Raw genomic sequence first — 72,089 nt, 5'->3', positions numbered from 1 at the left:
GCTTGGTATTGGCACAAGGGCAGGGACACAGACCAGTGGAACAGAACAGAAAACCCAAATATAAAACCATCCTCATATAATCATCTAATCTTTGACAAAATAGACAAAAACATACTCTGGGGACAAGAGTCCCTATTCAATAAATGGTGCTGGGAAAACTGGATAGCCACATGTAGAAGACTGAAACAGGACCCACAGATTTCACCTCTCACAAAAATCAAATCACGGTGGATAACAGATTTAAACCTTAAATGGGAAACGATTAGAATTCTAGAAGAAAATGTAGGAAAGACTCTCACAGACGTTGGTCTAGGCAAAGAATTTATGAAGAAAACCCCTAAGGCAATTGCAGCAACAACAAAAATAAACGAATGGGACCTGATTAAATTAAAAAGCTTCTGCACAGCCAAAGAAACAGTCACGAAAATAAACAGACAGCCTACAGAATGGGAAAAAATTTTCGCATACTACACATCAGATAAAAGACTGATAACAAGAATCTATTTAGAACTCAGGAAAATCAGCAAGAAAAAATCAAACAATCCTATCAAAAAATGGGCAAAGGACATGAATAGAAATTTTTCAAAAGAAGACATAAGAATGGCCAAAAAACGTATCAAAAAATGCTCAACATCCCTAATCATCAGGGAAATGCAAATCAAAACCACAATGAGATACCACTTAACTCCGGTGAGAATGGCCTTTATCAAAAAATCCCAAAACAACACGTGTTGGCGTGGATGCGGAGAGACAGGAACACTCATACACTGCTGGTGGGAATGCAAACTAGTGCAACCCCTATGGAAAGCAATATGGAGATACCTTAAACAGATTCAAGTAGACCTACCATTTGATCCAGCAATTCCATTATAGGGCATATACCCAGAAGAACAAAAGTCATTCTTTAACAAAGACACCTGTACCCGAATGTTTATAGCAGCACAATTCACAATCGCAAAGATGTGGACACAACTCAAGTGCCCATCAATCCACGAATGGATTAGTAAACTGTGGTATATGTATACCATGGAGTACTACTCAGCTATAAGAAATAACGATGATACGACATCTCTTTGGTTCTCCTGGAGAGAGCTGGAACCCATTATACTAAGTGAAGTATCCAAAGAATGGAAAAACAAGCATCACATGTACTCACCAGAAAACTGGTTTCCCTGATCATCACCTAAATGTACATCAGGGAAGGATACCAATTGGATATCAGACTGGGATGGGGGGGTGGGGGGAGGGGATGGGTGTATGCCTACATGACGAGTGCATTGCGCACCCTCTGGGGAATGGTCATGCTTGAGGGTGCAGACCCGGGGAGGTGGGGGGGGAGGGGATCGAGGTATGAATACATGGCGAGTGCCAGGCGCACTGTGTGGAGAGTGGGAGCGGACGCGCTTGGGACTCTGACTCGGGGGGATGGGCGGGACAGGGACAATGTATATGACCTGAACTTATGTACCCCCATGATGAGCTGAAATAAAAAAAATAAATAAATAAATAAATAAAAAATAAAACACATAGCCAAAACCAAACAAAAAATAAATAAATAAATAAATAAATAAATAAATAAATAAATAAATAAATAAAAAAAATACTGTTAAGTGACATAGTATCTCTTCCTTTAGAAAACTTTCTCTTGTCCCCTAAGACTGGATTATGTGTAATTCCTATGTGCTACTTCTTTTTAGCTCTATTTTGAAATCTATTACTTGTCCAGTTATTCAGACCTTCCAATGGACTGTAAACTCTACAGTTGCAAACACTAGTCTATGTTGTTAATGAAGGCTTGGATTTTGATCCTCACTCAATCCTTCAACTAGCTTCAGTTTCCTCCCTCCTGATCTGCCTTTTTCTTTCTTTCTTTTTTTTTTAATTTCAGCATATTATGGGGGTACAAACACTTAAGTTACATATATTGCCTTTGCCCCACCCGACTCAGAGCTTCAAGTGTGTCCATCCCCCAGACAGTGTGTACCGCACCCACTGGGTGTGAATATACTCATCCCTTCCTCCCCACTCCCATCTGCCCGACTCCCAATGAATGTTAGTACTATATGTGCACGTTTAAGTGTTGATCAGTTAATGTCCATCTGATGGTGAGTACATGTGGTGCTTGTTTTTCATTAGGACACCACAAGTCTCCGCGGGAGTCATGGAGAGATCTTCAGGTCAGACCTCAGAATTTCTTTCCTAATCAGGACAGTGATCACAGAAACCCACAGATTTAACATGATGGCCCTTAGGTTTTAGGGTACAGACAGAGTTGTTCCAAGGGTGGGGTCATTTTGCACCTTCTTGGAGGGAAACCATTTCACTCTTGGGCAGCTCAACTTGTGTCTTGGATCACATAATGTTATCTGATCTGAGTTCATCTTCTAATCAAGTCAGTGAAATATCAGCTCAGTCCAGCCTGGGGTCCTTGTTTCTAATAAAGCCTAAACTTCTTTCTCCGAAGGAAATTTTGCCACCTAACACCAATTGATTTTTATTAGGCTACAGGTTTGAATAAGCACAGGAAATTAGTGTTTTCGAGTCTCTGCAGCCTGGCAGATGCTGAGCTGTGCATTTTGCCTACTTCATATAATTTAGGATCCCTACGAGACAAACCATTCTTATTGTAAGAGGAGGTTTGCAGCACAAAGGTTAAATTGTTTGTTCATGAACACATTACTGTTTTTGGTCAGATCCACTATTTAAACTCAGAGCTGTTTAATTCTAAAGTGGGTGTTTTATTCATCAAGATACTATGATCTATGTACAGCTAAAATACAAGGATACGTCTAGGTGGACCTTGCTACTCAAAGCATGGTCCAAGGTCCAGCAGCATGGGCATCATCTGGAAGGTTGTTAGAGATGCGGACTCTCCAAACCCAAAGCAACTAAATCAGAATTAATGTTTTAAAAAGTATCTCTAACCAGGTGATTTTTATGCACATTAAAGTCATCCATCCATGATATATGCTAGATTTGTAGATTGGGTGACCCAGCAGATAATGACTGGGTGTAGAATGGGTGATGACCTACTGAGATAGGACAAGGAGGTGAAAGAGCAGGTTGAGGGAAGGGAAAGAGCAACCCCATTTTGGACATTTGGAATTCATGTGGAAGACATTCAAGTGGAAGTATTCCGAGGATAACTGGATATAATAGGTAGGATATCAAGAAGAGACCCAGGCTAGAGATTTGGATTGGCAGTCATCAATGTAGTGTGGGGTGTAGGGTCTTGAGTGTGAATACAGCTAAACAGCAAGAACAGACAGAAAGAGAAGAGAGCCAAGGACAAAAGTAGCCCAGATGCTATCATGTGAGAGTCTGTAATTCCTCTGAACTCTTTGTCTCCAAGGTTAAGAAACAGAGACTCTGTGTTGAAGTCATGGTTCGATGTGGGAAAGAGACCTCTAACAGGTGGAGTTCTTCTGTGAATAAATGGGCTTCCTGGAGAAATCAAGAGGAGCCCTCATTGCATCTCAGCACAATACACTTGTCAGGGGTGCTACAGAAAGAACTGGGACTATTCCAATTCTGATATTCCACCATTACCAAAGCTAAATGATTATGCGAGGGGTAGATGTGCCAGCATGTTCAAATTCTAGGATGCTTAACTGCAATTTCAATAAAAGACCACCAAGTTTTGAAGTTAAACATATATGGAGAATAAAAGCAGGTAACTATCTCAAGTTTTGGATAGCACAAGATTTGATTGTTTCAGCCTTTGAAAGTTGCTGTTGTGATTTTTCCTCCACTGTCACCATTCAGACTTGAGTTGTGTTAGGAAAACGTAAAGCCAAGGATGGCATATTGGAACTCTTCACTGACTCTATGATTCCTTTTCTCCATCATCCCCAATATACAACCTTTCCTCCCTGTTGCTAGAACTGTTGTTCTAAAACAAGATCTGATCATGCCAGGTCTGGGGTGAGATGGAGGAAAGAGGATTTCTTTTGAGGAAACCATGTTGCCTCAGCCTAGAACTCAACTCCCTGGACTAGAAATGGCATTTCACAGTCAGAGCTAGACCCTTCTCTGGGCATCTATCCCTATTTTTTTTCTCTAAAATGGTCTTCACTTCATTCTTCACTTGGAAAACTCCTTCTCATCTCTCAAGATCCAATTTAAATGTTTTCTTCTTACTAGTGCCTTTTCAAAGTTTCTGAATTAGATTTAACCATTCCCCAGCAATCTGCACATATTTTCAATACAGCTGTTGAGACACTTTTCTGTAGCAACTAGGGGATGGGGAAGGTCAGAATCTTCCTCATAGCACTGAGTTCAGGAACAGATTCTGTCCTTTTCATCTTGTGTCCACAGCACATTGACTGCCCCCAGTTGTGCCTAAGGCCTGACATGCTTACCAAAAGCTGTGCCGCTCTGACAAGTGTGTGAGCATGTTTGCCAAACTGCACAAGCATTTGTGCACATGTGCATACGAGCATGCACGTACACACACACACACACACACACACACACACCCCAAATCTGCCTCTTTAAAAAAAAAAAATTGTTTTTTTCAGTGTGCAAAATTGGAGCACCAGTCTGGTCTTTGCCTCAGTAAGTGAGTTTTTATAAAAAAGATATAAACAAAACAAAAATCTGTTTTGCAACCTTAAAGAGATTACAGTAAATTGCTCTAGAAAATAAATAAAAGGGACTCCTTGTTTGTCTCAAGCCCCTGCTCGTTGAATGATAGATGTTTTCTCTATCATCTTCATTTCCCTCATCACCTGGTTTACATATTGACCAATGATGCAGAGGCACAAAACAGTAGCCAAAACCTATGATGGGAGACTAACCAATATCTGAATTTGCCCCTTTCATTATCTGTGTATAACTCTAAGTGGGGCTTGGGCGGGGTGTCAATTTTATAATATGCATGACATGACCAATATCTAACTTAGAAGTGTCTTTTCCCTAAGTCTCTGTCTCTTTGTCTATAAGTAGATTTAAACTACTCTACAGGATTATTTTAGAAATTAAAAAATTCTAACATAAAGAAAAATTCTGAGTATGTAGAAATAGTAATTACCTAATTCCCAAACACTTGCTGCAGAGGTCTTTCAACAAACAAATCTTCCTCTGCACTCTTCACTTGCTTTCTCTTACTTCAAGATTCTCAATTTCTGCATCAAATATGCATGCTCTATATAGACATTAAACTGAGGAACCCCCAAGGATAATAGCTTATCTTGTTTGACCAATTCATATCACCATAATTCTTGCAGGTTGAGTTCCCTGGGAAACAGATTCAGATAGAAATTACAGTAGGACGTTCACTAGAATGTGCTCTTGGGATTAATACCTAGGGAAGGGAAGGAAGCCAATGGGAAGGAGAAAGAAGTTGGGCTGCAGAGAAGTCTCCATCAAGGATTCAGCTTACTCCACTCATGGTTCTGAAACCGGCCAGGTGCTTCGAAATTGTCCTGAGCTGGGACAAAAGGCTCAGACCGTTATATCTTCATGTGAACCAGTTATTCCATGCAGGGTACCATGAGAGGAAGGAACAACCTTGGGTAGTTAACTCTACTCAGTCAAGTCAATTCCTGAAAAGTGAAGGCACTGAGCACTGTCTGTGAGCAGCTGCCTTCCCTGCAGTGAGGAAAATAAGTCCTTCAGTCTTGAAGAAGGATATGGGTGAAATATCACAGCATCCTCTACCATGGCATCATTTACAGAGCTCAGGACTATTGAAAGTGCTTAGGGGAAGGAGTGGGAGAGGAGTGATTTCTCAAAGTTAAGAAATTTCTTTTTTTTATTTCAGAATATTATGGGGGTACAAACATTTTAGTTACATGTTATGACTTTGCCACATTCAAACCATGATTTGAGGTGTGTCCTTTCCCCCCTACAATACTCACCATGTCCATTAGCTATGAGTTTACCCACCCCCAAGCCCCCAACCCCCAAAGAATATTACTACCGTGTGAGCACCTTAGTGTTGATCAGTCAGTGCCAGTTGCAAGAATAGTTACAAATTTGATTTTTACTTTTTGAAAAAGAAGGGAATGGTGGATGGAATAGGAAAGAGAAGGCAGAGGGCTATTTGTGGGCTAACAATTAACACTGGGGGAAGCAAAATACAATTCCTAGCCAAGGATTTGAGTCTTGACTCTTGCTTAACAGTGATGTGGTTCTGGGAAGGCGAACAACCCCTTGGATTTCCAGTCTCTTCATGTGCAAGTTACAATAGCAGCTACATCACACAGTAATTATGAAGATTATGAGACGGCATATGTATAACCCACCATGGTGTGAAGAAAGGACGGCATGGCAAAAAATGATCTTGGTATTATTTTAGAATTGCCTCTTATATGGGTAATTCTGGGAGTCACATTGTGTTAGGGCTTTCCAGAGGAAAGGAACCAATAAAGATATCTGTATTTCTATATCTACATATCTATATCTATGTATCTGTCTATATATGAAGAGATTTTATTATGAATACAGTGGCTAACAAGTCCCAAGATCTACAGTTGGCAAGATGAAGACCCAGAAGAAAGACAATGATTTAGTTTCAGTTTGAGATCAAAGGCCAGAGAACCCAGGGAGCCAATGATATGAGTCCCAGTCTGAAAGCTGCCAGGCTAAAGATCCAAGAAAAGCCAATGTTTTAATCTGAGTCTGAATGCAAGAAAAGACCAAGGTCTGAGCTCAAGCAGTCAAGGATAAGGAGCCCCCCTGTTGCAGGGTGGGGCTTTTTGTTTCATTCAGACCCTCAACTGACTAGATGAGCCCCACCCCCCAGAGCAGGGAGGGCAATCTGCTTTACTCAATCCGTTAATTAAGATGTTATCCTCATTCAGAAATACCCTCACAAACACAGCCAGAATAATGCTTGATGGAATGTCTGGATACCCTATGGTCTAGTCACATTGACACATAAATTAATCGTCACAAACTTTGTACTCCAGATGCAAGCATCACATTCAGGAGTCTACAACATAGCAGAAATTCTAGAGTGTGTCTCTAACCAATTGATCTAGTCTCCAGCACTGAGCGTTGAATTCACCTGCCAACTACCTACCTCTGGTCATATCAGCATATTCTTGGGACATTCTCATTAGGATTGCCTCTGGATCTGTTATTGTCTTTTTGGTCTACTTTCCCAGCATCCTGCTAAATGCGGCATGATTGTCATTTATTTCCAGTCTCATCAGAATTTGGAGAGAAACACTTCTTCAACCTAACAGCAAATGAGAGAAGAAACAGAGGTCCTTGAGACAGAACATTAAAAATTAACTAGACTTTTGATCATTTAAGATACTAATTGCCTGCTAGCCTTCCTCCTATATCTCTATGAATTAGATGAAAAAGTGTCTTTCTTCTCCATAAGTAATAAAATGACAAGCCTGCCATTAGCCTAGCATCTCTCGGGATCAGGCATGCAGAGGAGCTAGAAGCAGACAGGGACAGGGCCCGGCAGGCAGGAGGGGCTCCATGGTTGCTGGGTACCTGCCCAGTTTGATTGTTTGAGAGTAATCACTCACCTCTTAAAGACCTTGAGCTTTTGGCTTCATAGACTCTAAATTGTATTACACAATTTATTTGAAGAGGGTCTTGCCCAATAATGCTGATCTACTTGTTTTCCACTCAGCAAATGGATTATTTGATTTTCTTCTCTTCCCAATTAGCATCAGCGGTGGATTTCCTAACGGTATGATCTGAGCTTGAAGGTTAAACGTGGCACACGCTTGTCTGTTGTTCAAATCAATGCTGCTCTGACATTGCTATTCCTCACCTTAACTTCCACCAATGATTTGATTTAAACCAGCTGTTTCTGCTAATTCAGTAATTAGTGACTTGGCAAAGCACAAATCGTGATGAGAGGTAGGAAAAAAATGACTTGGATTTACATATGTAATGAAATTTTAACATGAAAAGTTTATTGCAAGGAATGATAATATCTTATATGAAACTCAAGCTTACAAAAAACAAAAATAAAAAATTTACTAAGTGCTCTAGTACCTAAGATCCACACAGTTGCATTTTTTCATTCTGTAAATACCCAATGTGTGCCAGGCATTGTGCCAAATACTTAACATACATTGCTGTATTCCCCCACAGTGATCCTAAAAGATAGTTACTATGACTTCCACTTTACAAATGAGAAACTAAGGCCCAGGGATACTTAATATTTTTCCATTGTCACATGGCCAAAAATTGAAAGAGCAGAGATTCACATTTAGATCTAAGCCCAAATTTCATATTTAAAAATTCTTTTCCACAACTCTTAGCTATTTTCTCTCACTCTTGATGGGTAAAATTCTATTAAAGTCACTCTCATCCCAGTTCAGGAAAGTTGAATGTTTTGTCTTTTGTCCTGTTCATGTGAATGGCTGAGATGTTGTGTCCAGTGGTCCTACAGAGGCAGCTGGGGATACAAAATTAGGTCTCCATTTAAAAGATCCAAAATTATCTGTGTGTTTGGCCATATGTTATAAATCATTTAACAATGTTGGAATTGGCTATGTGCACCAGCTTGTATTATAGGTCTAGAAATATCAATTCCACATGCATGGAATTGGCATGGATTTATATTTCTTTGTCCTCAGGTATAGTAGCAGCATTCTCTATATTTTTATCTCAAGAAAAATTTCTGAAAATTAGGAAAAGAAAGTGACTTTTTTTCTATTATCTTATGCCAGCTTCAGAAGTAAACATTTAAATAATGGTTAGAATGTCAATAATTTACAGTTGTTCTCCCTTAGCTGTAGTTTTGCTTGTCCTGATTTCAGTTACCTGTGGTCAACCAAGGTCTGGAAATAAGTGAGCACAGTACAGTAAAATATTTTGAGAAAGAGAGACTGTATTCACATAACTTTTGTTATCATATATTATTATAATTGTTCTATTTTATTATTAGTTATTATTAATCTCTTAGTGTGCCTAAATTATCAACTAAACTTTATCATAGATATGTATGTGTAAGAAAAACATACTGTACATAGGGTTTGGTGCTACATGAGGTTTCGGGCATCCACTAGGGGTCTTGGAACGTATCCCTGGTGAATAAGGAGGGACTACTCTATATATTATAGAAAAGCACTTAAAAATAAATATATCAATTCAACATAGAAAAAAGTATGCTTATTGAACAACAATCGAACAACAATCAGACAGTATGGTTTTATATGCATTGTCTTATTTAATCTTTCCAGCAATCTTATGAGGTAAGGTATCTTGAGAAAATCGAGGCTAGACAAGGTCAAGTGACTTGCCCAAGTTCACAGGGTTAGTGAAGGTCAATGCTTCTGATATCAGAGTCCCTGTACTTTGCACCTATGATAAATGTAGCCAATTAACCAACATATTTCTTTGTGCTAAGCCTGAAAGGTTTTCCGAATCCCCCATCCACATTGAGTGCCCTCCTCCCAAACATACAGCTCTCTCAGTAGTCACCAGTTGATCAAGAAGTGGCATACATTTTTAAATCTAATTCTAACTTTGCCACTAAGATATTGCTATGATTTGAATGTCCTCTCCAAAACTCATGCTGAAATTCAATCCCCCATGTAGTAGTATTGAGAAGTGAGGTGTTTAAGAGGTCACTGGATCATCAGCGCTTTGCCCTCATGATGGATTCTTCCATTTTTAGATTAACATATTAAAAGGTTAATAGATTAATGTGTTACATGGGAGTGGAACTGGTGGCTTTATAAGACAAGAGGGAGAGATACTAGAGCTAACATGCTCAGCCCCCTCACCATATGATACCCTGTGCTGCCTTGGGACTCTTCAGAGACTCCCTACAAGCAAGAAGCATCTCACCATCTCCTCAGTTTGTAACTTAGCCTCCACGACTGTAAAAACTAAATTTCTTTTCTTCATAAATTACCCAGTTTTAGGTACTCTGTTATAAGCAACCGAAAACAGACCAACAGAAAATCAGTATTAAGAGTGGGGTGTTGCTCATAAGGAATATTTTAAAATGTGAACTGAGTAATAAGCAGAGGCTGAAAGAATTTGGAAGAGCAAGATAGAAAAAGCATAGATTTTGGTGAGAGCTTAGAAGACAAGAAGATTGGGGAAAGTTAGGAACTTCTTAGAGATTGGTTAAGTGGTCGTGACCAGAATGCTGATAGAAATATGGGCAGTAAAGGCCATTCTGATGAGGTTACAGATAGAAATGAGGTAAGGTATTGGAAACTGGAGTAAAACCACTCTCCTTATAAGTTGGCAAAGAACTTGGCCAACCTGTGTCCATGCCTGAAGGCTTTGTGGACGGCCAAACTTGATAGTGATGAACTAGGGTATTTAGTAGAAGAAAGTTATAAGCAAAATATAGAAGAAACTGCATGGTTACTTTTGGATGATTACACTGAGATTCAGGAGCAAAGGGGTAATTTAAGAACAGAATTTGTAAGTAAAAAGAAAGCACAATAGAAAGATTTGGAAAACTCTCAGCCAGGCTACATAAAGAGTGAAAAAGGTCGTTCAGGAGAAGAAATCAAGGGTATGGCCCAGCAACCTTTGCTAAAAAGATTAGCATGAATAAAAGGGAGGCAGGTGCTAGATGGACTCTAAAAGCATTTCATACATCTCTGAAGCTGCCTCTTCTATCATAAAGCCCAGAAGCCTGGGAGGGCAGAGTTGATTCAGGGTATAGGTGCAGGGGCTCTCCACAGACTCTCTGCCCAGGACCTCCTCAGGATTCTGCCCCTGACACCACAGCACCAAGCTCCTCAGCCACTCTAGCCATGGCTCAAGTGGTCCCAGTGGCTTGTATCAGTGGCAGATCCACTGTAGGGAGCTCCCCCTTGGGCAATGCCAAAGACCCCAGAACAGTAGAGCTACCAGCACACATTGCTAACTTGGGAGAGCTGGGTGGGCTGAATCCAGCCGAGTTATGAAGGATTGGGGGGCCGTCCTAGGCATTGGGGGCCCAACACTGCACTAGTGTGTAGAGGATGCCAGACATAGAGTCAAAGGAGATTATTCTGGAGTCTTAAGACCCAACTGTCCATTCTCTTGGGTTTCAGACTTACTTGAGGACTGTTATCTGTTTCTTCTTGCCTATTTCTCTCTTTTGGAATGGGAACATGCACCCTATGCTTGTTCCACCGTTGTATCTTGAAAGTAGATAATGTGTTTTGATTTCACATTCTCCAGACAAGACTTTGGGCTTTTGAGTTGTTGCTGAAATGAGTTAAGACTTTGAGGCTACGGGGATGGAATGGCTGTATTTGTAGGTGAGAAGAACGTGAGTTTTGGGAGACCAGGGTGAAATGCTGTGGTTTGTATGTCCCCTCCAAAAATCGTGTTGAAATTTAATCTCCTGTGTGGTACCATTGAGAGGTAGAGCCTTTAAGAGGTGATTGGATGGATTCATCCACTCATGGATTAATGGATTTAAGAGTTATCATGGGAGTGGCACTGGTGGCTTTATAAGAAAAGGAAGAAAGCCCTGGGCCAACAGGCTTAGCCCCGTCACCGTGTGAGAGATACCCTGTGCTGCCTCCGGACTCTTCAGAGTCCCCGTCAGCACGAAGACTCTCATCAGACGCAGCCCCTCAACCTGGGACTTCTCAGTCTTCATAACTGTAAGAAATAAATTCCTTTTTAAAAATGAAGTACCCAGTTTCAGGTATTCTGTTATAAGCAACGGAAAACAGACTAACACAGATATTAATAGGCTGGCAGAGCGTTTTAGACATTTTAGGGAAGGAGGCAGGCAGCCACATCACCCAGCTGCCTCCCTTTGGCGAGTTAATACATCACATATGGTGGGTCTGCATGCCAGCTTCTCTAATAGGTCACCTGGGCCCACAGGATACAGGTGGTTACACAGGCCTCCTGCCTTCCCCAGAGACAAACACCAACCAGCCCCAGGCCTTATCACGCTGGGGGGCTGAGCCACTGTTTATAGAACTCAAGTTTCATTTAACTAAGAAAACACATTTTAAAATAGATTTTCCTCTCAAAATGCACTTGGGTTTTGTAAATGAAAACAGAAAGTAGTTTTCTAAAGTTAAATAACAATTCCCTGGAGAGAGTTTGCAGAGCAGCCTCAAAGTTAAACATACATATATAAACCAAACTCCATTTCTTTCCATACCAGTCAACCAGGTCTCTTTATCATTTAAATGAGGTGACATGAAGAATACAAAGAGCCTATACCACACTGAGACAACTTAGACACTCAAAACTTCCCCTTTCATCTGCTCTCTTTTTGTCTAAGGATCCCCTCCCTCAGATGCCTTGGCAAATAATTGACAAAGATTTTGAGCCAGTTAAGTTCAATTTTCAAATTAAATTACAAGTAAAGTAGTCAAAAATATTTTAACAGAAAGTTCAAAAATTGCAAAAACCACGATTTTAATTATTTTTACCTAATCTCTGAGCTTCATTTTTTTATAAAACCCTTTGAATTTATTCTCAAATAGATTTAAAAAATTTGAAAGGGAAAAATATATTTCCTTTCAAAGAGAGAAATGTTCAAAGAGACTACAGAAAGTGATAGAGAATGTAGAGTCATAGAAGGTTATTCTGTGTAATTATATTTGTAATAAATTAGAAGGCTAAGGGCTAGATTAAAAAAAAGAGTGACTTAGACTAAATTGTTCTGCTACCGAAATAAATGATATTTGCTACATGAGTTCTATTCAAAATATTTTTTCTAAATAAAAATTTGTAAAATATTGAAAAAAACATTCAGAAATAAATATGCCCCAATCTCACAACACTTAGGTAACTACTGTTAATATTTTTACTATTTGCATCCAGTAATTTTTCTAAATATATTAGCATACTTAAATATATTTCTTTCACAAATTCAGGATTTTATTTGCGGATCCTTTTTTTTTGTATCAGTGTATATATGTGTATATAGATGTGGATGTGAATGTGCATATATGTACACACAGGTGTATATCTGTGGATGTGTGTGATGTGTACATATGTGTATATATGTATGTTTTGTGTGTATATGTGTATAGTCATTTGTATATGCATATGTGCCATATGTTGATATATGAGGACACACGTGTGTTTCTGTGTGACCCATCATGGTTTTGATCCATCTCCTCAAAGACTTAGGCTAATCGTCACGGTATTTCAGATGACCACAGTTATAAAGCTGGGCGCACACAATTACCAACTATCATGATATGCTTTTATACATTTTGCTTTTTGGCCTATTTCTTCATGAATGTGGTTCATCTGTTCAAAGCTGTTATATCTATGCAATTATCATTAATGTAACTGAGTGTTTATGCTTGCAAAGTTATGTATGTTGTTATTGTATTGTAATGTAGAGTGGCCTACAAAGTGTTCTGCTGTGTTTTTGTGTTTCTCAAATAAATGCCCTTTTAAAAAAAAGTAAATAAATATCTTCTAAAGAACTTTATTATAATTTTTAAAGAATTATATTTTGGGGATTTTCATCTTTCAGGATTGTGATTTTCAAGATTTTAGACTTTAGAGATTTTGATCTTTCAAAATGTCAACATTCAGGATTATGGCATTCAGGATTGTGTCTTTCAGGATTATGACTGAAAACCTTAGAAATCAAAAAATGCAAGTTCTCTGACTTGGTTTATCTTTCTCAAAACTCTTTGGCTATTCTAGGGCCTTTGCATATACACATACATTTTAGTACCTGCTTGTTAATTTCTGCAGAAAAAGCCAGGTGTGGTGGCTCATGCCTTTAATCCAAGCACTCTGGGAGGCAGAGGTAGGAAAATTGCTTGAGACCAGGAGTTCCAGACTAGCCTAGGCATCATAGCAAGACCCTATCTCTGCAAAAAAATGAAGAATTAGCTGGGCTTGGCGGCATGCCTGTAGTCCTAGCTACTCAGGAGGATGAGGCAGGAAGATCACTTGAGCCCAGGAGTTCCAGGATGCAGGGAGCTGATTGCACTACTGCATTCCAGCCTCGGGCAACAGAGTGGGACCCTGTCTCAAAAAAAGCAAACAAAAAATTTCCTCAAAAAAAGCCTCAAAGATTTGTATAGGAAATCTAAGTTAACTTTTTAAAAATATTTTGTTCTTTTTGATGCTGTCATAATTGAAATTGTTCTCATACTTTTAACTTGACTATTCATTGCATGTAGAAATACTATTGAATTTTGTATTTTGACCCTGAAATCTCTGCTGAATTTGTTTCTTGGTTCTAGTAGGTGCATTGAGGATTCCTTAAGATTTTTTACTTACAGCATCATGTTGTCTGTTAATAAAGATGGTTCTACATTTTTCTTTCCAATCTAGGTTCCATTGTTTTTCTCTTTATTGCACAGGCTAGAACCTGTAATATAATGTTGAATAGAAATTGCAAGAAATGACATCCTTGTCTTTTTCCCAAACTTGGGGAAATGCATAGCCTTTAACCATTGTAAGTGCAGATTTGTCACAGATGAGATTCATAATAGTAAGGTCTTATTTTGTTCATTATTTGCTAAAAATTTTATCATTAGTTTGAGCTTATCCATTTTTTAAATCTATTGGAATAATTATATAACTTTGCTTTTAGTTCACTAATATTGTGAAGTATTTTAATTAATATTTTCACATTCAACCAACTTTTTATGCCTAGGATAAATCTCATTTGTTCATGGTATATAACCCTATTTATCTATGGCTGGATTTGGTTTGCTAATATTTTTTGAGGATTTTTATATTTATATTCATGAGGGATATTGATCTATACTTTTCTTTTCTTATGATGTCTTTGTCTGGTTCTGATGTATAAGACAAATGCTGACCCAACAGAATGAGTTGGGTGGGTTCTCTTTCCTTGTTCTTTATTTCAATTTCCAGTTTTTTGACATTGCTTTGCGAAGGGTCACTGATATTTCTTCTCTACCTGTATGATAGATTTCTCCAGGGAAAATTTCAGGCATGGACTTTTGTGTAATGATTTGTAATTACTAATTCAAATTCTTTGCATGTTATATGTCTATTCAGGTTTTGTCTTTCATCTTGAGTCATTTTGATAATTACTAACTTTGTAAGAATTTGTCCATTTCACTAAGTTGCCTAATTTGTTGGCATCATAAAGTTAATAATATCCACTTATAATTTTTCAAGCTTCTATAGTATTAGTAGTGATGTCCCCTATTCAATTATTGATTTTGGTAATGTATGTCTTATTGCTTTATTTCTTGGCCACCAGAGCTAAAAATTTGTCATTTATATTTTATATCTTTGGCCCTTATTTGCCATCTTCTCCATGTTAAATAGATATTTCATAATGTACCATTTTAATTCCTTTATTGTTTTACTATTATTGCATATTTTTGAGTTATTTTCTTAGCGTTGCTCTAGGAATTACAATATGCACCTTTTCTCATCACAGTTAATTTCAGACTAGTACTAACTTAACTTCATTAAAATATAGAAAATTGCTCCAATATAAGTCCATTTTCTATCCCCTCTTTTTGCTATACATACAGGCATACATGATTTATAGATACCATATAAAATCTTCATGTAATTTAATAATTTTACATGCAATTATATTTTAAATCAAAGAAAAAAACATGTATACGGATCTTTACATTTATCTATATAATTATGTTTTCTAGTGGTCTTTATTTCTTCTTGTGATTTGGACATACCATCTTCTTTCACTTCTTTTAGCCTAAAAGATATTATTATTTCTTGGAAGGCAGGTCTACTAGAAATAAATTCAGGTTATTTGTTTTTTTCAGGAAACACCCTTTTTTCCTCTTCACTTTTGAATGACAGTTTTAATGTTAGTATTTGTATATATACATATATAAACATACCTTTTTTCCTTTTTGACACTTTGAATATGTTACCCACTGTCTTTTGCCTTCTATTGTTGCTAATGAAAAGTCAGCTGTTAATCCCATTGTTGTTCTCTGTGTGTAATGAGTCCCTTTTTTCTATTGTTATGTTTAATATTTTATCTTTATTTTTCAAAAATTTAATTATAATATCTAAGTATAGGTCTCTGAGTTTATCCAACTTGCATTTCTTTGAACTTCTTGCATGCAAAAATTAACGTTTTCTACCTAATTTGGGAAGTTTGAAGCATTATTTCTTCAAATAATGTTTCTGCCTCTTTCTTTACTTTTCTTCTATGGGAACTCTCATGCATGTATGCTGATACATTTGATGGTGTTCCACATGTCTCTTAGGCTCAGTTCTTTTTTCTTCATGCTCTTTACTCTTCTTCAGATTGTATAATTTCTGTTGATCTGTCTTCAAGTTCACTATTTGTTTCTTCACTATCTTTTTCTCATCATGGCAGATAAGCCTCTCTAATAAATTTTTAAATTTAAGTTATGGTACGTTTTTACTCCACAATTCCCATTAGGTTACTTTTAAAAAAATAATAATAATTTCTGACTCTATTTGTAGTCTCTCAGTCATTATTATCAATACTTTAAACACTTCTTTAGTCATGACTGTCTTTACTTTTTAAAACATATTTATAGTAGCCATTTACATGTGCTAGGCACAATAGCTGATCTCCATCAGGGACAGTTTTTATTGATTGCATTTTTTCTATGTATGAGTTACATTTGTTACATTTTCTTGTTACTTGACAAGTCCCATAAATTATTTTGTGGGAAACCAGGCATGTTGGATAATATGTTATAGCAATTCTAGATTGTAATTTCCCCAGCAGGTTTTCATTACTATTGTTTCTTTTCTTTTCTTTTCATTTTTTCTTCTCTTTTCATTTTTTTCTTCTCTTTTGTTTTCTTTCTTTCTTTTTTTCTGTTAACTGCCTTGTCTAATTCTTTTGTCTGTTACCCCCACAGCATACAGTTACTGAGATCTCCGCTCATTCATATTTATTTATGTTTTCATTTTTAAGGATATCTTCCTAAAACTCACAGCTGGGTTAGTATATCTTAGTGGTGAACCAATGATTGGCTAGGTGTTGGCTGAAACCTTGAACCAATAAATCTTCTCTGATTTACTTTTGAATATTTGCCTGTTACATAACATATTCAAAGTTTTGGAAGTTCACAAATGTGTTTCCTTTTTCTTTTCTTCCTGGGCCTCTTATGTCTCCTCTGTATGTCTTCTCACATTCACGCAGGGACTGCAGACAGGCAGGGCCCCCTTAATTCTCTCCTGTGTATGCACACAGTCTTGCAAATGAACATTGCCTTTTGAACTTCCAGGGCTATGTAGGAACTTAAGAAAGCCCACTATGGTTGTCTCAGTTCTTGGATCTCCTTGTCAAATTTCTGGCTTGTTTGCCAGTCTGTTGCTTGACCCAACTAGTATTGCAACTTTAGGCTGCAATGTTGCCCTTGCCCATTCTTTTGCTACTGAGATCACCACTGTTTCAGACTCAGGGACATAGAGGATTTTTTTTTATTCTCCTCTAAATCAAGTCAATCTCCTCCAAAAACAGATCTGTTGTTTTTCACAGCTTTCCTGGCTCTGGTAGAACTAACACACCTATGTAACTGTGAGAACAGCAATATGAAACTATTATTCCATTTATTTTGCACATCCAGTGTTGTGTTATATGAAGTATAATGCCAGTGTGATTTTTGTTGCTTTGAGGCTTGTTTTTATTTTCTTTTTCCTCTTTTATTGTAAATTTTGCCTAGATAGTCCCTTTATGCTTCTTCAGAAATACTTCTAAAATTTCTCGATATGAGATTATATTTTTCTTCACCCTGCTCATCATTCAATGAGGCCTGTCAACTTAAAGATTTTTTGCATTTCTTTGGATCTGTGAGATATTTTAATGATTTTTAAAATATTTCTGTTTTCATCTTTAGTCTCTCTTTCTGGAACTTCTAATAAATGGGTATAGAAACACCATTTTCTCCATTTTTTAATTTAAAAATTTTAGATCTTTCTTTTTTCATTAAATCTTTACTTTTGAAGAATTCCTCAATCTATACTTATGTTTTAATGATTTGCTCTTCAGAGGTGCTTTTTATGTATTCCAGCTATTGATTTTGTAATGTTTATAATTATAGTTCTTCTTTGTAAGGTTACTATTTGGTTAATGATAACAGATATTTTATAATACAATATCATGTCTTAAATTTCTGTTTTTGAAAGTCTTCTCATTACTGTACTAAATCTGCTTTTCAACATTGATGCCTCTTTATAATCATGTAAGGTTATTCAGGTGTTTTATGGTCTTTCATGGGGGTTGTCATCTTTGTTTTTAGATCTGCTATAAGCATTTGTTGAATGCCACAATTTAGTATGCCACCCTCTTTACTAACCATGGAGAAGCAGTAGAAGGCAATAATGAGCAATGCATAGAAATATTAGTTTTCATTGGGGAGCAATGACCATACCATCTAGAATTTCCATACTTCCAGGGCACCACCTGTCTTTCAGGTCCCACAACTTCACTCTCTGTCATTGTGTGGTGCAGATGCTTCTGAAACCTGGACCTTTGCACAAAAGGCATCAGAGGCAAGGGATCAAGTTGCCTGGACAATCACATATGATATTGCAACTGCCTGGCCCAGAGTAGTTCCATGACTCCTTTCTAGCCTCTGGGATCCTTCCAATTTTTAGCTTAGAAACTTTACCTTCCTTTCCATTCCTTTTGAGCTAATTCTTTCCTGAATTTTTTATGGGATATTTTTTCATCAGTAAAATCTCATCTGGCTGCTGATTTTCAGGAAATTCTCACAATATCTGGTCTACTGAGGTGACACTTCCTTTTCCACTATACCCTACCAAAGGCTGTCATAGATTTAATTTTTAAAAAATTTTTTTTTGTTTAATTCTAAGTGTGCTGTCTGCTGAAACTACTTATTACTGTACAGTGATTTTTTTTTCTTGCAACCATTCATAGTCTTGCATTTCTTTGTCCATTGTGGCACCACCAAAACCTAGCACATTGGAAGTTAATAAATTTCTAATGCGTGAAATATTTCCTGTAATAAGTAATTATACTGACCATACAATTTTAATATACATGCTATATATATAATTTAATATTTTGTAATTTGAAATTTATTTAACATTGTTGGACATATCAGTTGTTTCTTATATTTCAGTATAATAATGTTCAGTCACCACTATCTCTGTGTTGCCCTCTAAATATTAATAATTTCTTTATAACTTTTTTCCAGTTCTATAGTTCTGTTTTCAGTTATACTTGATACACCATTTTTTCTTTTGAGTTTTTAAATGTTCATTTTTGGGAGTTGTGCTTGTTACTTTCAAAATCTAATTTTTCACAGTTTTTTTGCTTTTTTACTTATAGACTTTACTCCCTCTTTCAATTATTTAAACATAATGAGAAAATTTGTGTCTACACTTATTCTTGAAGTCTTTGAAAGCACAGTTACCAAAACAGCAAGGGAGTTCTGGCTTAGGTTCTATTGTTTGCTGCACAGAAAGCCAATTACTGAGATGACTAGGTTTGCCAAGGAAGAAAGGACTCTTTAATAGAAATGGGATCAGCTGGGAGAAAAAGGAGCAGCCGCAAATCCATCTCCCTAACAGAGAGTAGGGGTTTTTATAAGAGGTTTTGAAATGTGGCCACATGCATCTGGGCAGGTTATGTTGAAATTAATGTAGGCAGGTGGTTTGATTCAGAAGTTACAAGTTAGTGAGGGATTGTGAGTCTTGGAGTCAGGAAGTCTTCAGCAGTGGCCTTGGGAATCTCAACTCCTTTATCTTGCTGAAATTCTGCTATTTCTAGGAAAACACTCAAAAGGTCAAGTAGTTAGTTAAAAGTTACAGGATTCTGGTCATCAAGCCCTACTGGCCTGGGAATCAAAAGCGTAAGAAAGCTACAAGGAAAACATATATAGGAGTTCATCCTATGTTTATTTATGGGCCCAGTTACAGTATGATTCTACTCTTTTTTAAAAAATTGATTTTTAATCAGATGCTCATATTCCTTGAAACTTTACTTATCAGAATTCCTTGAGGTTTTGGATGAAGGTAGATTACTCCCGGGAGTACTTACATTTTCTTCTTCCGGGGTATTGAGGATAATAGCAACTTAGAACTGCTATAACATAAATTCTCAGCCTATGGTTTTCATTACAACCCTGGTAATGTAAATGTGGACTGTAAACTCCCGTTAGTGTTGGCTTATGGTCTACCTATTCTCATGAAAAAATATTTTCCACTTTACCCAGCACCAAAGACCTAGACATAAATTACCTTTTAATTACCATTTAAACTTAGTAAGAATACTTGTGTCTAAGTATACCTATTCCTGAAGTCTTCAACGGTGTAGGGGGAATGGATTTATTTTTGGTCTACCTTGACAATATTATGTGGACGCCCCTACCAGATTATAATTTGAGGCTCAGATAGGTATTTGTTTGGTTTTTGTTTGTTTTTATTTAAGCCTTGCATACTAGACCATAAAGTCACAAAAAACAAACACAAGGTCATTAGAATTCAGCAAATAATTTATGCGTAAAAGTTGTTTATTGCTTTAGGTTCCCACTTTGACATAATTTTTGGAATCTGAGGATATTTTATTCTTTTTTTTCTCCTTTTTCCTTTTAATTACTATGGGTATATAATAGTAATATATCTTTACAGGGTACATGTGATGCTTTGATAGAGGCATACAATGTGGACTAACCAAATCAGGATAATAGGGGTACCCAGAACTTCAGGCATCTATCATTTTTTTGTGTTAGGAATACTCTAATTCCACTCTTATTTAATAGTTATTTTAAAGTATACCATAACTTATTATTGATTATAGTCACTTGGTTGTTCTATCAAATATTGTTCATTCTTTTTTTTAATAAAACCATTTTTTAAATATTCTATCTATGTTTTAACTATATTTTTGTACACATTAACCATCCCCGCTTTATCCCCCATCCCCCCTACACTTCTCAGCCTCTGGGAACCATCATTCTACACTCTGTCTCCACTAGGTCAATTGTTTTTAATATTTAGCTCCCAATATGAGTGTGAACATGCAAGATTTGTCGTTCTGTGTTTGACTTATTTCACTTTATATGATGTTTCGTCTATGTTGTTGCAAGTGGCAGGATTTTGTTCTTTTGTGGCAATATACTATTCCATTATGTATACATACCACAAATTCCTTATCCATTCATCTGTTGATGGACATTTCAGTTGATCCCAAATCTTGGCTATTGTGAAGAGTGCTGTAGTGAACATGAGAGTGCAGATATCTTTTTGATATACTTATTTCTTCTCCTTTGGATATATACCCAGCAGTAGGATGGCTAGGTCATATGATAGTTCTATTTTCAGGTTTTTGAGGAACCTCCATACTGTTTTCCATAGTGGTTGCACTAATTTACATTCCCACCATCAATGTCCAAGTGTTCTCCTTCCTCCATATCCTTTTCAACATTCATTATTGCCTGTCTTTTTGATAAAAGCCATTTTAACTGGGGTGAGTTGATATCTCATCATTTTGATTTTGATTTCCCTGATGACTAATGATGTTGAGCATTTTTCATATACCTGTTGGCCATTTCTGTGTCTTCTTTTGAGAAATATCAATTCAAATCCTTTGCCCATTTTTAAAAATCAGATTCTTTGATTTTTTTCCTAGTGAGTTGTTAGAATTCCTTAAATATTTTAGTTGTCAGTATGTTGTCACATGGGTAGTTTGAAAATGTTTTGTCCCACGGGTTGTCTCTTCCATTTGTTGATTGTTTCCTTTGACGTGCAGAAGCTTTTTAGCTTGATGTGATAACATTTGTCTAGTTTTGCTTTGATTGCCTGTGCTTTCGGGAAATTAATCAAAAAATCCTTGCCCAGCCCGATGTCCTGAAGCTTGTTCCCAATGTTTTCTTTTAGTAGTTTCATAGTTTCAGTTTTTAGATTTAAGTCTTTAATCCATTCTGATTTGATTTTTGTATATAAAGAGAGATAAGGGTCCAGTTTCATTCTTTTGCATATGGATATCCAGTTTTCCCAGCACCATTTATTGAAGAGACTGTCCTTTGCCCACCGTATGTTCTTGGCACTTTTGTCAAAGATAAGTTCACTATAGGTGTGTGGATCTATTTGGGTTCTATATTCTGTTCCATTGGTCTAGGTGTCTGTTTTTATGCTAGCACCATGCTGTTTTGTTTACTATGACTCTGAGGTATAATTTGAAGTCAGATAATGTGATTCTTCCAGTTTTGTTCTTTTTGCTCAGGATGGCTTTGACTATTCAGAGTCTTTTATGGTTCCCTATAAATTTTAGGATTATTTGTTCTATTTTGGTGAAGAATGCCATTGGCATTTTGATGGGGATTGCATTGAATCTGTATATTGCTTTGAATAGTATGGACATTTTAACAATATTCATTCTTCTAATCCACAAGCATGGAATATCTTTCATTTTTTTTTTTTTTTTTTTGGATCCTCTTCAATTTCTTTCATCAAGGTTTAGTAGTTTTCCTTATAGTGATCTTTCACTTCTTTGGTTAAGTATATTCCTAGGAATTTCATTTTATTTATAACTATTTTAAATGGGATTGTTTCTTGGTTTCTTTTTCAGATTGTTTACTGTTGGCATCTAGAAATGCTACTGATTTTTGTATGTTGATTTCGTCTACTACAACTTTACTGAATTTGTTTATTAGTTGTAATAGTTTTTTGTGGAGTCTTTATGTTTCTCTAGATATAAGATCCAACCTTCTGCAAACAAAGATAGTTTGATGTCTTCCTTTCCAGCTTTGATGCCCTGGATTTCTTTCTCTTATCTGGTTGCTCTAGCCAAAACTTCTAGTACTCTGTTGAATAACAGTGGTGAAAGTGGGCATCCTTGGCTTGTTCCAGATCTTAGAGAAAAGGCTCTCAGTTTTTCCCGATTCGGTATGATACTCACTATGGGTCTGTTATATTAGGCTTTTATCATGTTGAGGTAAGTTCCTTCTATACTCAGTTTTTGAGAGTTTTTATCATGAAGGGATATCAAATTTTATCAAATGCTTTTTCAGCATCAATTGAAGTGATCATAAGGTTTTTGTCCTTCATTCTGTTGATAAGATGTATCACATTGATTGATTTGCATATGTTGAAGCATCCTTGTATCCCTGGGATGAATCCCACTTGAACTCAGTGAATAATCTTTTTTATGTGTTGTTGAATTAAGTCTGCTAGTATCAGAGATATTGGCCTATAGGGGTGTGTGTGTGTGTGTGTGTGTGTGTGTGTGTGTGTGTGTGTGTCCTTGTTTGGTTTTGGGGGTTAGGGAGATACAGACCTTGCTGAATGAGTTGTGAGTATTCTCCCCTCCTCAATTATTTTGGAATAGTTTAATTAGGATTGGTATTAATTTTTCTTTGAATGCTTGGTAGAATTCAGCAGTGAAGCCATCGAGTCCTGTGCTTTTCTTTGATGGGAGACTTTTTATTACTGCTTCTATCTCATTCCTTGTTATTAGTTTATTCAGGTTTTGTATTTCTTCCTGGTTCAATCTTGTTAGGTTGTATGTGTCTACGAATTTATCCATTTCTTCTAGGTTTTCCAATTTATTGGCATATGGTTCCTCATAGTAGTCTCTAATGATCCGTTGGATTTCTGCAGTATCATTTGTAATGTTATGTTTTTCATCTCCAGTTTTATTTATTTGGCTCTTCTCTCTTTTTTTCTTAGTCTGGCTAAAGATGTGTCAATTTTATTTATCATTTAAAAAAACTACTTTTCATTTCATTGATTTTTTGCAATTTTTTTTGGTGGCTTTGATTTTACTTATTTCTGCTCGAATCTTTATTATTTCTTTTCCTCTACTAATTTTGGGTTTGTTTTGCTCTTGTTTTTCTAGTTCTTTGAGATGTATCATAAGGAGGATTTTTTATTCTTGTCTGCTCAACAATACATTTTCTTTGGCCTGGCATTTTTAACTATTTTCATTAGAAGAGTCTGTCAAGGTATCTATTTTACCATAGTGCTAGAAACAGATGTTACTATTTTTCTAAGGTGAAAAAGATAAAAACATTAAAATCAATCAAATTATATGCTTCAAACATGGAGTGGATTTCCCTAAATACAGCATTATTGCACCAGTTTGTATGATGTTGTTAGTGTTTTTCCACTTACGTTAACTATACTTCCTACACCTTCTTCTTAGTCAAGTTTTAAACAGTTTTCAATGCTCAACTTCAGCCTTGAATTTAAAGTCTGTCTGAATATTCCAGGCAATGTTAATTTAAAATCTTTCTTGTTCACCTAGCAGATACATAAATAGCACATTATGGGGTGTCCAATAAGATACGAATTATTATCTCCATTTTATATATTGGGAAATTGAGCTTAAGACTATGTAAGTTAGGAAACACTGAAATTGATGTTTCAACTTTTCTGCTGATTCCTCACCTTGAGGCTGTAAATGAAACAGAACGCCAACTCTTACTTATTTATTTGCTACTCACAATTGTACCTGCAGGATGTAAACACTTACAATTCTTAAAGCTGGCTTGGGATGGAGGCTGTTTTAGCCACTGGATTGTACTTATTAATAGCTCCATCAAAAGCACTCCCAAAACAGGCAATCTAAGTAAAATGTAGGCCCGTTGCACATCCTGCTTCAGCTGTGGAATGGAAATAAGTGCTACACAAAGGGGCCATGATAGGCCCTTGGCATTTTATGGTTCTGAGTAGCCTGTCCTATACCAACTGAGGCTGATTTTCTTTACTCTTGGCTTACCTTGGGAAGCAGCAGCTACAGCTGTGGTGGTTGATTTCATGTGTCTACTTGGGCAATAAAGGGTGCCCAGATTAAACATTGTTTCTGCACATGTCTATGAAGGTGTTTCCCTATGAAATTAGCATCTGAATTGGTGGACCCACTAAAGCAGATTGCCCTCCCCAGTGTGGGTGGACCTCATCCAATTTGTTGAGGGCCTGAATAATAAAAGGAGGAAGGAGGCATTTGCCTCTTTTTTTTTTTTTTTTTGCCTTGCATTGCTGGAGCTGGGACATTTCATGTTCTCTTGGCCTCAGACTAGACTCACACTGTAGGCTCCCCAGGTTCTTAGGCCTTAGGACTCAGCCTGAATTATACCACTGGCTTTCCTGGTTTTCCAGCTTGCAGAGGGCAAATTGTGGGCCTTCTCATCCATAATCATGTGACCTGATTCCTGTAATGAATCTCCTCTGATATGCATATAACATATATTATAGAACATATATTATAAATTTGTATATTATATAATATATAGTAACAATTATATATGTTTTATTGGTTGTTTCTCTGGAAAACCCTAATACATGCTTCATGGACGCCAATTCAACACACACTCATTGTGAGCCTACCTTGTGCCCAATATTGTCATAGGTGCCATGGGGATAGAGGGCAGGGGGCAGACATGGTCTCTGTTCTCATACTGCAGACATGCATCAGGGTAATACAAAGAACAGGCTTGAAAGAGGCAAAATCGAGACTGAATTTAAACATGTGCGTATAGGCATGGATAAAAGGAAATGACATGGTGATAAAGTGTTAAGTCAGAGGAAATTTCTGAGATTATTAGTCCTAACCTTTTCAGAGTACAGAGCAGATATAAGAACCTAGGACAAGAAAGTGTCATATTCATGAGAAATTCTTAGTCTATGCAGAGTAATTCAGTAAAATGGCAGCAGCACCTTGCTTATCATAGGGAGATATTTAAAGTTATATAAAAATGCATTATGCTTTACACCATAGTGTGGTCTCTAACTTACAGTGTAAAAACTACAGCATACAATCTATAATGTAAAGAGTATAGTATATAGTCCTCAAAATATTGCTTGATTTTTAAAAAGTAGAGTCAGTGGTTCTAGTATTATCAGAGCAAGTATAAGAGTTGGCTCACACAATTACAGAAGCTGCCCCATGATCTGCAGATGGCAAACTGGAGACCCAGGAGAACAGATGATCCAGTTCCAGTCTAAGTCCGAAGGCCTGGGAACAGAGCACTTATGTTGTAAGTCCTAATGCAAGTGCAGAAGACAACTGATGCCCCACCTCAATCAGTTAGGCAGAGAAAGAGTGAATTCTCCCTTCTGCTTGTGCTCTATTCAGGAACTCAGTGGATTAGATGAAGCTCACCCACATTGGGAAGGGCCATCTGCTTTACTCAGTCACCAATTCAAATGCTAATCTCACTGGCAAACAGCTTCACAAATACACCAGAAATAATGTTTACCCAAATATCTGGGTGCCCTGTATCCAGTAAAATTGACACATAAAATAATTATCTCGGGGTGCTTACATCATGGATCTTTGTTCCTCGGAGCCCCTTCTCAACCCTACACCCCACACACCAGTGCTGCTGTAGGGAGATGGCTCTTCTCTCAAATATGTCCCTACACTCCCGGAGAGCTGACCTCACCTAGAGCCCCACACCCACTCCCACACATGACCCACAGCAACCAGCAAAACAACACAAACCAACAAGCATCCACCACCATGACCTCTTTTACATACACCCATTCTACCAATAGGGTTGTTTAAAGATAACAAGCATCTATAATTTACTCTAAGTTCACTTAATAATAACGCTGTGTGTAAATAATATTTATCTCCATTTTCCAGATGAGGAAAGTAGGGTTCAGGGAAGATACACAGATTCCTTAAGGCCACCCAGCTACTTAAGGACTGAGCCAGGTCTGGTATCCTGTGAGTTTCTACTATGAGAATATGACCCTCTAATGACAGGTCCATGTAGGCTCGTTAGTTGTCACACGTGTTCCCCTCTGGTGAGCGATGTCACTAATGGGGGAGGCTGTGTGTGTGTGGAGCAGGCAATATGTGGGAAACCTCTGTGCCTTCCATGAATTTTGCTTTGGACCTAAAACTGCTCTAAAAAATACAGTCTAGTTTTAAAAATCTCCTCTGGAACAGTGGGCAACTTTCAGTTCTTGCTCAGGGAAAGGATGGAGAACCAGTTCCCCACAGCTTCCCCCTGAGCAGCCCTAGCACCAGCTCTCTGATTTCTGTGGGTGATCCGGGTTGGGCAACTGAACTTGCAGGCTTCTGTGGGAAACCCGGAAATGCACGGGACTGTGCTGAACTCGGGTGTATCTGTGGCTCAGCAGACATGTTGCAAATGCTGTCTGTGATAGACAAGTCCCGGTTCTGCACTCTCAGATTTCACAGTGGGTGAGAGCTGAGTTCTTGTTGGGCACCAGGTAAATACTCAGGATTCATTTCAGACACAGCCAGACCTCCGAACTCCAGAATCCTCCCCTGGATGCTATTCCACACACACTCTCATTTCTTTGTCTTATTACATTGAGCCCTTGTCTCTCTACAACCATCTCACATTCTGACCTTCAGCAATTACTCAGAGTAATATTTGGAGTTAAAGGAGTGTCTCAAATGTGCTTGCTTGGAAATTTTAAAGAGGGCTGGAGGATTAAAATAATATAATAATTTTTAGATTTAAAATATTAATGACCTGCCTTATTTGAACAAACAAAAAAGAAAAAACAAAATATATTATGAAAACCAAAGATGCAATAGTTTTGTTGTTATTGTCGTTACTGGGAGAGGCAATTTAGTAGAATTAAGAACCGACTGAAAAATCATGAATGACAGCACAGCTTTATTTTCTGCATCTGTGTTATCACCTTCCCACACTCTAATTCTAAAACCTGTTTGCTTTAAGGATGTTTCTTACATGTTATTTCCCATATCCCCATTTCTAATAACCTTGACTTATGCCATGAATATTTTTGTGCATCTGCAAGATGGCTAGCGTTGCATCAGGAGCTCAGGATTCAATTACCTAATTTATTTGTCCCCACAATTCATGTGAAGCAGATATTTTTTTCCATTGAGAAATTAGGGGCTCAGAGAATCCAAATGATTTGCCCAGGGTCATGGAGCTAGTAAATAACAGAACAGGATATGAACTGTACAACCTGCTTCAAAGCACTGAACCAGGCTGTCTCTCCAATATATCACTCTGCCACAGTTGTCAAAAACCACCCACTCCAGTCTCACGCTAGAAGTCTGAAGAAAATTAATGGGCAAGAATCTGGTATATTTCCTGTTTGCCTTCATGATATTTACAGCTGATATATTTTTAGGGACCTCAGCTCTAAATATCAAGAGAATATTACGTCTTAATTTATCTGATTTCAAGTTAAATCCTACTTTTGAGATACATACAAAGTACTTTCAATGAGAATGTAAATTCAATCAACACAGAATATTCAAGATCACTTACCTACACTCTTGTCAGTTTAATTAAACCAAAAATATTAAGCTTTTACTCTGAAATGTGTCAAGCAGGGTGGTAAACACTTTTGCATGTTTTACCTCCTTCAAGCCTCCCAATAACATTATCATTGATTACACTTGACCCGTAAGAAAAGTGAACATTAGAACACTTAAGTCAAGGATAGATCGAGACACTAACTTGAATTCAACTCCAAGGCCTGTGTTTTTAACCATAATATTCATCTACCTATAAAAGGATTTGTAGAACATGCACATTTTATTACTGAGCTGGGATAAGAATGCAGGCCTCTGTGCCCAGTGTGAGGTGTGCTCTGCCTTCAGATATTTTAACTTTCTAAGTGTAACCTTATTATGGTTAAGCTGCAGATTGCTAGGACCCAGACTATAAAATAGGTGCCCTAAACTGTACATTTCAGATTCTTGGCATTACCACCTTCCTCTTGGACCGGTTATCATTTTAGAATAATCTCTTTACAATGCTAATTCCTGGGCTAAATAACAATAGTAATGGTAGTAATAATAAAAATGACCAGTGGTGATGATGATGATGATAATGTTGTTATCACTGTAAGTTCCATTCCAAGTGGCCTTGTTTTCCAGAGAGAATTGAGCAGAGAGCAAATCGGAAATCTGCAATGAAAAGGCTTAGCTGGCAAGTTGCCATATGTGAATCTGCTTTGATTTTTGCACTTTCTGTAAGATAATTTGAATTCTAACTGGCACTTCAACCCAGAGAGTGTGAAATCTCAAATCTCACTGTGTAAGTTGCACAACTGAGCTCCGATAAGTAACCTCTTAATGGTGCATTGAGACTTGATGCACCATTAAGAACATTTTCTGTTCCCACCTACCTGTGTGGCAAATTTTCATAGGCAGGTTTCCTTTTAGAAAGTCTGACACCCTCCTCCAGCCCTGAACAGCACACCTGGACTGTGAGATGTCAGTGTATATGCCATCCAGCCACAGCAGAACAGTGACCATTCTTAAAACAGTTTTAATTGAGCTCCACGTTTGAACTTATTTAACTGCCTTGTAAGGTGGTCAGATGGGATTTCAAGCTTTGCTGACACATCGTGGAGCAAAGGGATATGTACATGCCCCGTCTTGCTCTCTTCAATCTTTCTCAGGCACCATTTCCATAGCAGATAAGTATTTATTCTGTTGGACATTTTAGAAACAAAATATCCCTGCCTCAGAAAAAATAATTATTCCTCCAAAGAAAAAAATTATCTCCGAGAAAGAAGATTGAGGCTGAGCATCCCAAACCTAAAGAGACTCTGGGGTATGATCCTAGGCAGTGAATCAGACGTCAAAATATGAATTATTTTCACAGCTGAAAAAAAAAGACAAAGGAAAAATATCATAAATGGTTATAATCTCCAACTTCATCTCACTGTTTTTAAAAAGGCAGTATCCATGTGATATGAAATGGCTCATATGTCTGTAAATTTTCAGAGGAAAAACTTTTAGTTTCCATCATGATCCAAAGCTATGCTTTATAACAATAAGGTTTCATTAAGAAAATGAATATAAAATAAGTAGTGTAGACTCTGGTACCTAGAAGTGTTATTATGAGTGTCTTTCTCTTTGCATCCCAGTCAAGGCACTGTTGATTTTCTGAGCCAACACATGGGGTTCCTCTACCTTCTGTACATCAGAGCACAGCATGTGGCTGCTGGGAACAGGGATGGAAGTGATCCTCCAGGTCGAAACTCCAAGACAGGCTCCAAGTATACAGACAGCATCCCCTGTCATGATGAAAGTGACATACTTTCATCATGTCACTCTGGGACCCAGAGCTTACACCCACCGAAGCTCAGTGGATGGCTAACATAAAGCTGTAACCCATCTGCACCAAACACCCCAGACCCAGTCATGCCCCTTAAAATGACACAGAGCAAGTCCAATCCTTCTTTTACATTTGTGGAAGACCCTATAAAGTTACCTGGATGTTTGTCACCTGAGATAAGTTCTCGTACTGTAAGTTATCCCGATCTGAAAACTCACAGGTGGAAAGTCCTTTTCTGGGTCCTTTTTCCATTCCATTCATCCCTTCAGCAGCCAATAAATGAGATGAACTTTCAGTATTATGTCTGTGCTATTCCCTGTGAGCCTTTAAATAGGACTGTTTTCTAAATGAGCCTCTTTTAGTCATAACTAATATTGTAGGAAATTTTAAATTTGACGCCACTTAGCATAACCGTTATATGATTTAATCTTCAGAACCACCCTCTGAGTTATTACACTTCCTATTTTACATGTGAATAAATAATAGGTCTTAGTTTAGTAAATTCCTCAAGTTCATCTAATTATTAAGTAGAGAGATAAGATTCAAACATATTTTTGTCTATCTCCAAAATTTAGGTTGTTAGTACTATATTATACCACCTCTACTTTTTTTCACAAAAGAGAAGTTTACTAAGACTAAAGTAAAAAAAAATTAAGTGAAAAGTATAGTCCTTTCTCTTTCTGTCTCTGTTTCTGTCTCTATGTCTATCACATATGTGCATACACACACACACTCACACACACAGCTGGTCACAGTGGGACATTCTAGAAAAAGTTACCAATATGCTAAGGGAGATCAGGAGGCTTTCTTAATCCCAAAATATATCCCCAACAGTGTTGTTTTTATTGGTCCCTGAAAATTCCATTATTTTCTCATACTTTTGAGTCAGGAATGATCTCTAAAAGGCCCCTGTTCTTTTGCATATCTACCCACCAGTACATTAATGTGAGGCCCATTAGAAATGGGCCACCAAAGCAAGAATCAGTAAAACAAGGCCCTAGACAGGAGACGAGGAATAAAACAGATGACAGCAGTTGTCCTAAGGCATCTATGGGTGTCAGAGCACCTAGAGATCAAAGAACTCTTTGTAGAACACCATGAAATGAAACTTACAAGTTTAATCCTCCATACCAAGAATTATTTTAGGAGCTTAAAACTTGACTTTTGTTTTTGCAACACAAAATCATAGATACCAACATGGATTGATTTCTGTGTTAGTCTCATAACAAAATACCATAAATGGGGTGGTTTATAAAAAACAGAAATTTATTTCTTGCAGTTCTCAAGGCTGAGAAGTTCAAGATCAAGAGGCCAGAAGATTTGTTGTCTGAGGATGGCTCCCTTCCTGGCTCTACATGGTTTCTAGCTGTGTCTTCTCATGGCAGAAAGGGGCAGGGGCACTCTCTGGACTCTCCTTTATAAAAGGGCACAAATTCCATTCTTTAAGGCTCCACAGCCACGACCTGATCATCTCCCAAAAGCCCCACCTCTTAATACCATCACATTGGTGATTAAGTTTCAACATATACAATTTGGGGAGACACAAACATTCAGACCATAACAGCTTTTATTAATATTCACTTGATATTTACCATTTATTTATCTGCTCAAATATATTTTTGACTACCCTCTATGTATTAGGAATTGTAGAAGAAGCTGTGAGGATGGGGTGAAAAGGAAAGTCATGGCCCACACCCTCACAGAGCTGGTTTTCTTACTTAGCAGCTATGTTAAATGTGGCAGGTGGTAGGATGGGCTTCTATGGGGGAAATAACAAGGCATCTACGATAGTCTAGGAGGGTCAGAATGGTTGTTCTGGGTGAAAAAGTAAGCTCTTGAGGATGAGTAGGAATTATCCAAAGAAGGCAAGGGCGGGGGGACATTCAGAAACCATAACAGATAGTAATATGACTGGAGTTCAGGAACTGATAGGGAAAAGATGGCACACGAGGCTAGAGAGGGAAGCAAGGGACAGACCATGAAGTACTTCAGTGACATCCAGTCAAGACAACATAAACCACTCTGAATAAGCCACACTGGACAGAATGTAATACAAGGAACTGATATCATGGAGGTGAAGGGCTGGGAACCAGAGCACAGAAGGGAACCTTGAACTTGGCAACAGCAGGAAACCTCTGTGCCCTGCAGGCTGAAGGAGCAAATGGAAAAGGTGGTGTTCCAAGAGCCTTGGGGCTGGGATCAGGGATAAAATCAGGAACCACAGCAAAGGGCCTGCCTAGCAAGAGCTGGAACCACACAGCTGCTACCAGAATGGAACTCTATGGCAAGACCTGTCATAACATTCAACACCTGTGCCGTCAATAACATAGGCACTAGCCACGTGTGCCCATAGGGTACTTGAAATGTGGCTGGTGTGCCTGAAAATCTACTATTAAATTTTATTTTAAATTTAAATGGCTACATATGATCAATGGCCACTGCATTGGCCAACTCAGCTGGAGCATCTACTGACAAGGGGGTGGTAATTGTTTGGACAGTTTGAAAGTTAAAGAGAACTTCCCATTCTTACACTTCTTCATCCTAGCTACCAACCTTAAGTAAATTACAGCAGATTGGTGGATCTGAGTTTCCTGATTTTTTTAAACCAGCACGACAGTAGATCCTTCACAAGGATTCGAAGGGTAAAGTAGAAAAGTAAGTAAACTATCCAACGCAGTGCAGAGCTCTGGGAAGTTTCCAATGGATCTACATGTCTTCTTTTCCAGAACTCACACTCCCCTCCTTGCACATTGCTGGGAGTTTTATAAATGGCCATTATAAAATAACAAGATGGATTTTTATATCAAAACAATCAAAACTGCTGTGTGTAAATTACTTTGACTCTTTCAAAGTAGTTTCTTTGTTAAACAGCACTGTCATTGCTTAAATAGCTTTGGACAAATTCTTTCTCAAAATTGTTTCCAGGGAGAGTTTCTAAGCCATTCAGGAAAACCATTTCACTGGTGTTTGATTGCATTTCTTATTTTTAAATCATTTTTTGAAATTTTACTTCTCTCTTTTTAAAATTACACATTTTTATTTAAAAAACAGGAGAAGATATTAAGAAAATAAAAATTTCCTACAAACCAGCCAACAAGAATTTAGAAGTATTAACATCATTTATAATAATCATTATAGGTTTTTTGATGTTATTTTAAAAATGAAAACGTGATCATTTTATGTGCAATTTGATATTCTAAATTTTTTACAACACTTTCACATAAGCATGCTTCTGTTATTTAATATTTGTTAAAATGTGATTTTTAATGTTTTCAAAATATTCTATCATATGAATGTATCAAACTGTACATGCCTACTCTCTACTATGCCTACTATTTGTTTCTGAAATAAAAAAGAAAAATTTCCTAATTCATAAGTCTTGACTTTATAGGCTTCATGTTTTCTCCAAAATATAACTTACTCTCAAAGGTAGAGAAGGATGAAAGGAAACAACAATGATCAAGTATCTTCTACACACTGAGCTTATCATATACATTATCTCATTTAGTCCTAGAAATTCTGACATATGTAATATCATGCCCCCAATTTTTAGAATTCAAGTACAAAATTTCAAAAAGCTAAAGTACATTGTTCTAAGCCACATGTCTAGGAAGGGTCCCAGCCAGATTTTGAACCTAGGAGTATTGGATTCCTAGCCCATACTTGACAGTGTAGCAGTTGACAGCAACTGAATGATTTCAACAGAAGAATGACAATTCCAAAATGTGTGTGCCATCTCTCATCACTTATACAACTCTCAAGATATTTATATAGGCTGCTTTGGCAGAGGAGAGGCAAAGCATTCAAAGTAATTTGGCTCTTGCTAATTACAAAACATAAACAAAAATCTTTTTTTTTTTTTTTTTGTAACCATGACCCCTTTGGGAGATTGTCCTTGTCAAACACACCCGAGCACATCAGTCAATCAACTGCAACATTTCACTCTCCCCCTCAACCAGGACCTTTCTGGAACTGCCCATAGTGACAGTTTGAGCAGTTTTAATTAACAAGCATGATTAGACTGGAGGAAATTAGTTTCCTAAATGCCAGTCAGTCCCATTTTCTCTTTCATGGGTTCCCAAAGATTGCGAGTGATACATATTACTGCTGGGCGGTGTGTTATCGAGCCTGAGGGCCAGCAATGGCCAGCCAGGAACTCAGACTCACCCTGGCTGTGAACGAGGTAGGATCAGGAATGAACTTGGGCAAGTGCCCTTGTGAGTTTTCATTTCAGGGAGGGGAAATCTGTCAAGTTACTCTGCTCCTTTTAGCCAAGGAAACTAACTGGTCTTTCTAGGTTTCCGGCTCAAACCTGTAAGCACACCCCTTGAATGAAGGGGCTTGTTAACAGATTTTGGGGTGGATTGAAAAAGGGTGGGAATGCAAGTAAGACAAAAAGGCTCGTTTATAACTTTGGAGATATAAAGATGAATTTATTTATAAAAATGCAGTAGCAGATTAAGACATCATCCAGCAAGCACATATGATATTAAATGTTTAGGATGACAGTTCTGGGAGTTCTGGTTCTGGCACATACAGTGTTTCTTTCTGTTCCACGTGACTTAAACTAAAAAGGGGCTTACTTGTGCAGGGAATGGAAGGAAGGACTTTCAAGATGCAAGTCACAGAAAGGTTGGAACCGTGAGCCTTGTTATGCTGAAACCGTAGATATCACATTGGGGCACTATTTTTCCTTTACTGCTACATAGCACCTTTGGACTGTGGAATCAGTCTTCTTGGGCTGGAACTCTCACTCCACATCTACTTGCTGTGTACTTTGATCCAGTTACCTTTTCTCTTTGTGCCTCAGTATCTTCATCTACAAAGAAGAGTTAATAATAGCACCTATCACCTAGAGTTGTTATAAGGATTAATGAGACACTGTTTGAAAATTGCTTCAAATAGTGTCTGGAGCATCATTAGTCCTAGATAAGAATGTATCATATAACCAATATTTTTGAAATATATTTCATTTTCTGGTCCTTCTTTCTCACCCAGTCATTCACAACTGAACAACTTCAGGCAACACAGGCACAAAAACATTTCCTCTCCTTACATCTCCCAAGACTATTATCCTGCCCCAATTCCTGTCCTAGGAAAGAGGGTCCAATGGGTTGAACATCCCCAATTTCCTGCTCCTACACACTCACACTCATTTATACTGCCAACTACCCCTCCTTTCATCCTAAAGCCTCAGAAACAAGCTGTCTCTCCTTTTGTTCAAAAAGCTCATTTCTCTCCTGGCCCCCAGGTAAGAGGGGCCTTCTCTCCCTCAGCCTATGTAATTACAGGGAATTTTTTTAACAAATAAATGAATATAAGATAATTATTGTGAATCACCCATAAATATGAAAAAAAATATATCCTTGGCAATGCAAAGTGTATATTTCATGGAATGTGGCTAGAGTTCCTAGCCTGAACCGAAACCATACACTTTTGTGAAAGCCTGAAAGTAAACTCCAAATGGGGTCAAAGGATTCAGAGATAGAAACTCTCACAAAGCTTAGGTAAGGAGGGTGAGGCAGTGATGGGGGTGGAAGAATGAAGAAAGGATAAACCTATTACTTCTCTGTTTCAAGCCAAGCTCCTTCTCTACCTTGCCTCCTATTGGCCAGTATGGGTATTGGAGGGGAGAATGGAATAGTTATGTCTATGAGTAAGTATTATGTCAGAGAAGATTGAATGTTTGTTAGGTAGCCAAATGCCCAGGAATTGGGGCCTTTATTCCCTTTCCAAAAACATTTTAACAAGGGAAAAAAATGCTTTTCTGGTTAAATTCAATTTATCCTAAAATTTCATTAACCAAGCTATGTCATTTATTAAACCTTCTTCTTGAGTGGAAGTTTACCCTGATTCATAAAAACTACCCATGTCTGGTAATATCAAACAAACGGAGGAAAAGAAACCAGCATATCACTGTAGAGTATGTGAATTATTTTCCATGTCTCATCACAGTTTGAAGACATTTTCTTCAGACAATCATCAATTTTGTAGACTATTAAAGATTTATTCTTGAGTGTCCATTTTTCAATGGAAGAAGAGGTAGACATAATTGTCAGTTGGATGGACCAATGTCAATACACAGGTAGGATTACCAACAAGTCAAAATACCCTAATGTCCTTGCCAATTTGTTATCCTACAACAGAAGCCCCAAGGAAATCGGGGATTAAAGCATTACTTCTCCAATGTAATAAAAGTAATTCTTTAAATTGATGTCATAATAAACATAATGTTTCATGAATAGAATAAATAATGATTCTCAAAGCTCATCCCAGCTCTTACAGAAATCCAAAGTGAGATGGACCTATAACAGTACTCATGATTCTAGGCGGAATTAAAAATGCTTATAATTCTATGTGATTTTAAGATTTTTATTATACTTCCTTAAACCTTGTTTTTTATCATTTACTTGGGACAATTTGTTTATCTTCCGTGTTCTACTTCTGAATCACTGTCGTAGCTACCCTCAACTTTGCGTTTACTTCCATATAATCTACCTCCTTAGAGACCAACTTTGTTTGAGCACATATTATAAATTCAGATGAGCTTTATGCTGAACATGAACTGTAACATAATCTCTGGTCAAATAACAGTTATTATTAGAGCCATTCAGATTCCTCATCCAGAATTTTAACTGAGGGGTAAAAGAACAAATAGAGTGAGCTAGAAAGTTGACGTGTCAGGGAGACAGGGAGCAAGCAGCAGCAGGAAAAGGAAATCACAACAGGTGCTCAAAGAAAATCAAAGGGAGTCAGTGGGGCCCCTGAAAAGGAGGCAGAAATCAGCCATCTCCCCAATTGCTGGTTCTTATAAACCTGTTTCTGTCCTTGGAATTTGATGAAATGTTACTGGCATCCTTCTAGTAATGTCTGAGGTGCCATTTTATGAGTTAGCTGGGACGAACCCCTGTTCCTTTTAACCGACAGGGCCTTGCCCAGAATATCATCTTGACTGCCTGTCAAGATGAGCAGAGGTGGTGCTATCACAGGGAAGAGAGGAAGAGAAACATCAGCAGTGTGGTTGTCCAGTGCCCCGTGCATGCAATCCCTCAGAACTGCCTGGGGAACTTTCTAAAAATAAAGATTCCCATACTCAATCTGGCTGAGGATGGGCTCAGAAAACCAGTGTTTTCTAAAGATCCCCAGGTATTTCTCATGATCAGATAGTATGGGCGATCTAAACCAGGAGCCCTTTATCTTCTTTGGGTTACAGATATCTTTGAAAATCAGCTAAAGCTACCATCCCTCTTTCATTATATGGCATTTTGTAAGTTTAGGATCCCTAACCTAGATCTAGCCCAATATCCCCTCTGGCCATAGAGGAAAAGTGACCAGTCCAATAAGCAGCCAACAGGAAGTGGCCAAACCAAACCTAGTATCTGAGCTTTTAGAGAGATTTTGCAAATAACAAATAAGGAAAAGATGTGTTTGTCAGTGTCCAAAGAGAAACCACATTAGGTATTATATTTCAACAGAGGGTATGGAATATGAAAAAGTGATTACAGAGGTGTTGAGGGACTGAAAGAAAAAAGAGAGATATGGCAGAGAATAATTCCAGGAGTCAATTTATGACCCAGGACAGGGGGACAGAGAGAAGGGTTAGGATTATAAGAACCACCTCTGCCCCCAGTGGGTATGGGTCCTCTGGGAGCACAGTGCGGGAGCCGTGCAGATCCAGGACTCTGATCTCTGTGGAGGGGATTCTGACCATCTGTTGCTGGTGCTATTACAGAGGAAAATAAAGCTGAATCTGGAAGTAATAAAAGTGGCTGGAGGCTGGAACCAACTGTGGCTACTGGGACAATGCTGACAGGAATAGAAAGCAAAGAGCTGAACCCTTGTTTTCCCCCCGCCTTCCAACTGCCCTCTACTGCTCCTTATTGGCAGACTAGGAATAGAAAATGTAGTGGTTTAAAAATATCCCCACAAATCACTTCTAAAAGTGATGTTTGATTTCTCTCCCTTTCAGTGTGGACTGAACTTAGCAACTCACTTCTAACAAATAGAATAAAGTGAAAGTGATGATGTGCAACTTTGAAGACCTTTCATAGAAAAGAAAGCCTGACTCAGAGGGAAGTGCCAAAAGCATGGAGAAGTATTCCTGGGCAAGAGGAGGCTGAGTCCTAATCAAGAAACATTCACCATTAGCCGGGATAAATTTCAAGTTTGCTGTGGGCCAGTGACTCCTTTGTGCCTTGCATTCTCCCTCTTTCTGAACAGGAATGCATATAGCAGCTGTCCTATGCCTGTCTCCCTGTTGTGTGTTAAACAAGTGAAGTGGACAACTTGTCTCTTTATCTCAGAGGTCTTCAGGTTGGGAGAAACTGTACTCAAGGGGCTCTACTTAAGGAGCTACCACACTAAGAGTGTCATCCACACCTAGATCTGATTTAGACACTGAGATTCTGAATTGAGACTCCTGGGGAATTTGTGAGGGTTGTGTGTGTACTTTGCGTGTCAATGGAATGTAAATAATTATTAGCCAGGGTATACACTGTGGTAGTTTTAAACTTGGACCTCAAATTTTTTGATATACTTCACTCCAAGAAGTGTAGTCTAAGATCCCTCTCCATAAGGTGGGCTGGACTTAGTGACTCATGTCTGACGAATAGAATAAACTATAACGGCTGGTGTGCAACCTCAAAGACTAGGTCATAAAATTAACTGTAGTTTCTTCCTTGTTCTCCCTCTTGAAACACATGCTATGGAGACAGTTAGGTGCCATGTCAGTAGAAAATTCAAGCAACCTATAGAAAGGGCTACATTCGATATCCCATGACAAATTGTCAACAATCATGTAGATGAACTTGGAAGAGATCCTCCCCTAGTCAAGCACTGAGAGGAGACTGAAGCTTGGGCCGAAATATTGATTGCAACCTTGAGAAAGAAGCACCTAGCTAAGCTGCACCCATATTCATGACCCACAGAAATTGTCAGATAATAAATATTGGTCATTTTAAGCAACTAAATTTTGGGGTAATTTGTTACACAGCAGTAGATAACTAATACAAATGGCAGAGGAGAAGCATAGTTTTCAGAATCTCAGATTTAGCATCACAAAAGAAAATTATACAGGAAGATTTGGAACTGAGAGATTAATCACTGTTGTGGTCCAATCATTTTCTACTCAACATTGCTGTAGACATATGTAAACTTCCATACTAAAATAGTAACACCTCCATTCTTAAAAAGTTGCCAATATATTTCAACCAAATAAAAATACTCATCTTCTCTGCCAAAATGAAAAATACAAATCCCCAAGAATCATGGTATCCATGCCTAAATGAAAACAATCTCAGAATCCTTTTCTGGCCAACTGCTTGTTCAATGGACATTTTCTTTGTTTCAGTACTAAACTACTAAGTTATTAAGTATGAAATGTCCGATTTCCTTAAGTACTAAGTTTGACAGTTGATACCTCTGACATTTCACTTTGACACTTCTTGTTTTATTTTTATTGTGAAGGTACATCCTCATTCTTTCAAGCACATGGTTTGGCTTGTGATTATCCTTCAAATTTTTCTTTAGAGCAATTTTTGTGGAACCATGGATAAGTCAAAAATTTGTGTTATTTTCAAATATGAATTCTGTCATGGAGACAATGCAGCACAGATACCTTGAAATATCAATGAACTGTTTGGGAAGAATGTGGCTAATGAAAGCACAGTATGCCAATGGTTTCAGAAGTTCTGTTTTGGTGATACTGATCTTGAAAATGAGCCATGTGGATGACCTGAGACCAAGGTGGATAATGATGAGCTGAAAGCTGTGGTGGAAGTGAATCCACCTCAACCTCCGCATGAATTAGCAGCAAGGTTTGACGTTACTATTACAACAATATTGGACCCTTTGAAACAAACAGGCAAGGTAAAGAAGTTGGATAGATGGGTACTGCATGAATTAAATGAGCGTCAGGAGAGAAATCATCTTGAAGCTTCCCTTTCTTTGCTGTGACGACATAAAGGTGAACCATTTCTACATTGTATTGTCACTTGTGATGAAAAATGAATTTTTTTGACACTCACAAGCATTCAGTACAATGGCTGGATAAAAAGGAAGTGCGAAAGCACAGTCCAAAACTGAATATTCATCAAGAAAAGCTAATGTGTCTGTTTGGTGCTCCAGCACTAGTATTATCCACTACAGTTTCATCAAACCTGGTCAATCGATTACAGTGGATGTCTACAGCAACCAGTTGTATGAAATGATGAGGATGCTTGCAATTAAGCAACCAAGATTGGTCAATAGAGACAGGCCAATTCTCTTGCAAAAGAGCGCTTGACCACATGTCGGACAAACAATACTGCTCAAACTACAGAGGCTGGTCTTGGAAACTTCCTGTCATACACCATATTCACCAGATCTTGCACCAACTGACTACCACTTCTCCCAGACTTTGGACCACTTCTCACAAGGAAAAATATTCAATTCTCAACAAGCTGTGGAAAACGCCTTTTGCGATTTCAGCACCACTCGCTCTCCAGGCCTCTTCGCTGCTGGCATAAACAAGCTACCAATAACATGACAAAACTATGTAAATAGTTTAGGCTTATATTTTGATTAATTGTACTGCTTCTTGTTTGAGATATAACAAACTAAACTTTTGATTCAAAGTCGGACCTATATTATAACCTCAGAGACCAAAGTTGTGGTAATAGGAAACATCTGCAAAACTTATGATTAAAATATTAATCCTTCAAAGATGCTTTTAACACTATAAACTACCCTGGTACAGTTAGAATTAAAGAATTAGAAATCGAAAGACAAAGCATCAGTTTATTAGTTATAGAAAAAAGAACCTTAAATATTTTATGACTTTGGTAGGTTTTCTGAGAGGACCATAAACTCAACTGGAAACATAAAGTGCTGCCATTTCCCAGTCTGGCTCTGTGCTTTTTACCTCTTGACAAAGCTGTGCATTTGGAATCTAGAAGTATTATTGTATTATATTTCTTTAGGAATATTGAAGTAAGGAGTATATGGTAAATGGGCTTTTGTGAGTAAAGCTAGAAAATAAAATACCAAACAGGAGTTTACAAAATCAACAATCTTTTTCAGAGATAGTCCATCTCCATGGTCAAAATGAAGAATAAGACTTGGGATCCAACTAAAAAAATATACCAAAGATTTGCATCATTAATAAAATCAACATTTCTAAAGGAAGCATGAAATCAGAGGACCAGATAAAAGGATACGCAGAAAACAAAGATCTGTGAGTGTCTCCAGGAATGTCCAGGGAGGGGAACACCCTGATCAACCGACACAAATATTTCACTACCCTTTCCTTAGAACACGTTGCATGAGGTGAGCAAGGAGGCTTGCTTCATGCTATACTTAGCTAGTAATAATACTAAATTTAACAAGAACAACTATTATTATATAGTATATAGCTACTATTTTCATTATTTTTAGTATTATTATTAGCTAATTATTGTGGAGATTGCTACTATACTTTTGTGGCAGAGATTTTAAGGAAAATTTTTTTCTTGCTTTCTTTACGTGTTCCCCAAGCAGATGACAAACGAATTGGTTTTACATGTAGATTTTCTACCAGGAAAATATGCTAACAGGGGCATATGTTTTTCTTACGATTCTAATTTTTAATAAAGTCATGGGTCAGTAATCAATTCACACATGAGTCCTGCATAAGTTTGATTAGTGTGACTTAAGTCACTAACCATACTTATCTCTGAGGTGCTGATGAAAATGAATTTGGGGACAAAAATGTGAGGCTCTGACCATGAACCACAGTTTTCTCATCTTGATACTACTGCCCTGATGACGACTCCTCTGAGACCTCAGCCAGTGCCTTTCTACTACTGCTGCCTTGAATCTTGCTAAATTCAGCCTCACAGATCTCTTTTAAGTATTCCTTTTTTCATGCACAGGAACAAAGAAAAGCAGTGCCCCTTCTTATTTATTTAAATATTTATTTCAATAGCATTATTGTGTGTTTCCTAGATGCTGTAGGCTGCTGGAGCAATAAACCATACACGAACAAAGAATGGAAAAGGGTAATGACTTACACCAGAAGACTGCCGTAAAATCTATAGGGTGGAACTTGGAATTCACTTTGAATTACCTTCCCATCTGGCAGGATAAGCAGAACCTGTTTAACATCATGTGCATCAATTTCCTCCCAGTGCCTTTGAAGGAAAGTCTGGTGCTTGGCTCCTACAGATCCTGAAGGTAGCTCCATTGTGCAGGTCACGCTTGTTTCACATTCCCACTGTCACTATGTTTCAATACCCTGGAATGTGTCTATTTCAGTGGAGTGGGGGAGGGAGATGGTCCTATTTCCAAGTCAAAAGTCCTGGCTCATTTACACAAAAAAAGTTGCATGTTCTGTGTGAATCAAGTACTGCTGTTGAAATTAAAAATTCTCTCCCTGTATGGTCCACATTATACTTTTAAATTGTAGAGAGGGATTAACCGAGTTGGGTAGGAATTGGCTACCAGAAAAATGTCAAGTACAGTTCCGCTTTGGCTGGGCCAAATAGTCACAGTATTAGCCAAGAGACAGGGAAAGCAGGTGTGTACCTGAGGTGGTGGAGTAGACAAAAATGCACATCTGAAGGGCGTGCTGTGTCCTGTGAATTTCTGAGCTCAGGGCGAATCATCACTCAGTGGTTAGGCCATATCCCGGGACACAAAACAAAAACGTGAGGTTTAGATTCTCTTTGGTGAGTACCTTTTATCTATCTAATCTGTCTCTCTCTATCTCTCTCTCTCTTTCTCTCCTTCCCTGTCCCTCTTTATAGCCTTTCCCTGGCACTGGAGTTTGTGCCATGAATGATGTCGTGGTCCTGCTGCAGGATGCCAGGCAATATTTGATTTCTCTCTATAGTGACTTAGTGGCTTCTTTCATAATTCTTAAGTTCCCAAATTCACCTCCTCCTCCTCACTTTCTGATAAGAGCAAACCACCCATTTTATTGATATAACTGGAGTTTGGTAAAGACAGCCAGTGACTATCTAGATCAGGGATCCATTATGAGTCTCTGAGGCTCAGTTCTCACCAAAAGGCCCACTCAATTCTTTGTGTGTTTTGACAACTGATTTCACCCAAATGTAGAAATGAATGACAGGTGTTGTGTTGTGTTACTCAAGGTTAAGCTGCCCCTTTCCTCCCTCTCTCTTCTTAATTGTGCAACAAAGAATTCGGGAAGGAAATGTTTAAGGAGCGTTTTTCTATACCCTCTTCATTTTAAAATGCATAACATTTGCTAATGCAATTTATAGTTGGCTGGCCTTGTCTGAAATGCTGTCTCTACTATCTCCTACTTGTGGCATAACCTCTCTGGCCTGTCTTGTCTTTATAATAGGGATCGTAATAATTCCACTTTACGAGATATTGAGCACTCAGCCTATGTCAGGCATTCCTCTGAGCCCCTTACCTGGTTTAACACAACTGCTCCCCCAAAAGCCTTCAATATAGGTACAGTAGCCCCTATTATGCACAACGGATACATCCCAAGACCCCCAGTGCTTTCCTGAAACTGTGGATACCAGACCCCATATACACCATGTTTTTTCCTATACATACATACCCATGATAAAGTCTTAATTTATAAATTAGGCTCAGTAAGAGATTAACAATCATAACTAATAATAAAATAGAACAATTACAATATTCCAGCACAACCACTCTTGCACTTTGGGATCATTTTTAAGTAAAATAAGGGTTACTAGCAACATAAGCACTGCAATACCACAACAGTCAATCTGATAGCTGAGATGGCTATTAAGTAACTAACCAGTGGGTGGGATATACAGTATGGACAATGCTGGAGAAAGGGAGGATTCATATCCCAGGTGAAATCAAACCAAATGGTGTGATATTTCATCACACTACTCAGAATGGCTCACAATTTAAAACTTATGAATTGTTCATTTCTGAAATTTTTCATTTAGTATTTTTGGATAGTGGTTGACCATAGGTAACTGAAACTGTGGAATGTGAAACTGTGGATCAAGGGGGACTACTGTACTATTATTATTTCTATTTTGCAGATGGAGAAATAAGAGAAAAGTGCCATGTTATTTAAAGCTGGGGTAGTGACATTTTAAGTGAATCTGGGTTGGAGCACAGGGCTTCAGTTCTGAGTCTAAGCAGACACTCCTACCTCTCCAAATCCTGCATCAGTATCTTGGTATGGTACCAACCTCCAACAGATTGCAGGACTCAGATTTTCTGTGCAGTGGCAAATGTGCTGAAGCATGCACTAGGACATTTTAGTGAACATTGATTCCTTCCTGGCCCAAAAAGTATCTCAGAAGCTAAGCAATCATTTTACAAACAGTTACCCTCTTGCAAAGGTAATAAGGAGGGGATGGATGAGGGGCAATGCTGCAGATTCCTTTTTCCTTTTCAAGCAACTTCTGGATAATCTAAGAAGAAACTTTCACACAGCAGGTCTGCTAGCAGGTTTTATTATCTCACATTTACAGGAGAAATACCCAAGACTCTAAAGTCCAATAGAATGGTCCAAGGTCACCCATAAAATAAGTAGTGGCTACATTTCTAATTCTTTTAAACTCCAGAGAATAGACTTTTCCCCGCCATTCCTTACTTTTCTGTCATGGCCTTAAGGATGCTCACTGCCTACTTTTGGCTCCCCATCTTACAGCACGAGGTAGGTCTGCCTCTGTATTTGGGTGGGAATATTTTTCACTTACTTATTTTCTTACTTCTGTTTTTCTCCAGTTGTTATTATTATCTACATAATAATACTTCTGAACACAAAGGAATCGACACTGAGGACTAGCATACATGCTAATATGTATCACGTAATTTATCATAAATGATTTGCTCTGTACAACTCACATTGTGCTTAGTGCATGTGCAAATATGTAAGAGTTTATTGGAAACCAATTGGTAAAGGAAAAGGCAAAGTGGCATGTTAAAGCAAGAATATCACCAAACTCTAGTCAATCTCTAGAGTGAATAGTGTCACCAAGGAATTTTGAGATGTTCGGTAAATTACATTTCACTGAGTGGTGCATCAACTATAAAATGAAGGTATTAATTCAACTTTTTTGTGCCATAAATCAGTACATGAAATGGAGAATAGGGACATTATTACATGAGAGGCCAGTATTAACAAATTTCTCTGCTCACTGATTCATTCATCATTCAAAGATTTTGGACTGGCCCATGCTCCTGAGATTGTACCCAATTTTCCAAATAAGTAAACATGCTTTTCTGATTTATGCATTCTGGCAGAAGACAGGCTGAAGCTATCAGTAACAAAGAGCGTGTCAGTTACAGACGTTCCACACTAGCTTGCCCATTTAATGTATCCATCAATACTCGTGTTTATTTTTAGGGATCCAATTTATCTTTTCCAGACCCTCATTCTAAATAATCACCTAACCCAATCAGTACTGAATCACCATCAAGGTAGTCTTCAACTCAACAAAACAGAATTCCAGTACAAAGGATCAAAAGTTTCAGACTTCCAGCTGGACTCACAGTAAATTCAAGGGAGAGGAAAAAAATAGGTTCCCAAAATTATGAACCATGTTGATTATTATCTAATTACTTCTCCATTCATGGATTAGACAGCTTTCAAAGGCTAAGTCAGCATCTTACTCGTTTAGAAAGCTAACCACAACTGGAGAGAACTTGATTAATTTGTTATTGATCCAACTTCTATGTATCTCACAACTTAGGAAAATACTCCATGAGGATGGTAATTATGAACCTCTCATGTCTTCAGATCCTATAATAGTGCCTGGCTTTAAATAGGCTTCAAAAGACTTAGTTGTGAATAAAAATGTACAATATTTGAAGACACAGAAATACACTTTTTTTACTCATTGATTCACTCAATCAACAGCTATTGAGGACGTGTGTAGCAGGCACAGTGGGAAGCAATGATAAGCAAATTAGACATGGAACTTACCGACTGATAGGTAAAATGGACAGTCATTATTATTTATGCAATTAGATATTTAATTATAATTTTGAAAAGTGCAACAAGAAAGAAATACAGTTTTCCCAGAGAACACATATTACTTGATCTAAGCTGTGTGAGGTAGGTCGGGAAAGGATGCCCTGACAAAGTCACCCTTGAGGCAAGATATAAGGAATGATCAATAATTAATGACATGCCAGGAAGAACAAAACAAATTCCAGAGGAAAGAATATGTTTCAAGGTCCTACAAAATAAGGCTAAAGCTGCACCATGGAACCGGGAAAAGCCCAGTGTGGCCAAGGTAGAAAGAGTGGGCCGGGGTTTGTGTGATGAGTTCAAGGAGGCAGAGGGGCTGGCTCTTCCAAGAACTTACAGGTGATGTTGAGACTATTTTTTCATTATCCCAAGAGGAAGAGGAAGCTCTTGAAGTGTTTGAAACGAGAGATTTGTTTTTAAAGATTAATCTGTCTGCACTAATGATAATAGATTGGAGAAATGTAATGGGGGCTGTAGGAAGACTGTGAAGGTAAAAGTGGAGATAGGACAAAAAGTGAAGAGGATTTGGAATTTGAGGAGAAAATTACGTGATACATTGACAGATGATGGTGATTACGATATGGAGATGGGAAGAGAGATGTTAAAAATAAATCCCAAGTTTCTGGCTTGGCAAATTCAGACCTGTTCAGGCCGACTCAGGGCCAACTTACTCATTAGGCTCAGCAAGCGCAGTGTGTAGGGCCCATAATGTTTTTAAGGGTCCCAGAAAAGTGTTTTGATTTCTTTTATAAATCACAAGAGCAATATGAGCTTTATGTCAAATATATAAATATACATTATTAATATATTCACCTTTATACTAGTCAGTAGAAGGTAATTTTTAATATTTTTATGGAGGAAACAAAAATGCCCAGGGCCCATCGAAGTTCTAATGCATCCCTGGGCCAGTTGTCCTGATACAGGAAAACTGGGTGAAGCCCTGGTGGGCATGAGGCTGGAGGCCTCAACATAGTGCAAGTTGGTTCTGGCATTAGTTTGAGTTTGAGGTACCTGTGAAATGTCCAAGTACAAATTACAAAAAGTGCTTTGGATATACAACTTGAAAATTACTATGGCATTCTCAGTGTCAAAAAATAAATAAAATAAAGCAATGTTGGATTGGGAGTCATAAAATATGAATTTTACTTCCAACTCTGCCATTTTATTATTCTGACTGCCTTGAATAACACCAACTTTCTTCTAAGAAATGATTCAAAGCACATGATTGTGATGGTGATGACCTTTACTTCAGCTGTAGTGAAGGGTCACCACAGGGGCTACCAGAAATAAGACAATCAGAGTCCTGTGGGACTTAAAATCTGACGCTGGTTAGGAAGACGCCTGTGCCTTCATAGTAGAACAAGGAATGTGCCCTTGGAATTGCCAGGGAAAGGGCACCACATGGAGGAATTTATTTGAGAAAATGAGGCCAGCATGAAGAAAGGGACAGATTCAGTGTAAAGTCCCAATGACCCCAATGACATTGTCAAAGTATTTCTAATCCTCCCTGACACCACAACTATTCCCTTCACTTTCCAGATAATTGACCAGTAAATTATTTATTCTGTTACGTTTAAATCACAGTTTTGATTTCTATTAATATCTTCTTCAAAAGCAACAGTGATGGTCAGTCTAACTACAAAACACCAAGTAATCTTGGGCAAGTCATGTGATCCCCAAACCTCAGTTTTCTGGTCTGTAGGATGAATATACAAACACCTATCATAATGTTATGATGATGATGATGTGAGAAAATTATGTAAAATTGCTTCAAAGTTCAGTGTACAACATATTGATCACCATTTTTATAATGAAGAAAGGGGGGAAAGTAGGAGAGACTTCCAGGGTTGCAAACATGGGAGTTGTTCCGCCCTGGCTGGATCTGGATCAGTTGCTGTGGAGCCGTTACATGTGGTGTAAGAGAGTCCTCTCCCTGTGCACCATTAGCTCCAAGAAAAGTCGTATTATTTTCCAGTGGTGCTCTCTACTTCATGTTAGTCTTTACTAATTGTCCAATATTGGCCAAAACCAGTTGGTCACTCTGTATGACATTCATGTAGAGCTAGATTTAGTTCCCATTCACCTCATCTTAATGATCATAGTGAAAACTTCCTTCTCTGTGCCCTCCAAGAGCCCTGTCCTAACCCTACTATTGAGCTCTCCTTATTGCAGGATGAATTGTTTATGTCTATGTTGACCTCATGGTTAGATGGTGAAGTATACAAGGGCAGCCTCATAGGCTCATTTATGTGTATGTATCCCCAGCCTTGAGCACACAATAAGTACTCAATAAACACTAGTTCAATAAATGGATGCATTTAGATATATTATATCTCTAACTCACAAAACACACATCAGCATCTCTCAAGCCAATAATGCATATTCCACACTGTAGAATATGAAATAAAACCCAACCAGCGGGATCGAGATTTGGAAGTGTGTGCATAAACAGGTGGTGCTGGGCTTGAGGGTGGCCCTTCATGAGAAAGCAGCACTGTCAGGGTAGCTGTGGACTGTCTTCAGCTCAGCCTGTGGCAGGGTGAGGGTTTTCTTAGGAGTGCCTGAAAAAACACATTTCCATGTAAGACAACTGGCTGATCAAATCATTGCTACTGCACAGCTTTACTTTGTAGGGCTCTTACTTTGTAGGTCTGTCCTTAGGGCATCTAGATTTCATTTCTGTAAAATCTGATAACTAAGTCAGAGAGAGCCTTTTATTGCGCCAAACTATTTATAAATTATCTAGGCATAAAAGAGCATCATAAAGACTAGAACTCATATTTTGTACAGTCCAATAAGCATAGCATCAATTAAAAACTCAAAGCCAAGAAGTTTAGCCAAGTTTCCATCCAGATAGAATTTATAATAAGTGTTTTCAAGCCCTGAAAACCGGGGATTCCAGCCAAAGCAAGGACAAGCTATAAAAGGTACACCCCTCCCTAATGTGACAATAACACCACAAGCATGATTCCTAGTTTGCCAAAAATCTGCTTTTTTCCCCAATAAACATTTATCGAGTGCCTACTGTGTGCTAAGGAATTCTTGGAGTCTGGGGTGACTACTAGGCCCCCAAGAAAATGAGGAGAAACACAGATATACAAACAGAGACAGAGACATACACAAATACACATACCATATGCAGCTAGTAGTGAAAACCAGTCAATCAGTGTGTTTGATGGTTATCTCTTTAAGTCTATGTTATGTGTTGAATGCATCCCCACATATATTTAAGTTCTGACGCCCAGTATCTCCAAATGTGCCTTATTTGGAAATAGGGTTGTGGCAGATGTAATTAAAATGAGGTCACACTGGATTAGGATGGGCCCCAAACCAATATGACCAATGTCCTTATAAAAAGAGAAAGTTTGGGTACAGATACATACACAGTGAGAACACCGTGTGAAGACTGGAGTTGTGCCGCCACAAACCAAGAGGCTTCCAGAAGCTAGGGGAGAACCCTGAAACAGAGCCTTCCCTAGCACCTCCAGAGGAAGCATGGCCCTGCTGACTCCTTGATCTTAGACTCCTAACCTCCAGAACTACAAGACATATTTCTGTTGTTTAAGCCACCCAGTTTGTGGTTCTTTGTTACAGCATCTCCAGGAAACTAATAGATTTTAGTTTTATCATCTGCATAATGGGTACTGTAAAATCTGTATATTAGTGTTGCATTGATTAAATGAGATAGGATATATTAAAAAGCTATTTTGGCTCCGGGCATAGTGGCTCACGCCTGAAATGCCAACATTTTGGGAGGCCGAGGTAGGAGGCTCGCTTGAGCCCAGGAGTTTGAGAGCAGCCTGGACAACATAGAAAGACTCTCACTCTAAAAAAAAAAAATTAAAAAATTAGCCAGACATGGTGCTATACCTCTAGTACTGGCTACTCTGGAGGCTGAGGTGGAAGGATCGCTTGAGCCCAGAATTTCAAGGCTGCAGTAAGCTATGATCGTGCCACTGTACTTTAGCCTGGGCAACAGAGTGAGAAATCATCTCTCAAACAAACAAAACAAGCTCTTTGAACTTCAAAATTCAGAGGCACAAAATGTAGGTCACCCACGGAGGCCTTTTGCACAGCCCAAACTGTATCGGGTTCCCAGGCAAGTCTGAACCCCAGGTTTCAGACCTCAAGAGCAAAGCATGGAATCCGGAACTGTGCTGCCCAATGCATCACCCGGTTGCCACACAGAAGCACTTGAAATATTCCTAGTTCAAAGTGAGATATGCTGTGAGTGTAAAACACACACCAGATTTCAAAGACTTAGTATAAAAAGAAAGTAAAATTTCTCATAAATAATTTTTATATCTACTATATGTTGAAATGATAATCACTGGGCTATATTGAGTTAAACAAAATAAATCATTAAAAATAGTTATTTCACCTGCTTTTTTATTTTTACTTTTTAAATGTGGCTACTAGCAAATTTATAATTACATGTGTGGCACATATTCTATTTGTATTGGGCAGCGCAAATCTAAAGGTAAGATGTGCCCCTAAATTTTCCTGAAATAACATAGGCACTATTTTCCATCTGGTTATGTGTCGATTTTAACAGAAGGCCTTCCTTCAGATCACCGAATCAGAACACACCACAGTTTGGAGTGCGGGAGAGTTTGCCTGCTGTGGCTCCGTCAGCCCCACCCACGTCATCTGGGGAGGACTTAAAATTTCAGACCTTTGAGCTCTTTCCTCTGCTTGTCTCCCACTCCTCCCCTCAGGACTCCAGCTATCCTGCTGGTCGTGGGGTCTCAGATTTCAATTCACAGTCAGGTTAAAAAGCCAGTGGCCTTTGCTGTTGGGTAAAGAAGCGGCTTTGGAGAAATGACTGTTCTCAGGACAAACAACAGAGCCTAGACATTCTGTCTTTGAAGTCACACAGGTTACTATTAAAGTTCCAGCCTGTCCCTGGGACTTTTAACTCATGTTAATACTTACTGAGCTTTTTAATTTAATCAGGTCCCATTCGTTTATTTTTGTTGTTGCCGTGATTGCCTTAGAGATTTTCTTCATAAATTCTTTGCCTAGACCAATGTCTGTAAGAGTCTTTCCTACATCCAGAAGAACAAAAGTCATTCTATAACAAAGACACCTGTACCCGAATGTTTATAGCAGCACAATTCACAATCGCAAAGATGTGGAAACAACCCAAGTGCCCATCAATCCACGAATGGATTAGTAAACTGTGGTATATGTATACCATGGAGTATTACTCAGCTATAAGAAATAATGATGATAGGACATCTCTTTGGTTCTCCTGGAGAGAGTTGGAACCCATTATATTTAAGTGAAGTATCCAAAGAATGGAAAAACAAGCATCACATATACTCACCAGAAAATTGGTTTCCCTGATCATCACCTAAATGCACATTGGGGAAGGGTACCAATTGGATATCAGACAGAGACAGGGGGTGGGAGGAGGGGATGGGTGTATGCCTACATGATGAGTGCATTGCGCACTGTCTGGGGAATGGTCATGCTTGAAGGTGCTGACTTGGGGAGGTGGGGAGGGGAGAGGATGGAGGTATGACTATATGGTGAGTGCCAGGCGCACTGTCTGGGGAATGGACACGCCTGAGGCTCTGACTCAAGGGGATGGGCGGGACATGGACAATATATATAACCTGAGCTTTTGTACCCCCATGAAGAGCTGAAATAAAATAAATAAATAAATAAATAATAAACAAATAAATAAATAAATAAATAAGGAAAAGCAACTATAAAAAAAAAAAATACTTACTGAGGGTCAAACATTAGCCAGGTGGTAGGGATACAGATAATGAGATGGATTCGGCTATTAAGGGACTCAGACGCAATTTGGGAAACTAATATTTACCTCTAGGGTTGCAGTGATCATTGAATGGCATCCTGTATGGAAAGTGCTATTCTATACAGACATAATTCTTACTGGCAGGGCTGTCATCCCAAAAGACACCCCAAATAAAAAATTTCTGATACTATGTCTGACACAAAGGAGTTGTTTAGTAATACAGTCCTCTTTTTTCGTCATAATTAACTGCACAGTTTAATGTCCTGAAATGTGTCCCAAAATATTCCTTTTAGATGTGTGAAAATTAAAATTCAGAAAGATACATAACACACCCCCTAATCACACAATCACTCTGGAGCAGGAAAAAAAGATAGCGGACCACTTTGTGGAGCCAGCCCCAGTCTCAAGGAACTTACGCATCTTAGGAAAGATACAGTCAACTGAAGGTACAGGGACAAGTTCCAGCAGTTGGTGATAGGCTGTCATGAAGTAAACAAGATGACCCCCACCCCCAGGTGGGATTGACACAGGGCAAAAATGTAATCATCAAACTGAGGATGCATGGCAAATGCAGGACCGACCCTACCAAACACTGAAAAGCAAAGAATTGAGGAGATATTCTTAGTCATTTCTAGATATTTCCTATGGATATCTAGATATTCTAGGTATCTCCTTGCAAAAGGCTCCTAAGGCATATACCTTACCAGGATGAAAAACAGGATATAAGAAATATAGAACAGAAATCTAAGTTAACTGTAGCTTACTTCCTAGAAGAAACAAATATTAACAACACAAATATGTTTTCTTTAAGATTTTTTCTCTGTTTGCATTTTTTATATTGGTATCATACTTCATGTACGTAGTTTTCACTCTGAATTTTTGCATATATACTATGAATTAGCCCATGTCATAAAATGTTCCTTTAAGTATCACTTTTAATGGAACAAAAATATTGCATTAGATACATAGGCTGCATGACTTGTCTGACACTCTTCATAGTAATTATTTTTTGCTAATAAAAATGCATGATGTAGTATAACAAATCCCAGACATGAATATCTTTGGTCATAAATCTTTGTTTCACTTGCTGGAAGCTTCCTTAGATTGCATCGATGAGCATAAACGTTTTAAAGACATGTACTACATATTGTCAAACTGCTTTCAAGAAAGTCGTGACCACTGTAATCACGCTGAAAAAGCTGGCAACACACATTTTAGCTACACCTCCTGGGGTCAAAATTATTGGGTTTTAGCTGGGCATGGAGGCTCATGTCTGTAATCCCAAGCCTTTGGGAAACTGAGGTGGGAGGATCACTTGAGCCTAGAAATTCCAGTCGGCAGTGAGCTGTGATCACACCATTGTATTCCAGCCTAAGTGACAGAATGAGACCCTGTTTCTTTAAAAAAAAAAAAAAATTGGGTTTCATAATAACTCTGTTAATTAGATGTAAAAAAGGAGATTCAATTTTATTTACTATGCTTGCTTTTGCTTTGATAATAAGTAAGGAACTATTTTTAAAATTTTTATTAGTTATTTGACTTTTTTGAGAAATGAGTATTTATACTCTTTGCACATTTTATTACTATATTAGGACCTCTCTACTGCTACTTGTAATGTATGTATTAGTTCTGTACACATTAACAATACCAACACTTCTTCATACTTTTTTGTGAATAGTCTGCCTGGGTTTTCATTATTTATAATTGTTTTTGAGACTGTTTTACTATTTAATTTTTTAATGTGATCAAAGCCATCATTTATTGTCTTTGCAATTGCCTCCACTGTTTTTATGTATGCCTAGAAAGTCTTTTTCCTGCAAGGTCCACAAAAATATTTTTAAAAATCTTCTTCCTTTTTCAAAATGGTTTTATTTTTTTAAATTTTATTTATTTCAAATCATAACAGGGGTACCAATTTTTTTTTTTTTTTTTTGGTTACAAGGATTGCTTTTGTAATGCTTGAGTCAGGGTTATAAGTGTGCTATCACCTAGATAGTGTTCACTGTACCCGTTAAGTAGGGTTTTGCCCATCCCTTACCCCTCCCTCCCCCATGATCGATTATCATTGAGTTATACTTCCCTCTGTGAATATGTGTGCTCATCAGTTAGTTCCAATTTAATAGTGAGTACATGTGATGTTTGGTTTTCCATTCTTTAGATACTTCACTTAGGATAATGGTCTCCAATTCCATCCATATTGTTGCAAAAGGCGTTAAGTCATCCTTCTTCAACAGAACAGAAAATCCAGACATAAAACCATCCACACACAGCCAACTGATCTTTGACAAGGCAGACAATATACACTGAGGAAAAGAAGCCCTATTCAATAAATGGTGCCAGGACAACTGAGTAGTTTTCTTTTTTTATATTTATTTTAATTAATCCAGTTGGAAATCATTTTAATAACCAATTAACAACGTTAAGAAACCACTTCTGATATCAAAACATGTGTATATTATGTTGAGACAAAAGAATGTCATAAATGAGCACATATAAGAGATTTGATCAATTACGTAGTTCTCCCTTATGACGAAATTCTCTGTTGTCTTAAATATCTTGTTCCTGTAAAATATGTAAGTCAGAAAAAGGCTTATAACCTAGTCTTAATTGTAAAGAACAACCAAAACAATTTTTATAGTTTAATCCTTACTTTATAAATATAATTGCATTTAAAGTTCTAAATGTACAAGCAGCTATAAATATGAAAATGGCTATAGGTAGATTTCAAAATGTTAGAATTGGTTGTTTCTGAGTTGTAAGATTACTATTGATTTTTACGTTATATGCTTTAGCATTTTCCAAATTTCCTACAATAGGCATTATGACTTTTAAAATAAAACATAAAGTTGTAATGTAGGATAGTTTGAATTGAAAATAAGATATTGCTTTTTCCATTAATAATTTAATAATGATAACTTTTGTTTTCCATATGCAGTTCTTTTTTCAAAGTGCTTTATAGTTGTTTTCATTTCTATTTTTTTTAAGGGATAAAAGAAAATGAATGGAAAATAGTTCTCTTGAAGCCTGCTTCAAGGTCTGAGGTTATCTATACTCACTGGCTGCCACCTCCTCCCAAAGTAGCGTCATTTGTGTTGTGTTGTTTGATTTCCTATGTATGTTCTTCCCCTTTACACCCATTTCGTGGGTTGCCATATGATGCTTTCTTGTTTTACAATGCATTCCTCCCTCCTTCCCTGTCCCCACCAATTTCTGACTGTTGACACTATTCCAATTCCTTAAGATGTTTTTCTCGACCGTCCTACCCACTTCCCCTCTTCCTGTAATCTTCTGCTTGCTAGGAGGGTGCAATGTCATGGCCTATCTCCCTTTCCTAATTGTGGGATTCCTGTGGGTTGCACCATGTCTTTTGCATCCTTTGAATAACACGATTCTTACTTATTTATAACATCCAATATAATAAGTATATAAATTCTTGGCTGCATTACATGGACATTTCAATAAACTCTAAAAACAGAAACCAATGCATTTTCAGTATTAAAAAACATAATAACTTTACTTCCTCAAATCTTAAACATAGAGTTACCATATGCTATACCAATTCTACTCTTCAGTATATGCCTAAGAGAAATAAAAACGTATGTCTACACAAAAACTTGTATATAAATGTTCACAACAGCATTTTTCATTATTATTCATGTTCATAATTATTCATAATAAATAAAAAGTGAAAATCCAAATATCCACCAACTGCGTGATGGATGAACAAATACACATTCATACAGTGAAATATTATTTGGTAATAGAAAAGAATGAAATACTGATACATACAACAGCATAGATGAACCTCAAAAACATTCGGCTAAATGAAAGAAGCTAGTTGGAAAAGATTACATGCTGTATGATATTTCCAGAATGTGCAAATCTATAAAGACACAAAAAGAAATTAGTGACTGGAGAGGGACAGTTGTGTGTGGGGAGGTGGGAGTAAGGGGAGTGACTGCTAGTGGGTATGATATTTCTTTGGGGGCTGGTAAAAATGTTCTAAAATTATAGTGATAAAATTATGATGAAAGACTATGGTTTCATTGCACACTTTTGTGAATATATCCAAAACAACTAAATGGAACACTTTAAATGGGTGACCTTTTAAGTTATTTCTCAAAAAGCTGTTCATATATACATGTGTAATAACAACTTGAAACATAAAGTGGTCACCCTCAATGGAGTTGGCAGCCCATCCTCAAACTCCACACATATCCGCAACACTAATCTACCACTGAGAGAGGAATTTGATGATAACAGTCATGGATGGACTCAGGAAACATAACATTTAGGGACATATAGTATAACTAGTATTTGGTAATATTTTTAAAACATTTTTACATTTTGAGGCATCCACCTGGCCACATCAAATAGTCCCAAGGTCGAAACAACACCATCAACTCAGCTGTGTCAAAGTGGCTGTATAAAAATGTGCTACAGTCCCACCTCCTCCTAGCTCCCAGTGCTCAGTGATTTGTTCCTCTGGCCTCCCGGAGACCCCTGTTTATGACTCTTCTGTGTTGTGATGTTATTGGATTTTGTGTGCATTTCTCCTGAAAGGCTAGGCTAGCTAAACTATGAGCACATACACTTTAATGAATTTATCCTAGAACTCTATCTTCCAAATATCATCTAGAAAATTAACTAAAGTTTTACATTTACTGAATGGGATTTTTTTTGAAAAGGCAAAACGATCAGAGAGGACGTCACTGCTGACTTTAAAAGTGTGTGCCTTCTGCCTCCATCCCCAGGAAGACCTTAAGCCATTTATTTGATGTCCTTCAAAAATCATCTTAAAATGAAACAAGAGAAACTATAATTAAATATCAAATTGAACTTGCCACACAGCACAACAAAAATGCGTGGAATAAAGAATGAAGGAGAAATTTGAGTGAGTAATGGAAAACCAGATATCCTAGGCTATGTAATGTTACCTGAATAAAATCAGGAACTGGGCATGTTGATCTCAAAGATCTTTCTTCCTGGGTCTTGTAAATTTGAAATCTGTGAGCGAGCTTGGTGCTATGCCCCTGTGCAGACCCGGCGCTCTGCCTCCACATCCACTGCCAAAAAGCTAACAAATGACAATCAAAGAAATCGCCAGGAGACGATGACCCCTATGAGGCCCACATGCTTATTTGTTCTGAATTAAAATGCCCAAACTTCAGATTCGCTCTCTCATCCCCTGTATTTATGGTCGCTTCTGCCTAGAAACAAGCATAGCGAGTGCCACGATAAATCGTGGAAAGTCTGTCTCATTTCCAGGCAGACTCTGTAAATTTCTGAGCTGTTTTCTCAACTCTTCACTCTGATTTGTAGTGTTCAACCACACTGTCAATGACACACAGAGGGTCTGGAAGATCATTTTCCTTTGGCTGAGCGGTGGCCATGGGGTCCTGGCCGTTCATTGTGCCCAGAATGTCACAAAGCAGTACTAAACCATGGCATCCAGCCCTTCTCAAAGACGATGAGGTGCATGTCCTCCTGGCAGGACGGGCATCTAAGACGTGGCAGGTTCACAACCTCGTCAGAATGCGCTGATGTTGGAATGGATAGATAAATATTGAAACCCATAGTGCACTGGGGAAGGTGCAAGTCCTAAATACAGAGTTCTCCCTATGATTAGGACAAAACCTCAAAATATCAATCCTCTGGGAAAGTATTCTTTTCTTTAACAAATATTTATAACATGCCCATTCTGTGCCAGCACTCTTGTAGAAGCTGGAGAACTAGGGGGAAAAAAAAAAAAAACGGAGGGAGTCCTTGACCTCTTAGAACTTAGCTCCTGTTGTGTTGCTTTATTCTTTGAATGAATGAAGGGATGCCTGAGTGAATGAACATGATTCTCGCCCTCACAAAAGGTTGTTAATACCATTGCTATCTGAATTGTACCTGGCCCTCTAAACCAGGCTTACAGCACAACCCAGTCAGCTAGTGAAAGGAAACTCAATGATAAAACAGGTTTTTAAGGTTATGTCTCCATAACTTTTTACACATGAAATGCCTGGCCCCTAAATTTTGATTTTCTTTGTCAAGTTCAAGACTTTTTTCAGCCTGTAAGGTTCTATTAAGCCTCTAGACACCCTGCTTATTGGGCCTCACTGTTACCACATAATTTTCCAGCTTTATATTCTCCTTCCACATTTGTGTTCTATAATAATTGAGTATACATCAATAGTCTAGCTCAGGGTGGCACAGAAATTCATCTACTAGGAGTGTGGGTACCTACGAAATAAATGTTAGCCTCTGTAGAGTCTAGAAAAACAAAACATAGTGGGAAATTAAGAACTCACCTTTTCTCCATTCACCAGACGAGGGTGCATTTTGATTCTAGGTGTTTACTTACAAAGACTGGACAATAAAACTGAGACACTACTAGAGTTTGGGGTAAAGGAAGACAGAGAGGCTGGATTTGCATCTGAGGGGCCACTGCCTCAGCAGTGTTGACTGGTAACAGGGGAAGCCTAACACCCAGGGGTCCTGGGGAGCTGAGCCTTGCTCAATCCCCACAACAAAGAAGGGGCCAGAACTGTAAGAGAGAATCAGAAACAAACAAACAGACAAAAACAAATACCCCAAAAGCAAGTTTGGGATAAGAAACACAATCATAGGCATAGGTACATTAAGAAATGAAGGATCAGGTAATAGAAAAAAAAACAAAGAACAAGGGGAGAAGAGACAAAGGAGAGACAGTCACTGCTTCCTACTTCTTTACTAGGTGCTGAGCACTTTCACATATGATGCTTCATTACACACTCACAATAATTTTTGTGAAATTGATATTATTATGACCCACTTTGAGAAAGAACAACAAATCCCTTGGGATCTGAGAAGTGAGCCAGCATACATTAAATTGCACAGATGATAATCAGACAGCCAGTTTTAGAACACTTGTCTCTCTGATACCAAGACATCCATGATCAACCTCCATTATCTTTACCATCAGAGCAGAATAACAACATTGCTACTTAGCACAGTCAACTTTCCATCCTACTTAATTGCTTGACGGGACTGAATGCTGTTTTTTTCCTACTAAGTGATTTTTTCCACTAAGTGATTTATTGATTTTTTTCCACTAAGTGATTTATTGATTAGAATAATATAAGGAAAGAGGAACATAAATTGATATTTAATGTTTATAATTATACACCTGTAACAGAACCAGGTTAGTGAATCATTGTAAGCTAAATATTAAATAGTTTTCTATTTTATCTCCACTGTGTTGAAAAGCATGTTGAAGGTAACTCCTAGCTCTAGGGATTCAGAGTAACTTGGAAGGGGGAGGACAAGTGAGGAATATGTTTGCCAATCTTTAACTGGCCTGATATCCTAAGCCTAGAAAGAATTATTCATGCTAAAATATCACAAATATTTTTTCATTCACATTATCTACTTCAATCTTCCTAAACTCTCAATGGTTTTGATATCACTGTTATTGCCCTTTTGTAATAAAAGTGAGAAAGTGGAAGTTCAGAAAAGTTAAAATGTTGTCCAAATTCTCTTCTATTAGTGAACATGTTTGTGCTTGTTTATAACCAAGTGTGGCTTCAAAGACAAACTTTGTCCTAGGTATGATTCACTGCTCACTAGAGGCAGATTATGAGATTTTATTTGGGCTATGAGTATGGGTACTAATGTGTGCATTGTGTGTATGTATGCATATGTGTAAGTGTGTGTTTCTTCTTAGGTGACTCATTTATGGATACCATTTGCATAGCCACAAACTGGTTCTACCTACTCCTAGACATACCAACACTGTGTGGCAGACTCCCATTCAAACGAAAGCTCTGATGGTCCTTCAGCCATATCTTGAAGACACACAAAGCATTAATGCACACACCTAAGTACCTAAGATCTTCAGTGCCATTGCTTTAGAACTGGTACAATATGTTCTTTGAACCTATAATGTTGACACATTTGTATTTTTCTTTATTCTTGACCCTGACTTCTTTCTCCTTCTACTTTATGAGTTAATCCAGTCATTTATTTAGTGTGCTTGTGTGTATGTGTATGTGTGTACATAAATACATACATAAATGATGTGACCTGTTGGAATAGTAAAAGGAGAACAGGACATAAATTATATATATAATTTTTGTATATTTATATATATAATTTTGTATACACACATACACATATATGTGTGTATGTGTATGTATTACATAAAAATATACACACACAGAAGAGAAGAGGATATAAATTATATATATAATTTTTGTATGTACACATCCATATATATGTGCGTATATGTGTGTGTGTGTATTACATAAAAATATACATACATACAGAGGTGGCCCTTAAACATTGTGGGAGTTGGGGTACCAGTAGTTATACAGTCAAAAATCCATGTAAAACTTTTGCCACCTCCCAAATTTAATTATTATTAATAATAGCCTAATATTGACCAAAGCCTTACTAATCAAATAGTTAACACATAGTATGTATATGTATTACATACTGCATTATTACAATAAAGTAAGCTAGAGAAAAGGTAATTAAGAAATCATAAGAAAGGGAAATATATTTATTACTAATTAATTGCAAGTGAATTATCATAAAGTTATTCATTTGCAAAATATTTATGTTGAGTAGGCTGAAGAGGAGGAAGAGGAGGGGTTCATCTTACCATTTCAAGGGTGGCAGAGGTGTTAGAAAATTTGCATACAACCATAATAGCAGGGGACTTGAACACCCCACTGACAGAATGGGACAGATTTTCCAAGAAAAATTAAGCAAAGAAACAATGAACTTAAATGAAACCCTAGAACAAATGGGCCTAACAGACATTTACAGAACATTCTACACAAAAACTACTGAATATATGTTCTCATCAGCTCATGGGACATTTTCTAAGACTATTCACATCCTAGGCCATAAAACATGCCTCAAAAAATTTAAAAAAATAGAAATTATACCATGTTCCTTCTCAGACCACAGTGGAATAAAATGAGATATCAATTCCAACAGAAATACTCAACTCTGCAAAAAGTCAGGGAAATTAACCTACTCCTCAGTAGATATTAGGTAAAGGAAGAAATTAAGATGTAAATCAAAAGATTCTTCAAACTAAATGACAAAGGGGACACAAGTTACCAAAATCTGTGGGATTCAGCAAAAGCAGTCATAAGAGGAAACTTCATAACCATAAATGCCTACATCCAAAAGACAAGAAGATCACAAATCAACAATCTAATGAACTGTCTCATGGAATTGGAAAAGAAAGAGCAAACCAATCCTAAACCCAGCAAAAGAAAACAAATAACTAAGGTCAAAGCAGAACTAAATGAAATTGATAACTAATTTATTATACAGAAAATTAATGAAACAAAAAATGGGTTCTTTGAGAAGATGAACAAAACTGACAGGCCTCTCACTAGAGTAACCAGAAACAGAAAAGAAAGGACCCTAATAAGGTAAATCAGAAATGAAAAAGAAGATATTACAACTAATACCATGGAAATACAAAATATCATCTCTGAAATCTATAAAAATCTCTATGCACATAAACTCCAGAAGGCTGAGAGAATGGACAAATTCTCGGAAGTACACAGCCTCCCTAGGCTCAATCAGGAAGAAATAGAACTCCTGAACAGACCAATATCAAGTAACAAAATTGAAGCAGCAATAAAAAATATCCCAACAACAAAAACGTCCTGGGTCAGATAGTTTCACAGCCAAATTTTGCAGACATACAAAGAAGAACTGGTATCTGTACTGCAGAAATTATTATATAACATAGAGAAGGAAGAAATCCTCCTCAATTCATTCTATGAAACCAGTATCACCTAGATATCAAAGCCAGGAAAAGACACAACAAAAAAAAAAAAAAAAAAAAGAAAGAAAGAAAGAAAACTATGCCCAATATCCCTTATGGGTATAGATGCAAAAATTCTCAATAAAATCTTAGCAAACTGAATTCAGCTGCACCGCAAAAAAAAAAAATAATCCACCATGATCAAGTGGGCTTCATCCAAGAGATGCAAGGATGGTTCAACATATGCAAATCTATAAATGTGATTCATCACATAAATAGAAGCAAAAACAAAGACCATATGATCCTCTCAATAGACACAGAAAAAGCATTTGAAGATAATTCAGTACCCCTTTATGATAAGAACTCTTAAGAAAATAGGCACAGATGGAACACGTCTCAATATTATACAAGCCATATATGACAAAACCACAGCCAACATCATACTAAATGGTGAAAAACTGAAAGCATTCCCACTTAGAACTGGAACCCGACAAGGTTTCCCACTGTCACCACTTATATTCAGCATAGTACTGGAAGTCCTAGAGAAATAAGACAAGAGAAGGAAATCAAGCATATCCAAATGGGGAAAGAGGAGGTCAAACGATATAATCTTATATCTAGAAAACCCCAAAGATTCTACCAAGAGACTCATGGAACTGACAAATAAATTCAGCAAAGTAGCAGGCTACAAAATCAATGCATACAAATCAGTAGCATTCCTATACAACAACAACAGTGAAGCTAAGAATCAAATCAAAGATACAATATCTTTCACAAGAGTAACAAAGAAAATAAAATACCTAGGAATATATTTAACCAAAGAGGTGAAAGATCTCTACAGGGAGAACTGCAAAACACTGAAGAAGGAAGTAGCAGAGGACATAAATAGATAGAAAACCATACCATGCTCATGGGTCAGCAGAATCAACATTATTAAAATGTCTATACTACTCAAAGTGATTTACAGATTCAATGTAATCCCCATTAAAATACCAATGCCATTTTTTGCGGATCCCAAAATAATAATTCTGTGTTTCATATGGAACCAGAAAAGAGCCAGAATAGTCAAAACAACCTTAAGCATTAAGAACAAATCAGGAGACATCACTTTACCAGATTTCAAGCTATACTACAAGGCTGTAGTAACCAACACAGCATGGTACTGGCAACAATACAGAGATACAGACCTATGGATCAGAGCAGACAACCCAGGCAAAAGATAATCTTCATATAGCCATCTGATCTTTGCCAAATCAGACAAAAACATACACTAGGGAAAAGAATCCTTACGCAATAAATGGTGCTGGGAAAATTGGATAGCCAAATGTACAATACTGAAACAGGGTCTGCACCTCTCACCACTCACAAAAATTAATTCACGATGGATTGTGGACTTAACCCTAATGGATGAAATTATAAGAATTCTAGAAGAGGTAGGAAAAAATCTTATAGGTATCAGCTTAGGCAAAGAATTTATGAAGACCTTAAAGAAAATCACAACAACAATAAAAATAAATGAATGATTCCTGATTAAGTTAAAAAGCTTCTGCACAGCCAAGGAGACAATCAATGGAGCAAATATACAACCTATAGAATGGGAGAAAATATTTACGTGTTATACATCCAAGAAAGAGCTAATAACCAGAATCTACAAAGAACTCAAGTGAATCACTAAGGAAACATCAAACAACCCCATGAAAAAGAGAACAAAAGACATGAACAGAAGCTTTTTGAAAGAAGATAGACTAATGGCTAGTAAGCATATGAGCTAATGCTCAATGTCTCTAATCATCAGGGAAATGCAAATCAAAACTACAATGAGATATCACTTAACTTCAGTGAGAATGGCTTTCATCAAAAAGTCCCAAAACAACAGATGCTGGCACAGATACAGAGAGAGGAAAACTCATACACTGCTGGTGGGACTGCAAACTAGTACAACCTCTATGGAAAGTACTATGGAGATACCTCAAAGATCTAAAAGTAGACCTACCATCTGATCCAGCAATCCCACTACTAGGTATTTACCCAAAGGAAAAAAAGACATTTTATGAAAAAGCCACTTGCACTCAAATGTTTATGCAAACACAATTCACAATTGCAAAGATGTGGAAACAACTCAAATGCCCATCAATACATGAGTGGATCAATAAAATGTGGTATATGTATACCATGGACACTACTCAGCCATAAAAAATGGTTAACTAATACCTTTTTTAGCAACTTGGGTGGAACTGGAGACCATCCTTTTAAGGGAATTGTCACAAGAATGGAAGAACTAAAACCATATGTATTCACTACTAAATTGAAACTTATAGAACAACACTCATGTGCACATATGGTAGTAAAATTCAAAGGAAATCAAACAGGTGGGTGGGGGGAGGAGGGCATGGGTAAATTCACACCTAACAGGTATAATACACACCATATGGGTGATGGACACACTTACAACTTTGACTCAGACTGTACAAAAGCAATTCATGTAACCAAAACATTTGCGCCCCTGTAATATTCTGAAATTAAAAAAAAGAAAATCTTCATGCAAGTGGACCCATACAGTTCAAACCTGTGTTGTTCAAGTGTCAATTGTATATGGCACTACTATATGCTAGACACTGTTCTAGGCATTTGGAATACATTAGTGAACAAAACAAACATAAATTTTTGTCCTTGTGGAGCTTACTTTCTTGCAGAGGCCATTAGAGAATGAACAATAAAAAAATAATTTATAGGGTATTTTAGGAGCTGCAAAGTGTTATGGAATGTGGGGCAGCATGGGGGAATCTGAAAAGATAAGGGTACAAGTTGCACTTTCAATTCACTCATGGCAGGCCACTTTGAGAAGATAAAATTAGAGCAAACACTTAAAGGAAGAGAGGGAACTGGCCTTTTGGATATTGAGGAAAATTCCAGGGAGAGTGCACAGCCCGTGTGCAAAGGTCCTAAGGCATGATCATGCTTCATATATTCAATAAATAGCAAGGAAAAATTTGCACGTGGCTGAAGTAGACCCGAAAGGAGAGAATATGGTAAATTCAGAGGAGTACGAGGGCTGCAAATCATGCGGAGTTATTGTCAGGACTTTGTCATGTACTCTGAGTAAGACCAGGAAATGTCAGAAGAATTTAAGCAGGGGATGACTTTATTTGACTCATCTTTTACAAGAATCACTCCAGCTGCTATGTTTAGAATAGATCATGTGCTGGAAAGGTTGGAAGCATGAAGCCAATTTAAGCACTAACTGCAGAAATTCAGGCCAAAGATAATGTTGGCTTGGGTCAGACTGATAGCAGAGGAGGTGCTAATAAGTTGTCAGATGCTGAATACATTCCGCCATGTAAGTAAGATTTCCTGACACTTTGGATGTGAGGTGTAAATGAAAGATACCAGGTGAGGAAGACTTCTTGGTTTTAGCCTCAGCAACTTGAGAGAAAAAGTCACCCCTAATCAAGAAGGAGAAGGCTACAGGTGAAGTAGATTTGGGGTTGGAGTGGGGAGAAGAATCAAAAGTTCTGCTTAGGTATGTTGAGTCTATTAGATTTCCAGGTAGAAAGGTCATGTAAGCACCTGAATATACACATCTGGACTGCAATAGAAAGTCTAGGTGAGGTAAAGGCTGGAGGTAGAGATCCGGAATTTCTCAGTTATATATAAGCTCTGTGAATTAATAAAATTACCAAAAGGGAGTGTCAAGAAAGAGAAGAAAGCCATTCCCTGGGAGACTCGCAACATTTAGAATTTAGGTAAAGGAGGAAGAGATACAAAAAGGAGAAAGAACAACAAAAAGAGTACGCTGTATCACAGAAGTCAGGCACGGGTACTGTTTATAAAAGAAGATCTTGTATTTTAAATTACTTAAAAGTTAAGGACTTTGAGAAAGACATTGCATTTGGCAACATGAGGTTCATTGGTCACATTAAAGACAGCAAATTTAATGGAGTTATATAAATATAAACCAGACAGTAGAGGAAAAAAAAGAAAGGGAGATGAGGAAGTGACACTTTGAGTGAAGAATTCTTTGCAGGTAAGATAGGCTAAAGGTAAAGTCTGTGAAGTCAGTGTATTTTCCTTAACTGAAATCATGGCTACACTTACGTAGTAGCTTTTGAATGTCAAAAGCATTATTTCACTTTGCTAAGCCTCAGTTTTCTCATCTGGAAAATGCAGCTATTAATAGTACCTATTTCCAGGTGTTCTATGAAAAGAAAATGAAGTAATATATGTTAATCCCTTAGCAAAGTACCTTGTATATAGCAGGCTTTCAATAAATGTTAGCTATTATTATTATTATTTCTGCTAAAGTCATTAACATTAATAAGCTTTTGAGACATTTTACTGTTAAGGAAAGCACAGAAGTGGGAGTGGTAAAGTCACATAGCTTTACAACTTTACATATAGCTTTAAATGTAATTCTAATTCTTCTTGTCACACACTCTATATACACACACACACACATATGTATGAACACAAAATAGCGTGCAAACATCATGTCTCACAAACATTACTTGAATAAGTAGTTATAAAAATACCCGTGGTGCATATATTTAGTAAACTATTAAAATTGGTTTACATTTTAATATTTGAATATAGCAACAATTTTTATGTATCTGAATTGTTATAATTCACCTGTATAAACATTTAGATCAAAGAACATAGTTCTTGTGAGAGAACTTTTAGAAGCACAGAGGTTAGAATTCTATCTATAAGAGCCTTAACCAGCAGATGATTCAAATTGTCATTGAATCACCACTTCTTAAAATAATTATACGCTGTGGTTGCCTGGAAACCACACCTACCTTTGGATGCATGATGCTTCTGATCCAGAATTCTATATAAGGGTCAGATATTATGTATTTCCATAGAAAATGAAATCTAAAAGGTCAGTAAGTGCCATGAAAGAATGATACCACAGAGCTGATCCACTGAGCTGCCAAGCAATGCAGAGACTGGACCACCATCCAGGAACTGAATCTCTTCATTGCCAAAACGAAAACCAAACAAATAAAAAACAAACAAAACCCCTGACAAAATAGAAGCATTTCTAAGGCTTATTTTAAAAATAAAGTTTAAAATATTCATGTTGGCAGGGCTCAGTGGCTCACACCTATAATTCTAGCACTTTGGGAGGCTGAGGCAGGAGGATCGCTCGAGGTCAGGAGTTCGAGACCAGCCTGTGCAAGAGCAAGACCCCCATCTCTACTAAAAAAAATAGAAATGATCTGGACAACTAAAAATATATATAGAAAAAAATTAGCCGGGCATGGTGGTGCATGCCTGTAGTCCCAGCTACTCGGGAGGCTGAGGCAGGAGGATTGCTTGAGTCCAGGAGTTTGAGGTTGCTGTGAGCTAGGCTGATGCCACGGCACTCACTCTAGCCCGGGCAACACAGTGAGACTCTGTCTCAAAATAAATAAATAAATAAATAAATAAATAAATAAATAAATAAATAAATAAATAAATAAATACTCATGTTTACTTATTTCAAAGCCAGATCTTACATTTTATGCCCTGTCTCAGCCCCAAGTGTCTGACAGACTCTTTCAGGCCATCAGAGTGTCATTGTGACTATCAGTGAAGTCATTCACTCAGTGACTACAGAGATATTTAGGAGGAAAGGTTTTCTGGATTTTGAATATTAGGGGTGAAAGGAAGGTGGATTCAATGATAGTGTTCACTAAGAAAGGGAACATAGGAGATGGTCCAAATCTGGGGCACAGGATCATGAGTTAAGTTTTGAACGTGATGATTTTGAGATTTGAGTTAGATGTCTAAGTGGAGATTTAGTGTATTTGTGTAGACGAGTTAGTGGTTCAGAGCAAAAGTCTAGGCTAATGATAAAAGTCTGGGAGTAACAGCATGTAAGTTCCTAACTGAAGCCTGGAAGGAGTGGGGAACCTGCAGCCTTCTGCTTTCCAGATTGTTCATTTTTAAGCACCAAAGGAGTAAGAAAAGCTTCATGTTTCTCTGCTTCACCCCTTTTAATAAAAAGATTTGTTCTGTAAAATTTAGATCCAGTCAAAAGACTGCACATAAGGACCTAGAAAGCCACATGTGGCCTGAAGGCTGGAGGTTGAAAGAGCTCTAATATTCAAAACTCATGTAGAGGATGTCTGCTGGTTAAAGTGTCTTGGGAGAGTCCAGAATAACTCAGGAAAGACGGAGAAAGTGGTTATGCAAGTCAGAGGAAACAGGTTTAAAGAAATGGATCATACTCAATTTATGGAATTCTATGAGTAGTTAAGTAAGATTAGAACTGAAGTATATCTATCGAAATCAAGGCACAGTGGTCACCGATGGCCTTGGTAAGTGAAAAATATCAATGAAGAAGCGCAAGCATAAATCTGAGTAAAAAGTGCTTGCATGTGAGGGGAAATTGATAAAATGCATTCCTCTGTCTTTCGAGATCTCTGCGAGTGAATAGTGGGAGAAACAGAGAGAGAGAGACAGAGGGAGAGAGAAGAGGAAAGAGAAAGCATTGGTGCAGATTGCAGGTAGGAGTTGGTTTATGGGTCAATGGCTTAAAATTGAAGAAGGTCGCATCTAAAGGTCTCTAGCCTCAAGCCTCTTCTGAAAATAAAAGACAACATAGAGGAATCAGGATTTTGAAGAATATGAAGACTTGAAATAATCTTGGGGAGGTAATTGAGTAGAGAAAAATGATCATGAACATAGTGATTCCAACTGATTTTCTTCAATTACATAAAAAAAGAAAGGTAGTTAGAAAGCTGTTTCAGTTAGTGCAGGTTGTTTACTAGAATAAGAAGGGAAGACTATAGTACAAGGCTTGAAGGCACTGGGGTGAGAAAGTATTTGTGGGAGAAAACAGTTTTAAATAATGTGTCATGGACAGATCAAGATTCATAAATTATTCATTACTGTATCTCCATTAACATGAGTGTGATCATTTCTTAAAAAATTCATCCAGTTATATAATGATATGTACCCTCTTCTATATGTATGTTGTATTTCAATAAAAAGGATTTTACAAATAAAAACAGTACAAAAGTGCCATGAATTATAAGTTCCCAGTTATATTCTGTGTATTCTAGCCAGAATGTACTTTTTAAAACACCTGCTGCTATGCTAGGGAAGAGTATACTGAACCCTATGGTACAACTGTTTGGTTTTCAAGATACTATGGACATAGCACACCAAGTCATTTCAAATGTATTGTGATAATACTGTTATGACTTTTTTTAATGTCTGAAGGATCAATACTAATGTACCTCTTTATTCCTGATATTGATAATTTTCTTTTTCTTGCTAGTTCTTGATCAATTTTGGCAGGTGTTTGTCATTTTAATGGGTTTTTTAATTCAAAAAATATATATTGATTTTATTCATTCTCTCTAATGTAGGTTGTTTTCTACATCATTAATTTCTGTTCCTAACTGTTTTACTTTCTTCCTTCTATATCATTTGAATTTAATTTGCTGTTCTTTAACTTCTTGAGATCAATACACAGAACAATGTTTGTAAGTATTTCTCTTTTCTAATATAAGTTTAAGTTTAAAAATTTCCTTCTTTTTATAGTGGTAACATTAACATTTGAAAAGCTACAGGTATTAAATGTACATTTTGATGAGTATTGACAGATGTATTTACCCACATAGCCACTATCACAATCAAGAAAAAGAACTTTTTTTATTACCACAGAAAGTTTCCTCATGATATTTTCCTGTATTTTTCCAAGACCCAGAGACAAACACTATTCTGATTTCTAACCCCATAAATTGTGCTTGTTCAAACTTTAGATAAACAGCATCATAGAGTGTATACTATTTGTGTCTGTCTTCTTTCTTTCAACATATCACATTTTATCATTTTTTAAATGTTTGCTCTTTATATTGAGGAAAATTTTCAACCAGTGAAATACACAAATTCTAAGTGCATAATTCAATAAATTTTGACAAATGTGTGACCCATCTTCTCAATCAAGATATAGAATAATCTATTATTTTGGGAAGGCCACTAATGTAACCTTAGGCACCCACTTCTCGAATTATTTGATATATCATGTAGATTACTTTTGCCTCTTCTTTAACTTCATATAAATGGAATTATACAGTATGTACCCCTTTGTAGATGTCTTCTCTTGCTTGACATACTATTTTGGAGATTTATCGATGTTCTAGCATGTGTCATTCATGTCATCTGTCATAGTGCTGAGAAATATTCCAAGTATCGATATATCATTAATTCCTTATGTAAAAATTGTTAGTGAAGAATGTTTATGTAAAATTATGTTTATTGTTTATCTCTTGTTAATGGGCATTAGGATTTTTCTCCTCAGTGATTGATCATTATGAATAAAGCTGCTTGAAACATTTTTATCTAAGTCTATTTGTGGATACATATTTTCATTTCTCTTGAACAAATCAGTACCATTCCTGGGTCATCAAATAGATGTAGGTTTACCCTTACAAGAAACTGCCAAATAGTTTTCTAAGGTGATTGGACCACTTCACCTACTAGTAATGCATGAATGTTTAATTTGTTCCACATCTTATTCAATCTTGGAGTCTTTCAGCTTTTAAAATTTTAGCAACTCTATCAGTAGGAAGTATTAAGATGGTTTTAATTTGTATTACTCTGATAACTAATAATTTTGAAAAGGATTTTGGGGTATTTAAACATCTTTTGTGGGAGTTTATGTTCAAGTCCTCTGCAATTTTTTGCATGTTTTTTCATATTATTGATTTTTAGAAACTCTTTATATATTTTGGATAAAAATTCCTTCTCCAAATGCTTTTTTTGCCTCCATTGATAAGGTAATATGCTGTTTTTCTTCATTATGTTAATATGGATGTAAAGGATAAAGTTATTTTATAGCTGGATTAAAATAATGTGCTTATATGCATGGATGCCTGGAAGTTTGGCACTGATTCTTGACTAAGACATGGACAGTGTGATAAGTAATGACTTATTATGTGATGTTTAATATTTGAAAGTCCCCTGGCAGCACCTAATGCTAGTTGGTTCATTAATGGTGTATACTTGGCATAATCAGATAGTCTTTTTTGGCCATATGGCCAGAGGGGCACAAAAGACTGATGGAAAGGTTAGGGAACTCTCTTGAAGCCAAATTTCAGTGCACAAATTTTAGTAGTTCAATCTAGAGGTGAAGCACATCCTTGTATAAATAAGAAAGACCCTAGAAAACTTTCCCTGGAAGTGTGTTGTTTGTCTACACACTTTTTCCTGCTCTTTCCTTCTCCTGCATGCTCTTTTCCCTCCTTCTCCTCCCGCATCCTAACTTTTGCTTTACATAAATTATGCTCTGTGGAGTTTTGTGGATCCTTTTAATTATCCATTACTGTTGTAATCTTTGCAAAGGGGAATTGCATTTATTGATACATAATTGATAAATTAAAATTTCTAGAATTAAGCCTATCTGATACATTGTGCTTTTGGTTTTGTTTTCAGAATTTGACTGTTTCATCTAAATTTTCAGTATCTTAGTATACTATTGTTTATAATATTCACTTATCACACTTTTAACGTTTGTAGGATCTGTAGTCATAGCCTCTTCGTTCATTTCTGATATTGACAATTTCTCTATGTGTCTCTCTGTCTTGCTCTGTGTGTGTGTTATGTGTATTTGCACGTGCATGTGTACATGTCTAATTAGTCTTGCTAAGGATCAATTACATTGATTTTTTCAAAGACCAACTTGGATTTTCTTAATGTTCTCTATTGCTATGTATTTTTTATTTGATTGGTTTTTGCTTTTGTCTTTATTATTTGCTTCATTTTATGTATTTTATGTTTAATTTACTCCTTTTCTCGAGATTCTTAAGTGGAAAGTTAGATCACTGATTTTACACCTTTCCTCTATTCCAATATAAGCATTTCAATCCATGAATTCTCCTCCAAACACTGTTTTAACTGCATCCACCAAATTTTTATATATTGTGGGGATTTTTTTTAGTCAGTTCAAAATATTTTTAAAATTTTTTGACCCACATGTTATTTAGAAAAGTAATGTTAATAACCAAATATATGCTTCCTAAATTTTTATTGATATTTATTTTTAAAATTTCATTCTACTATAATAGAAGAAACTGTAATATTTTCAATTCTAAAAATTATTGAGAATAATTCAATCACCATTATATGGCTTTCTTTGTGAAGGTTCCATATGCACCTGAAAGAGATATCTAATCTGAAATTGTTTGGTGTGGTGGTCTATAAATAGCAATCAATTCAATGTTGTTCATAGTTTTATCCAGATCTTATATATACTTAATAGTTTTTATTTAATATTTATATCAATTATTAAAAGAGGAGAATTCACATCATCAACAAGTTTAGACTTGTCTCCTCTCTTCTTATTTGCTATATTTGCTTTAGGCATTTGAAGCTTGCCTGTTTTATCACTAGGTAATGTCTTTTTTAAGTCTAGAAGTACCCCTTTCCTAAAGTCTATTTCATTTAATATTAATGTAGCCATTCCAATTTTACTATGCATACACTTTTATAGTGTATGTTTTATCTCATTTGTTTTCAACTTTTCTGGCCTTTATCATGAAACTGTGTCTCCTACTGAGAACATACAGTTGAAGGACCTTGCCTTTTTGTCCAATCTGACAAATTCTCTCTTTATTTGCCTTTTTAGGCTACATGTTTAATGTGATTTTATATATATGATTAGTCTTGGTGTACTATTTTGCTGTTTTCTTGGTTTAATGTTTTTGTAGTAAAGTCTCTGATGCTTACGTGAAAGCGCTGGGCCCT

This window comes from Lemur catta, chromosome 14 (assembly GCF_020740605.2).
Source record: "Lemur catta isolate mLemCat1 chromosome 14, mLemCat1.pri, whole genome shotgun sequence".
In the NCBI taxonomy this organism is placed as follows: domain Eukaryota; kingdom Metazoa; phylum Chordata; class Mammalia; order Primates; family Lemuridae; genus Lemur; species Lemur catta.
The sequence above is the reverse complement of the archived record's forward strand: the minus strand, read 5'-3'. Positions refer to the sequence as shown.